Here is a 71829-nt window from a genome sequence, read left to right on the forward strand (position 1 = left end):
ATCTTATGCAATAAAGAGACAACCATAAGGCTTTTGCCAGTTGCCGATAACTTCAACAAAACATGATCATCTCATACAACAACTTATATCTCATCACGTCTTGACCATATCACATCACAACATGCCCTGCAAAAACAAGTTAGACGTCCTCTACTTTGTTGTTGCAAGTTTTACGTGGCTGCTACTGGGCTTAGCAAGAACCGTTCTTACCTACGCATCAAAACCACAACGATAGTTTGTCAAGTTGGTGCTGTTTTAACCTTCGCAAGGACCGAGCGTAGCCACACTCGGTTCAACTAAAGTTGGAGAAACTGACACCCGCCAGCCACCTGTGTGCAAAGCACGTCGGTAGAACCAGTCTCCCGTAAGCGTATGCGTAATGTCGGTCCGGGTCGCTTCATCCAACAATACCACCGAACCAAAGTATGACATGCTGGTACGCAGTATTACTTATATCGCCCACAACTCACTTGTGTTCTACTCATGCATATGACATCTACGCATAAAACCTGGCTCGGATGCCACTGTTGGGGAACGTAGTAATTTCAAAAAAATTCCTACGCACACGCAAGATCATGGTGATGCATATCAATGAGAGGGGAGAGTGTTGTCCACGTACCCTCGTAGACCGAAAGCGGAAGCGTTAGCACAACGCGGTTGATGTAGTCGTAAGTCTTCACGATCCGACCGATCAAGTACCGAACGCACGGCACCTCCGAGTTCAGCACACGTTCAGCCCGATGACGTCCCTCGAACTCCGATCCAGCCGAGTGTTGAGGGAGAGTTTCGTCAGCACGACGGCATGGTGACGATGATGATGTTCTACCGAAGCAGGGCTTCGCCTAAGCACCGCTACAGTATTATCGAGGTGGACTATGATGGAGGAGGGCACCGCACACGGCTAAAAGTTCAAACGATCAATTGTTGTGTCTCTAGAGGTGCCCCCTTCCCCTGTATATAAAGGAGCAAGGGGGGAGAGGCGGCCGGCCATGGAGGGCGCGCCAAGGGTGGAGTCCTACTCCAAGCGGGAGTAGGATTCCTCCTTTCCTTGTTGGAGTAGGAGAAGGGAAGGAAAAAGGAGAAGGAAGGAAGGGGGCGCCCCCCTCCCTAGTCCAATTCGGACCAATCCATGGGGAGGGGTGCGGCCACCCTTTGAGGCCTTTTTCTCCTTTCCCATATGGCACATTAAGGCCCAATACGAATTCCCGTAACTCTCCAGTACCCCCGAAAATACCCGAATCACTCGGAACCTTTCCGATGTCCGAATATAGTCGTCCAATATATTGATCTTTACGTATCGACCATTTCGAGACTCCTCGTCATGTCCCCGATCTCATCCGGTACTCCGAACTACCTTCGGTACATCAAAACACATAAACTCATAATATAACTGTCATCAACACTTTAAGCGTGAGGACCCTACGGGTTCGAGAACTATGTAGACATGACCGAGACACGCCTCCGGTCAATAACCAATAGCGGAACCTGGATGCTCATATTGGCTCCCACATATTCTATGAAGATCTTTATCGGTCAGACCGCATAACAACATACGTTGTTCCCTTTGTCATCGTTATGTTACTTGCCCGAGATTCGATCGTCGGTATCTCAATACCTAGTTCAATCTCGTTACCGGCAAGTCTCTTTACTCGTTCTGTAATACATCATCCCGCAACTAACTCATTAGTTGCAATGCTTGCAAGGCTTATAGTGATGTGCATTACCGAGTGGGCCGAGAGATACCTCTCCGACAATCGGAGTGACAAATCCTAATCTCAAAATACACCAACCCAACAAGTACCTTCGGAGACACCTATAGAGCACCTTTACAAAACCGAGCTCTGGCACCTCTACAAATACTTGCTTCCCTCTGCGAAGGGCCTATCTATTTACTTTTATGTTGAGTCATCACCCTCTTATTAAAAAGCACCTAGCTGGAGAGCACAGCTGTCATTTGCATCCATTACTATTAATTTATATTGGGTATGACTATGACTGGATCTCTTTTACCATGAATTACAATGTCTAGTCAGTCCTTGATCTTTAAAGGTGCTCTGCATTTATGTTTTGCGGTCTCAGAAAGGGCTAGCGAGATACCATCTTGTTATATCATATTATGATTGTTTTAAGAAAGTCTTCTCATCCGAGATTTGTTATTATCGCTCGCTAGTTGATTATGCCATTGATATGAGTAAAATGAGACTTGAGAGTTATTGCAAATGTGGTTAGTTATAATCTTTGCTGAAAACTTGAATGATGGCTTTACATATTTACAACAACAAGAGCTAACAGAGTTTGTAAAAGTTTTTCTTTATCACTTTCAGTTTATCAACTGAATTGTTTGAGGACAAGCAAATGTTTAAGCTTGGGGGAGTTGATACGTCTCCGTCGTATCTACTTTTACAAATACTTTTGCCCTTGTTTTGGACTCTAATTTGCATAATTTGAATGGAACTAACCCGGACTGATGCTGTTTTTAGCAGAATTGCCATGATGTTATTTATGTGTAGAAACAAAAGTTCTCGAATTGACGTAAAACTCCACGGAACGTCTTTTCAGAAATAATAAAAAATCCTTGCCAAAGATGAAGACTAGGGGGACCACACCCTATCCACGAGGGTGGGGGGTGCGCCCTCCCCCCCTAGGGCGCGCCCCCTACCTCATGGGCCCCCTAGAGCTATTCCGACGCCAACTCCAACTCTATATATTTGCTTTCGGGGAGAAAAAAATTAAGGAGAAGAAATCATCGTGTTTTATGATACGGAGCCGCCGCCAAGCCCTAAAACCTCTCGGGAGGGCTGATCTGGAGTCCGTTCGGGGCTCCGGAGAGGGGGATTCGTCACCATCGTCATCATCAACCATCCTCCATCACCAATTTCATGATGCTCACCGCCGTGTGTGAGTAATTCCATCGTAGGCTTGCTGGACGGTGATGGGTTTGATGAGATCTATCATGTAGTTGAGTTAGTTTTGTTAGGGTTTGATCCCTAGTATCCACTATGTTCTGAGATTGATGTTGCTATGACTTTGCTATGCTTAATGCTTGTCACTAGGGCCCGAGTGCCATGATTTCAGATCTGAAACTATTATGTTTTCATGAATATATATATGTGTTCTTGATCCTATCTTGCAAGTCTATAGTCACGTACTATGTGTTATGATCCGGCAACCCCGAAGTGACAATAATCGGGACCATTCCCGGTGATGACCATAGTTTGAGGAGTTCATGTATTCACTATGTGCTAATGTATTAAAAGGAGGACTTAATATCCCTTAGTTTCCATTAGGACCCTGCTGCCACGGGAGGGTAGGAGAAAAGATGTCATGCAAGTTTTTTTCCATAAGCACGTATGACTATATTCGGAATACATGCCTACATTACATTGATGAATTGGAGCTAGTTCTGTGTCACCCTATGTTATGATTGTTACATGATGAACCGCGTCCGTCATAATTATCCATCACCGATCCAATGCCTACGAGCTTTTCCTATATTGGTTTTTGCTTATTTACTTTTTCGTTGCTACTGTTACAATCACTACAAAACACCAAAAATATTACTTTTGCTTCTGTTACTTTTGTTACCGTTACCACTACTATCATATTACTTTGCTACTAAACACTTTGCTGCTGATATTAAGTTATCCAGGTGTGGTTGAATTGACAACTCAACTGCTAATACTTGAGAATATTCTTTGGCTTCTGTGTCGAATCAATAAATTTGGGTTGAATACTCTACCCTCAAAAACTGTTGCGATCCCCTATACTTGTGGGTTATCAGTAGTCCCTTAGTCATGACATCGGCAAACTGCTGAGTGGTAGGAACGTGCAAAACATGCACCTTCCCGAGAGCCACCTACTCGCGAACAAAGTGAATGTCGAGCTCAATATGCTTCGTACGGCGATGATGGACGGGGTTGGCGGAGAGGTAGACGGCGGAGACATTGTCACAATAGACGATCGTGGCCTTAGAGACCACACAAAGCAATTCCTGGAGAAGCTGACGGAGCCAAGAGCACTCAGCAACGGCGTTAGCCACTGCCCGATACTCCGCCACGGCACTCGAACGAGAGACCGTGGGCTGCCGCTTGGACGACCAAGATATCAGCGAGGGCCCGAGGTAGATACAATAGCCTGACGTAGAGCGACGCATGTCCGGGCAGCCAGCCCAATCGGCGTTGGAGTAGGCAACCATGTCGATGGAGGAGGCCGTCAGGGTGAGTCCCATGGTCATAGTGTCATGTATATAACGAAGAATACGCTTCACCAGAGTCCAATGGGAATCACGCGGGGAGTGCATGTGGAGGCACACCTGCTGGACTGCATAATGCAAGTCAGGCCGAGTGAGGGTGAGATACTGCAGGGCGCCGACGATGGAGCGGTAGAACGCGGCATCCGGCGCAGGGGAACCCTCCAAAGCAGAAACCTTCGCCTTGGTGTCAACGGGCGTGGGCGCGGTCTTGCAATTAAGCATACCCACGCGCTCGAGAAGCTCATGAGCGCACTTCTGCTGATGTAGAAAGAACCCGTCGGCACGGCGGACGACCTCAATGCCAAGGAAGTAGTGCAGCGCTCCCGGATCCTTGAGGGTAAACTCATCACGAAGACGAGCCGTGAGCTGCTGAAGAAGCCCAGGCGAGGATGCCGTCAGGATAATATCGTCCACATAGAGCAGCAGGTACGCAGTAGCAGTGCCCTGATGATAGACGAACAATGATGCATCGGAGCGGGTTGTGTGCAACCCAAGCTGCTGTAAGAACCCAGCCATACGCTGGTACCATGCCCTAGGGGCCTGCTTCAGTCCATAGAGAGACCGAGAGAGCAAGAAGACATGGTCGGGATGCTTGGCATCGACGAAGCCAGTCGGCTGCTCACAGAAGACCCGTTCTGTGAGGGGGCCGTGCAGAAATGCGTTGGAGACATCCAATTGATGCACAGGCCAGGCACGGGAGACCGCCAGCTGAAGCACCGTACGAATCGTGCCCGGTTTAACTACCGGTGCGAAGCTGTCGGTGAAGTCCACGCCAGCGCGCTGTCGGAAGCCGTGCACCACCCAACGAGCCTTGTAGCGCTCGAGAGAACCGTCAGGGTTGGTCTTGTGACGAAACACCAATTTGCCACTGATGACGTTGGTGTGAGGGGGTCGCGGCACAAGATGCCACGTGCGGTTGCGCTGCAACGCATCGAACTCCTCGCGCATTGCCGTGAGCCAATGTGGATCACGGAGGGCAGCGCGTGCGGACGAGGGGATGGGCGACGGTGGAGAGGATGATGTCGACACTGCACACACATACTCATCAGCATCGTAGCGCGTGCTGGGGTGGTAGATATCGGCGCGAGACCACGTCATCATGCCAGCGGGAGGCGGGTCGACTGCGGCAGGAGCTACAGACGGGGGTGGTGAAGAGTCCATCGCTCCTGGCGTCGCAGCGGGACCGGGGCCGGCCGGAGCAGCGGGGCCAGCCGGGGCGGTGGAGCCAGCCGCGCCACCCGGCGGGGTGGGAGCCGAAGGGCTACCCAGGGCCATGCAGGGCCGCGCCGGGACCAAGGCCAAGGAGCCTGCAGCCGGGGCAGCGGAGGAGCCCACAGTAGGGGTCGTAGCAGAGGGGGCCTCCGTGGGAGGGCACGCCGAGGCCGCGCCGGGAGGATCCATCAGGAGCCACGCCGGGGCCAGGAGGGGCCGCGCCGGGGGCTGCACCGGGTCCGCGTCCGAAACACCATCATGGAGCGCCGAGTCCTCTGCAGAAGGCGGTACCTGATGAAAAGGAAATACCCGCTCATCAAATTACACGTGTCGGGAGGTGTACACACAGTGGGAGACGGGCGTAGCACTGGTAACCTTTGGTGTTAGGGGGTAGCCTAGTAAGATACATGCTACAGAGCGAGAAGCGAGTTTGTGTGGTGTAGTGGAGGCGGTGCTAGGATAACACAGACAACCGAAGATACGGAGACCATCATAGGATGGAAGGGAACCAAAGAGAAGTTGGTGCGGAGTGTAGTTCCAGCGAGGACGACAAGGCCTAATGTTAACTAGGAGAGTGGCGGTGGCGAGAGCATCGGGCCAGAACCGAGGGGGCATGTTGGAGTGGAACAACAACGTGCAGACGCAGTCATTAAGAGTGCGGAGGATCCGCTCGGCACGACCATTCTGCTGGGATGTGTAGGGGCACGTGAGACGAAAGGTGGTGCCATGAGACGCAAGAAGGTGGTGAGTGGCAGCGTTGTCAAACTCTTTTCCATTATCAGTCCGAAGGGCGAGAATATGACGCCTGAACTGGGTGGTGATGTAGGAGTAAAAGGCCGTGAGAGTGGCGAGAACATCGGATTTGCGACGGAGTGGAAACGTCCATGCAAAATGAGAGAAATCATCAAGTAAAACAAGATAATATAAGAAACCCATGTTGCTCGCAATGGGAGATGTCCATACATCACTATGGATTAACTGAAACGGAAAAGAAGAAATAGTGTTTGACTCGCTAAACGCTCGACGAACATGTTTACCAAGACGGCAAGCATGACAAGTGTGCTCATCGAATTTATTACATGAAAATGAAAAACTCGTGAGAATCTAGCGAAGGACGATGGAGTTGGGGTAACCCAAGCGTACATGCCAAAGGTCGAAACAGGCGGAGAGGGCGACTGAAGAGGTGGTGGCGGTGGCGGTGGAGGCGGAGTGCACCGGGTACAAGTCGTCGGGGCTGTCACATCGGTGGAGCACCATCCGTGTACGGGCGTCCTTCACAGAGAAACCAATATCATCAAATTCAACGGTGAGAGGATTGTCACGTGCAAGATGACAAACGAAGACAAGGTTTTTAACTAGGTTAGGTGAGACAAGAACATTAGTCATGTGAATAGGCATAGAATTAGATGGAAAGAAACTATGACCGACATGAGTAATGGGTACGGAAGAACCATCGCCGAAGGTGATGCGGTTGGAGGTGGTGACCGGGAAGGAAGAGGCAAGGTTACCGGGGTGCGACGTCATGTGGGCGGTAGCCCCCGTGTCCATGTACCAATCGCCGCCACCTCCGTAGTTGGAGGGAGACGGCGCCGAGTGTAGCGCAGCGAGCAGGGCAGCATCCCATGGGGCCGGAGGGAGCGGGTAGCCTCCGGGCTGAGCTGGCGCATAGCCGAAGGAGGCGCCGGCCGAAGGGGGCGCCGGCAGGGGAGCGTAGCCGCCCCCACCCGCCTGGTAAGGTGCGGCGGCGAAGTGCGCCTGGGGACCGATCGGGTGCAGCCCGAGGATGCCCGGAGCCCGTGGGACCTGCATGTGGTAAGCGGGAATCACATCGGTCGACGGATTAGTGCCGACGGTCCAGGGCGGGGAGGGTTGATGTTGGCGTGGAGCCCCCCTCCCCCCCCCCCCGTACCCCGGCTGTTGCTGCTGCTGTTGGGGGCGGCTGCCCCCTCGACACCGGTTGCGGCGACCGCCGCCCCCTCCCTACTGCTGATGCTGAGGAGCGAGGTGCGGGTGGAGCCGGCGGGAGGGGGAAGTACCCCGGTGGCGCCGGCGGACGCGGTTGAGGCAGGGCGGGCTGAGGCGGCCCGCGAAATGTCCCGGCGATGAGGGCGGTGTGATGAACACGGGCCTTGACCTTTTTCATCCGGCATTCCTCCAAGCGTAAATACGCGGCAACGGACTGGAAGGTTGGGTTCGGCAGCAGGGAGAGGTTCGAGGCCACGTTGCTGAAGTCCTCATTGATGTCGGTGGTGAGGGTGCTAAGCATGAGCTCGTCGGATACCTTGGCGCTGATGTCGCGGAGCTTGTCGGCGAGGCGCTTAAGGCGCATGTAGTAGTCGTCGATGGAGGAGTCATCTTGGTGGCACCCGAAAAATTCCTGCTGCAAAAACACAAGACGTTGAAGCTTATTGTCTGTGAAGAGGTTCTTGATCTTGGTCCACACGGCACACACGTCGTTATCCTCCGAGACGACCGTCTGGAACATGTCCGGGGAGACGGTGAGGTAGAACCACCGGATGAGGGAGGCCTCAATGGCCGCCCAGTCCGGATCATCCGCCATGAGGTCGCCATCCACGGTCTCGTCGACGTGCTCGAGGAGGTGGTAATCGCGAAAGCCGAGGTTGAAGTAGGTCTTCCATGCGTAGTACGAGGAGGTGGATTGGTCGAGCTTGATGGGAACGCGGGCGTGGATGTCAAGATCATGGACGGCGGTGGCTATCACTATCAAACTATCATACTACTGTTCTACTAATCACTTTGCTGCAGATATTTAATCTCTAGGTGTGGTTGAATTGACAATTCAACTGCTAATGCTTACAAATATACTTTGGCTCCCCTTGTGTTGAATCTATAAATTTGGGTTGAATACTCTATCCTCAAAAACTGTTGTGACCCTCTATATTTGTGGGTTATTACTGTGCTGCATCATCCCCTCTTCAGGAAATTACCAACGCAGATACAAGCAATCAGAGGAGTATGAGCTCGCCCAGCTAGGATGCCACCACATTCCGTGCCAAGATTGGCGCGGTGAGGGATGGGCTTATGGAGGACCTAGGACTCGGCGTCCGCGTCGCAGCAGGTCTCCGCGTCGATCTGCGTCCACACCCAGGACTCCGGCGATGGGTAGGCCAGGACCACCTCCGCCGAGAGAGCGGGCGTGAGAGGCAGTGGGTACTAGCAATGGCGACTAGTGGTGTAGAATGTGGTGGATGCGATGGCGGTGGCGGCTGATGGGGTGCGCTTCGGAAAGTAGTGCTGCATGACGAGGAGGAGAGGCGCAATGTTAGGGACAGCAGCTGGAACATCGCGAACGTGTTTTACCTCCCGCCGCCGTCCACGACAATTGCGACAGAGATGAGGTGGCACCGGAGGAACGCCGAGGCGTGTGCACACAACTTGTTCGACATAATGCTCAAGAGAGAGGAGAGCACGCCTATGTGGCTTTTTGCCAAGTCGGTTACTAACGAGTGAGGCCTACCTATCATAAATGTTCCCAAACTTCCCTAATGTGCTGATCAGTGATATTTGCAAAAAGATTATGCTAGACATGATGATTTCTATCAAAAATATGTATAGTAGTGGTTTTTTGCTAATCTAGCCTTCAATGTGGTAGTTTCTTGCAATTTACTCAAGTTCGGATAAAAAATAATACAAATCATCCATACATAGCATGCAAATAAGTATAGTACAACAATTATGTCGTCCCACACATATTGTCCCTTGAGCTTCATCCAACAGTGTGTGTGCTTAAATGGTCATCCATCTATCATGTGATACATCACGGCAGCACGTACAGGCTACAGAATGTATGGAGCAACATTGAGTGAATGAATGATCTAATCAACAAGTTGAACAAAAAGAAGGAAAACTTACGATCTCCTCCACTACCGCACGCAATGGCCACCTTGCCTCCAGCATACCAACCACGTGATAAAACATGGCGACGGGTGTCTAAATGGCAGTACCATTGATAGGATAACGACTTCACATTGCGATCATGGATGATGTGTATGTCATAGGGCGTAATGTGCTTTCGCGCGTGAAACAAATAATCCACGCTCTGTCAGAAGCTCCCCCTTATGCTCCTGCTTACGAAATCCGCGGATACGGCCAACCACGCACCGCACAACAAGTCATCCCGCATGGTCGAGTACCCAGCCATCCTTCGGACTCTAAAAAAGTGACCTGGCGGTAAAATATAAGGTCAATGGCTTTTGACCGAACACCTGGTCGCCGTGGTGTCCGCCATGGATGTCAACGACAGGGGGCAGAGTGTACCTAGTTTTGACCGGGTCCTGTGTGGAAGGCGTCGTCATAAAAGGCAAGTGGGCGCGTCAGTGCTGGTTGCGGAAGTCCGGTAATGCCTGTGCGACAACCGGGGTGGTACAGCGGCGGCAGCGGAGTAGGAGGTTGCAGATGCAAAGCAAGGGGGAGAAGAGACGAAATGGATGAAAGTGAGACCAGGAGGGGGGATTTTTGTGGGTCGGGGCGTCGGAGTCCTACTTGGCTACTGTCTGGACTCCCGCAAAGGCCCCCTCCCAACTCCCAACTTTGCTTCCATTTTGCAGGAAAACGTTTGTCAAGATCGCTCTTTGGACCGATACAGCCCCATGTTGGATGGCAAAACACGTCTGGGTCGGCGTTGGAGATGCCCTAATTAGGTTTTTTGTGATTGAACCGGCAAACCAGGTTCAAGATCTATAGTTGGTACTGATGCTTATATTTTTCTAGATTTATTTTAGTCTTTTCGGTGATGTCCGTTCAGTGGAGCGTGCCGGCTTATTCTTTCGAAGATGCTCATAGGGATACGGTGTGTATGTATGCGTCATAGGGATACACATATGTGTGTATGTATGAGTGTCTGCATCTGTACTGTGTTAACAAAAACAAGACCCTGATAAGTGCCACATGCGTGACACGAACACATGACAACTCCGAACGAGTTTTATTACAAGTATAGTAAGATAAGGATGTCAACTTTAGTTGTCAAGCATAGCAACTTTCTTGTTGGATGGCAAGTTTTAATAGTTTTTTTCTTTTCGGACGACAACTTTAATTGTAAAAAATGTTAGGACAAGATTTTGCTTTGTGCCGTACGTGTGGCACTTATAAAAACGTCACGTAAAAAACTCCCCACTAAAATGGTTTTACCGGGTATTCATATGATTTTGGGGAGATTCTTACGGGTGTGCTTTAGCAGGCTGGTAAACATGTTCTTTTTTCATTTATATTTCTCAGTCGAACACGCTGCCAAGTAAGATGCAAGGCACAAAAGCACAGTCGCGATCTCCTCCCATTGCGCACTCGATCATTACCTATTGTCCTGCTGCAGGCTGCAGCTTACCTTTTCCCCTCGAGCCACCGACCACTGCTCGCCTCTCTCTCGCTCGCATCTCGCCCTGTTCTCGTCGCCTCTGTTCTCGGCCCGATGGGCGCTTCAGCTTTGCTCTGGCTTGCCGCGCTCGTCGGTGCCTTGCTCATTGGCGCGAGCAAGTAGGTGCAGGTGCAGTACTGCAACTCACACTGCCCGCCCCTATGGCCCGTGCGTGTGCAGACCCCGTATCCCGCGATCCCGACATACCCTGTACCATGATCATGAACTCCAACTCCAGCAACGACGGCGGCCAGTAGGGAGGGATCGGCTTTGGCAGGGCGATGTAAAACAACTATTTTATACTAAAGTTCTATGCTTACATTAAATTAATAATTGTATTATATACAATTGTAATTAATATAAATTTTCAATTACTTAGTAAGATAACAGTGTTTCCAAATAATATTAATGTTATTCATTGTTATAAAATTGTAATGAATATCATTGAAACTTTTGATTCTGCAAAATTTAAATTTGATGTTGTACCAATTTTTTATTGTTAAAAATATTTCCAATTTATTTTCTAATATTGCATAAACTATATGGTGTATACACATATGTTTCTATATTTATGAATGTGTTTATATATCTTTTAATATTATTAAATATAATGGTAGAGATTTCAAAATCATATACAATAACAAAAAAATTAATAGTGGTTTCTAGTGTATATTAGCCGGCTATATTCATAGAAACTTCTAGGGCATAGAAAATGTGACTCGCGAGTTGGGTTTAGTAATAGAATCATCAGAGAACCAAAAATGTTGTTGATTGTAGTTTTGTGTATGATTCGATTATCTGACATGCTCATCCATATGGACTTAATTTCATTTGGTGCAAATGAGATGTCCTACCTGTTTCTCAAATTAAAACTTGTGCATTGGTTTAAACACTGAAATCTAGTTGACATAATTTTCATTATGATAATAAGACATCCATCTAGAAGAAAGATAGTGTATTTGAACTCAACTTCGCTAGTCGATTTGGTTTGCTTCAGCGTGATATAATGTATTAGTATGTGGTGCGAACTTACGCTCCTGCAAATCAAGTCTTTATTTTCAGCATTTAATAAACATTCATATCTATAATGTATAATGTATAGTGTTCGGTAGTATAATTTGTAGATTGGACACTCTCCTCTTGGGGCCTAGGGCGGTCGCCCCTTTTGCCCAAGCTATGGGCCAGCCCTGTGCATTTTGCTGCATATATTCTCAGGAAATCATCATTTTCAGTGTTCAAATCTTATCATGGATCTACTTATGTTCTGAGGAAATCATTATTTTCAGTCAATATACATGCATGATGTAGCTGAGACAGAATCAAACACCCTTGTCATCCATCTGAGATAGCCTGGTTCACTCCTCAACACATGTAGGGGAAAAGAGACCGGGCCCCTAGTCTATTGGGCGGATCATTACAGATAGAGTGAATTCCGGTTTTTACCTCCTATTTTGACATTTTGACACTACTTACCCCATTTAGCGAAATTTCATCCATTTTACCCCATTTAACAAAAGTTCTGCCACGATTTACCCTATTTAAAATTTCATGAGTGTTCTGGCAGACAGGTCCCAATTGTGAAGTCTAGCTGGCATGCCACATCGATGGTTTTTTCCTGCTTATTTTTCTCTATCGTGAACCAGTCCTCACGGCTTCTCCCGACCGGACCGGCCCGATGGAGGTCACTTGCGTCTCGTCCAACGCATAATGCCTGAGTCGACCACGCTCCTTACTCACGCCTAATAGATTGCATCGCCCGTCCAGGCTTCTGCCCACACGTACCCGTCAGGCTCGCTCGAACTTATGGTTAGGGATTGTCAGGCAACGGCAGCGGCGTGATTTCATACCTCCTCGAGCGGCGTTATATATGTTCGTGACATCAAGACAAGAAATGACCCCGTGGAATCCGGCTCCGTCAATCTCGCCGACGTCTGGGGCGACATCAAGGCAAGAAATGACCCCATGTAATCCGGCTCCATCAAGCTCGCCGACGTCGGCGTGGGCGCGTCCATGTACATGCCCCCATCAGGTTGTGCTCGGTTGCAGATCTATGGGGGCGCTCGTCCAACAAATCAGCGAGGTTGGTGAACAAGCAAGCCCTCACGTCGTACCTCATTCCACATGATTTTGACCATCTCCATCATATGTGTATTATGAAGTTTTCCTGACTCATGCATTGGCCGGTGAGGCGTTTGATTCAGACATAATTAAAATGCTTATTAGAAGATCACGTGTATACATATCACCCATCTATAACTCACGTACATTGATTTAAAGTTTTTTCACCATTTTGAATATTGTTGAAATCCTTTTTTTTCTTTGTTTGCAGCATGTGTGTGATTCAAAGGAAGGCGAACAATGTGTGCTATGAATATTGGAGGCCAGAGTGGTGCGGCTCAACTTACGCCTTGTGCGTTGGACGCGAGCGACCTGCTCTGGCGATCATATCAGGCCAGCCCAGTCGAGCGAAGCTGCGAGGACTGGTTCAACATGGAGAAAAATAGGTAGGCAAAAACTGTTGATGGGGCATGCTAGGTGGACCTAACAATTGGGACCTGCTCATCAGAATGCTCGCAAAATTTTAAAATGGGTAAATTGTGGCAAAACTTTTGCTAAATAGGGTAAAATGGATGAAATCCTGCTAAATAGGGTAATTAGTGTCAAAAATCAAAATAGAGGGTAAAAACCAGAATTCACTCTTACAGATACTATGATGCACAAAATGCTTTGAAGTGGCATCAGTGTCCATCCATGGTGCATCATTACATACAAGGTTTCTCAAAGGTGTGAGGACAACAATTGAATCTGGAATCACCAAGCAATTTACTGAAGCATCAGCCGCTTGAATGTCAGGATAACAACTCATAAATGCTTCCAAAACATAATGAACAAAACTCAGTTGCTCTGCAGAAAATGCTCTCCTTTGGCATCACCTCGTAAGCAACTAACTACATAGAAATAATCTGTTGTGAAGAGTATCTTGCTACACGAACAACATGCACGCCTAACAAAACAAGAGATTTACTAAGATCATTGCTTCTTGAGAACCCCTCATCATGAAGCAAATCCTTTTATAAGTTGGAACATAACGGATTTTTGTGTGACAGGTTATATCATGCTGGGTTTAGTCCCACATCGGTTGTTGGGTTTAGTCCCACATTGTTGGGCCCATGAACCCGGGATTGCATAACAATAAAGAAGACCAAAAAGGTGTTTTAGTTTTCATGTCTGTCTCCTATTAATACAGCACTACAAGTTCAAAATTAAGGCCACTGCCATGTAAAGTGGCGAAAACCCTAGCATCTAAAGAGACTTCTTTCGCTAGCATGTCATCAAACAGGCTCAAAGCCTCTCGAACGTTTCCACTCCTAACCAACCAGATGCACTACGGGCTCCGCAGGGTATCCATCGCCGATGTGCCTTACCAGATTGGCAACCTCGGGTCTCCTCCCAGACCCAAAGTGTTGGCCAAATAAACCGCGGCGGCGGCCAGGACATGTTGTGTGCGTGTGTGTGGGCACGAACGGGTCGTGTCGGACGCGTCGGGTTCGTGGGAAGTGTACGTGTGCATGCGTGTGGTGCACAGGCGTGTCCGTGCATGAGTACACCGTGCGCGTGTGTGTAGGTGTAGGTTGTTGGCAAGCTGCACGGCCCCATCGGGCTCGTTCTATTGGTGCTCACCGCGAGTCGGGCATGTCCGAGCGTGTTGCGGGCGTGGCCAGAGCGTTCGGAGTGTGGGCACGATCAGGGCGAGTGGAGGCGTGGGTACATGCCCAGGGCGCCGTCTCGGGGCTATAAAGCCGTGTGGTGACCATTGTAACAGATGTGGTGCCCGAGTTCATGCTTGAGGAGTGAAAAGGCCGTTGGTGCGGCGGGCCTTCATGCGTCGGAAAACCTCTCGTGTCCACTGTTCCATCTTCTTCGTCCTTCTTCCTTCTTGGTTCGTGCCAGAGAGAGTGACAGCAAGAGAGAGGGAGAGCTAGGACGAGCTAGGGGAGGAGCTAGGGTACCACCAATTGGCATCAGAGCTTCGGTTCGGGAGTGATCGCCGGCGGCCATGGCCCTCGTACCGCACGGTGGTGGCGGTGGCATGTTCTCTCTGCCGGTCCCGCCGCTGACCACGACGAACTACATCTCCTGGGCGATCAAGGTGGAGGCCATCCTTGATGTCCAGGGGCTGTGGGGGGTGGTAGCTCCGGAGGAGGGCACAGCGATCGACGCCAGCAGGAGCAAGACGGCGCGGGTGATGCTCCTCAGCGCACTGTTGGAGGAGATCCTGCTGCAGGTATCGACGAAGCCCACCACGAATGAGGTATAGGACTCTCTCAAGATGCGCTTTGTCGGCACTGATCGGGTGCGGGCGGCGCGGCTCGCGACTTTGCGGGGGGATTTCGACCGCCTGTGCATGGACGATGCCGACGACCTGGATGTGTACGCCAGGAAGGTCAGTAGCATGGCGGCCAGGTACGCCGGACTTGGTGAAACACTCAACGACGCGACGATGGTCAAGATCGACACCGTGCCGGACCGGCTGTACGCTGCGGTGGTCGGCATCGAGAAGTTTTGTGATGTCGAGGAGACGCCCTTTGAGGAGGCCCTCGTGCGTCCGAAAGCATTTGAGGAGAGGACGCGGCGACGCGCAGGCCGGCGGGGAGCGAGCAAGTGAGCAGCTCATGATAACCGCGGCACAGTGGGCGGCACGGCGACGTCAGCATGGCGGAGGCGGCTTCATCGATCATGACGATGATGGCGCGGGCAGCACGGCGCCGGGTGGCGGAGGCAAGCGGCCCGGACAGTATTACAGCTGCAGCCAACGCGGCCACTTCAAGCGCGAGTGCCCCAAGCTGTGGAAGGCGCAGGCGATGGAGCAAACCCTCCTCGCTGATGCCAACGTCGAGAACGATGGACTCTTCTAGGCCATGGCTTAAGGGGGTGAGTGTTGGCCAAATAAGCCGCGGCGGCGGCCAGGACATGTTGTGTGCGTGTGTGTAGGCGCGTCGGGTTCGTGGCAAGTGTGCGTGTGGTGCACGGGCATGTCCATGCATGAGTACACCGTATGCGTGTGTATAGGTGCAAGTTGTTGGCGAGCTGCACGGCCCGATCGGGCTCGTTCTGTTGGTGCTCACTGCGAGTCGCGCGTGTCCGAGAGAGTTGCGGGCGCGACCAGAGCGTGCAGAATGTAGGCACGATCGGAGCGAGTGGAGGCGTGAGTACGTGCCCAGGGTGCCGGCTCGGGGCTATAAAGCCGTGCGGTGACCCTTGTAACAGTTGTGGTGCTCAAGTTCGTGCTTGAGGAGTGAAAATGCCATCGGTGCGGCGGGCGTTCGTGCGTCGAAAAACCTCCTGTGTCCACTGTTCCATCTTCTTCCTCCTTCCTTCTTGGTTCGTGCCAGAGAGAGTGAGAGAGAGAGGGAGAGCTAGGACGAGCTAGGGGAGGAGCTAGGGTTCACAAAGAGGCAATCGACTTGTGTCTTATATGTGATTCGTGTGGGGCAATCTTCCCCGCGTCGGCCTTGGAGAACAAGAACCCGAGCTCGCCCTCCTTTCCCGCGTCGTAGAACTTGTGGATCAGAATGTTACAGGTCAGTCTACGCCACAAACCTGTTATAGCTGAATGCGAACTTGGCAAGCTAGAAGTTGCCGGCTCGGCACAGGGATGAGATCAGAATATTGTATGTCTGCACGTTGGCTGTTATGGTCTTCTTGAGCAGATTCGTGAACATCCTGATGACACTCAGCCACATCATCTTGTTGGATAAATGGTCCATGACCGTGTTGTCTACCTAGTTACTAAGCTCCCTTGAAATCCTTGCCTCTAGTGTCTCGGGGCTGAGGGGAGCGTTGTTGGCCCATTTGTCAATGTGTGTCCATTGCTTAAGTGTGTATGTGTATTAGTATGTGTTATTGTATCTCTCAACTGCAAAGTATATGTATATTATACTTCTATATCTTTTTCCTTCGTATATACATTGTCTTGAGTCAAACTCAGTGTAAATTAGACCAAGTTTCCAGAAAAATATTAGCATGCACAATACAAAATAAATATCAGATCTATCACGCATTTTTTTTAAATATAACTTGATTAAACTTTACAAAGTTTGGCTTCAGAGAAATCTAATACGGGGAGTAAAAAGAAACAAATGCAGTATATAAGAACATCATTGTGATTCTCATTTTCCAGGTAGCTACCCACAACATCATATGCCTGACTTTTAATGTGCATGTTTGACTTTTTATTATTTTTGGTATTTTACAAAAAATAATCAGTAAGAGCATCCACAGCCGGACGTCTCAAACCATCTCTCATATGCCGGCGGACGCGCCCAGTCAGTGACCAGACAAGAAAGAAAAGGAAAAAAAAGTTACTCAACCAGACCCCTTATATCTTCTCTATATGTCCAGGCTGTCCATGAACCCTCATATCCATCTCAAATATGGGGAGGATATGAGGGCTCGTGGACACGTCCAGACGCGCCCGGTCAATTCGTCACGTAGGACGCGGCCCCGCCCCAGACTACATTTTTATTTCTTTCTTTATTCTTTTCTTTCTCTCTCTTCATCTCCACTAATCACGTGCAAGTGATGGGACATATGAGGAAGAAAATGAGAATTATGTCTGCACGGATGAACAAATAGGGGCTCAAAACGGACCCGATCACTGACAGAGTGCGTCGGTGTGTGTTTGAGGGGTCGAATTAGAGGCACGTGGCTAAAGATGCTCTAAACATGACCAAATGCTCCCTAGAGCCGAATTGAAACTCACAATTTCATAATGTAGTGCATTTTTTAAAAGTCAAACCACACGAACTTTGACCAAGTTTTTTGAGAAAAACATTTACATCTACAATACCAAGCATATATCATTAGATTCATTATAAGAAGTATTTTCATATTTAGATATTTAGAATTGCAGATATAAATAGTTTTCTCTATAAATTTGGTCAAAGTTTGCAAATTTTGACTTTAATATAATAATCTATATGCACTATATTATGGAACAGAAGAAGTATTTGAATAGATACCTTGATGGCTCTGTGTTTTATAATGCATGCAAGAGGCCGATGACAGATAACTCATCCAACTTGATTGATCGACGCATTCCATTCGGTGGTAACATGCACGAATCACCCACTGAACTAACAATTTAACCTATGATCAACAATACTATGTAAGATAATTAACTAACAATTATGGACAAAAGGTGAGTAGACTGTAATAAAACTACGTAGAAAATAAATAGGCGAGACTTAACTCACGACTAAAGAACGATGCGGCAAAGCGCGTGTCACAGTCTAGTAGGTCACAACGTAACCTCGAAGCCCTGCTCTTCGCACCGCTCCAGCACCTCCTTGGCCACCCACGTATCTAGATCCTTTTTTTTTCGGAGACGTATCTAGATCCTTAGCGGCATAGTCCAGCAGTATGTTGGGGCCAACCACGGTCAGCTGTAGCCCCTTGGCGACCATGATCTCCAGCTGCCAGAATGCGTCCTCAATGGTTCCAGACCGGCAGAGCCCAGCAATGTAGGTGATGTAGGTCACCGCATCAGGCACCCACCAGTTCCAGACACTGTCCTCGATATCCCTGACCCTGGAGTGTACTGACCATCATACAACTGTCGTCGATATCCCTGACCGTGGAGTGTACTGACCATCATACATACTGCAGTTATATCCATACAAATCATCTGTAGATATATCCATACAAATCATCTGTAGATATACCCATACAAATCATCTGTAGAATCTATAGATCTAGAGCAGAATGAGAAAGCAACCGACAGAAATGGCATATTTGAAAGGACGTGCGTAGGGGGTGGTGTTGCCGCTCATCATCGCCAAATGTCAGTGTTGTGCCAATGTATCGTGTCATTGTCAGGTAACCCTCACCTCATGTACTGTATATTTTCATTATATAGGTGTTGCTAATCGTTGTCAAGCAACATCCACGTCGCCAAGAAATTATTAAAGTTTGAGAAGCGAATCAAACAAAGTGAACCCAGAGAAGACAAGCGGGGTGATAGGATGGGAATATCTAGGAAGTGATGATTGTGGAGAATCGAGTGACTGTCGGAGATGAGAGGTATGAAGACAAGATTTGCGGCAGGAGATTTGAACTGGTGTGTGCATCCATTGTGAAATGAAATACCATTTAATTATAGGTTTTATTTTTCAGTTTGAATAAATTAGAGAGTTTGTTCCGTTAAATAAAATGGTAGGTGACACAAATAGAAGAATAACATTAATAGATTGTTGGGGATGTAGTCCATAAGAAGCACTCGTCAAGTCACTCCGCCGAGTAATCTTTTTTCTTTTCAATCATATTTTGCACGTGGCAACACACGGGTATTCATCTAGTATAAATAGAACATAAATACAAAACCAAATCATGACTATTGATACCTACACTAGTAGAAAACAGGGCTATGGTCCAGGCCGGCTCAGCCCATTAGTCCCGGTTCAGTGTAGAACCGGGACTAATGTGGGCATTGGTCCCGGTTCGTGAGCCCAGGGGGCCGGCCGGGCCACGTGGGCCATTGGTCCCGGTTCGTCTGGACCTTTTGGTCTCGCTTGGTGGGACGAACCGGGACCAATGGGCCTTGCTCCTGGCCCACCACCATTGGTCCCGGTTGGTGGCCTGAACCGGGACCAAAGGCTCCCCTTTAGTCCCAGTTCTTGCCACAAACCGGGACCAATGAGGTTCCTATATATACCCTCGCCCGCGAGCAGAGCACTCCAGTGCTCTGTTTTTCTCTGGCCGGCGAGGGGAGGGGTTTGTGGTGCTCTAGCTCACCTCCTATGCATATGAGGTGTTCGATGGAATGCCCGAGCCACACTACTTAAACTTTCTCCTCTCGAAGCTCGACCTCCAAGCTCCATTTTCCTCGAGATTTGTCTAGATTTAGCGGTCCGTCACGCCCCGTCCCCGTCTTCACCGCCGTCGATCACCCGCGCTGATCTCATCACCGACACCACCGTGGTGAGCCTCTTGTTCTTATCTTCTTTCTGAAAGGAAAAATATTCTTACTTGTCTGTTTAGATAGATACTTGTATCATTTTCTTACATTTATTATTGCATCTTATATAGTGCGATGGTTTTGGTATCCGCCCCCGTCGGCCCTCGTCCTGTCTATGATTCGGATTTGGTATGTATATTATCTTCATAACTATTGGTTCATTTATTGTTTATGAAAATTATGCCAACCAACGTGACATAGATTTTATTTATCTAGGATGTATGTGAATCGGAAATGCCAACCGACCCTATTGTCGAGAGGTTAAATTTAGTTGAAGAAGAAAACAATTTGTTGAAGGAAAAAAATAAAAAAAATTGAGGAGGAGAAGATGATATTGGAGTTGCATGTTGCGGATGTCGTATATGATCACAAGATCAAGATGGATGCAATGCGCTTGAAGATTAGAAAGATTAGAAAATATGCCATTCATACCGAGGCTTGGTATCATTATGCCGTTGGATCAATTGTTACCTTGGTTGCGATTATGATCGCATTTGTTTTCGCATTGAAATGTTTTACATAGTTTCAATGTATGGTTTAATTAATTAGATGCTCTGGAGAGCTATATGTTGTTAGATGAGAACTATGTATGCACTTTGGTTTTAATGTGATGATGAACTTCTATTAATTTGGACACTTAATTATATATAATGCACGCAGATGAACCGGCAATGGATGTACGATGACAGACACACCCGCGGGTACATTAAGGGCGTGCATGAGTTTCCCGATGCGGCTGAGGCAAACAAGCAGAATGGTTTTATGTGTTGTCCATGGACTGAATGTGGGAATACGAGGTCTTACTCTAACCGGAAAATCCTTCACTCCCACCTGCTTTACAAGGGTTTCATGCCACACTATAATGTTTGGACGAGGCACGGAGAAATAGGGGTTATGATGGAAGACGGCGAAGAAGAAGAGTACGATGACAACTATGTGCCCCCTGAATACGGTGATGCTGCAACGGGGGGAGCTGGTGAAGATCAAGAGGAACCAGACGATGTGCCCAATGATGCTGCCACGGGTGAAGCTGCTGAAGATCAAGAGGAACCAGACGATGTGCCCGATGATGATGATCTCCGCCGGGTCATTGTCGATGCAAGGACGCAATGCATTAGTCAAAAGGAGAAGCTGAAGTTCGATCGCATGTTAGAGGATCACAAAAAAGGGTTATACCCCAATTGCGAAGATGGCAACACAAAGCTCGGTACCGCACTGGAATTGCTGCAGTGGAAGGCAGAGAATGCTGTGGCTGACAAAGGATTTGAGAAGCTACTGAAAATATTGAAGAAGAAGCTTCCAAACGATAACGAATTGCCCGACAGTACATACGCAGCAAAGAAGGTCGTATGCGCTCTAGGATTGGAGGTGGAGAAGATACATGCATGCCCTAATGACTGCATCCTCTACCGTGGTGCATACAAGGATCTGAACGCATGCCCGGTATGCGGTGCGTTGCGGTATAAGATCAGATGAGATGACCCTGGTGATGTTGACGGCGAGCCCCTCAGGAAGAGGGTTCCTGCGAAGGTGATGTGGTATGCTCCTATAATACCACGGTTGAAACGTCTGTTCAGAAATGAAGAGCATGCCAAGTTGATGCGATGGCACAGTGAGAACCGAAAGAAAGATGGGAAGTTGAGAGCACCCGCTGACGGGTCGCAGTGGAGAAAAATCGAGAGAAAGTACTGGGATGAGTTTGCAAAGGACCCAAGGAATGTATGGTTTGCTTTAAGCACGGATGGCATTAATCCTTTCGGGGAGCAGAGCAGCAATCACAGCACCTGGCCCGTGACTCTATGTATGTATAACCTTCCTCCTTGGATGTGCATGAAGCGGAAGTTCATTATGATGCCAGTTCTCATCCAAGGCCCTAAGCAACCCGGCAACGAAATTGATGTGTACCTAAGGCCATTAGTTGAAGAACTTTTACAGCTGTGGAATGGAAACGGTGTACGTACGTGGGATGAGCACAGACAGGAGGAATTTAACCTTAAGGCGTTGCTGTTCGTGACCATCAACGATTGGCCCGCTGTCAGTAACCTTTCAGGACAGACAAACAAAGGATACCACGCATGCACGCACTGTTTAGATGACACTGAAAGTATATACCTGGACAAATGCAGGAAGAATGTGTACCTGGGCCATCGTCGATTTCTTCTGACCAACCATCAATGTCGAAAGAAAGGCAAGCATTTCAAAGGCGAGGCAGATCACCGGAAGAATCCCGCCATGCGCACCGGTGTTCACGTGCTTGCTATGGTCAATGATTTACACTACGTAATCTTTGGAAAGGGTCCCGGTGGACTAGCTGTTCCGAATTACGCTGAGGGACACGCACCCATGTGGAAGAAGAAATCTATATTTTGGGACCTACCCTACTGGAAAGACCTAGAGGTCCGCTCCTCAATTGACGTGATGCACGTGACGAAGAACCTTTGCGTGAACCTGCTAGGCTTCTTGGGCGTGTATGGAAAGACAAAAGATACACCCAAGGCACGAGAGGACCTGCAACGTTTGCACGAAAAAGACGGCATGCCTCCGAAGAAGTATAAAGGTCCTGCCAGCTACGCTCTTACGAAAGAAGAGAAAGAAATCTTCTTTGAATGCCTGCTCAGTATGAAGGTCACGACTGGCTTCTTGTCGAATATAAAGGGAATAATAAATATGCCAGAGAAAAAGTTTCAGAACCTAAAGTCTCATGACTGCCACGTGATGATGACACAACTGCTTCTGGTTGCATTGAGGGGGCTTCTACCGGAAAACGTTCGATTAGCCATTGTGAAGCTATGTGCATTCCTCAATGCAATCTCTCAGAAGGTGATTGATCCAGAAATCGTACCAAGGCTAAGGAGTGATGTGGCGCAATGTCTTGTCAGTTTCGAGCTGGTGTTCCCACCATCCTTCTTCAATATCATGACGCACGTCCTAGTTCATCTAGTCGACGAGATTGTCATCCTGGGGCCCGTATTTCTACCCAATATGTTCCCTTTTGAGAGGTTCATGGGAGTCCTAAAGAAATATGTCCGTAACCGCGCTAGGCCAGAAGGAAGCATCTCCATGGGCCATCAAACAGAGGATGTTATCGGGTTTTGTGTTGACTTCATTCCTGGCCTTAACAAGATAGGTCTCCCTAAATCGCGGAATGAGGGGAGACTGACTGGAAAAGGCACTCTGGGAAGAGACTCAATAATATGAAGGGACGGATATTCTTGGTCTCAAGCACACTACACAGTTCTACAGAACTCTACCTTGGTGACCCCGTATGTCGATGAACACAAGAACAGTCTGTGCTCCAAACACCCGGAGCAGTGCGACGACTGGATTACATGTGAACACATCAGGACTTTCAGCAGTTGGTTGGAAACACGTCTCAGAGGTGACAAACACTGTTTGTGATGAGTTGTACTTGTTGTCCAGGGGACCATCTTTGACTGTATTGACTTACAGAGGATACGAGATAAATGGGAATACATTTTACACGATCGCCCAAGATCAAAAGAGCACCAACCAAAACAGCGGTGTCCGCTTTGATGCAGCAACCGAGAGCGGAAAGGACACATATTATGGTTACATAGTGGACATATGGGAACTTGACTACGGACCTGATTTTAAGGTCCCTTTGTTTAAGTGCAAATGGGTCAATCTGTTAGGCGGCGGGGTACAGGTAGACCCACAGTACGGAATGACAACAGTGGATCTGAAAAATCTTGGGTACACTGATGAACCGTTCGTCCTAGCCAATGATGTGGCACAGGTTATCTATGTGAAGGACATGTCTACCAAACCGAGAAAAAGAAAAGATAAGGAAGCGAATGCATCATACGATGAGCCAAAGCGCCACATAGTTCTTTCAGGAAAAAGGGACATCCTGGGAGTGGACGGCAAGACAGACATGTCTGAAGATTATGAAAAGTTTCATGAAATTCCTCCCTTCAATGTCAAGGCTGACCCAAGCATCCTGATAAACAATGAAGATTATCCATGGTTACGGCGCATTAAGCAAATGACACAAGCGAAGAAAAAGTGAAGACTTTCTCCCGCAATAAGCAAATGCTATGTGGGTGAAATTATGATACCATCCCAACTTTCAACTTTTTCAGAGTTCATTTGAAATGCTTTCATGTCTTATGGTTCGAAACTTTGATACTTCGAAAGTGATTGTCCATTTTGTACACGAAGTGCATCAAGTTTTTGTCGTAACCCTCTCTACTTTTTGGAACATGCTATGTGGGTGAAATGATGAGACCATGCCAACTTTCAACCTTTTCAGAGTTCATTTTGAAATGCTTTCCAATTTCAGAGTCATTTAGCTCAAAGAATGAATTAATAGCAAACAGAATGAACTACAAAACTATAAGTATTTAATTGTAAGTATAAATAAAAAATAAATAGCAAAGAAGAAAAAAAATTCTAATTTTATAGTAAAGTTATTCATAAACTACTGATTCACACAAATTTTTAAAAATTCAAATTTAAACTATTTAAAATTTAAAACTAATGGCACTAACAGAAAGTTTATAATTTTTGTGACCTAAAAGCAAAAAGAAATCACTAAAAAACTGTAAGTATTTAGTTTTAAGTAGAAATAAAAAATAAATAGAAAAAAATTCTAATTTTATAGTAAAGTTATTCATAAACTAGTGATTCACACAAATTTTTAAAAATTCAAATTTAAACTATTTAAAATTTAAAACTAATGGCACTAACAGAAAGTTTATAATTTTTGTGACCTAAAAGCAAAAAGAAATCACTAAAAAACTGTAAGTATTTAGTTTTAAGTAGAAATAAAAAATAAATAGAAAAAAATTCTAATTTTATCGTAAAGTTATTCATAAACTAGTGATTCACACAAATTTTTAAAAATTCAAATTTAAACTATTTAAAATTTAAAACTAATGGCACTAACAGAAAGTTTATAATTTTTGTGACCTAAAAGCAAAAAGAAATCACTAAAAAACTATAAGTATTTAGTTTTAAGTAGAAATAAAAAATAAATAGAAAAAAATTCTAATTTTATCGTAAAGTTATTCATAAACTAGTGATTCACACAAATTTTTAAAAATTCAAATTTAAACTATTTAAAATTTAAAACTAATGGCACTAACAGAAAGTTTATAATTTTTGTGACCTAAAAGCAAAAAGAAATCACTAAAAAACTATAAGTATTTAGTTTTAAGTAGAAATAAAAAAGAAAAAACCAAAAAAAATGCCACCTACTGGGCCTCCACGGCCTGAATACGACTAGAAACCCTACATGGGCCAGGATTCAGGCCCGCAGAAGGCCCAATAGGCCCACAGGCAAAGCAGTGTCAAATTAGGCCCATAGGCCTGCTGTTCAGAGGAGTTCGAGAGGGAGGAGGCAGCAGAGCTTATAAACTGGTGTTTGGCGCTGTCAACTAGCGATGTGGGACTAAACTTATGGGCGCGGGGCAGCACAAGGGTATTGGTCCCGATTGGTGGCACCAACCGGGACTAAAGGTGGCATTGGTCCCGGTTGGTGGCACCAGCCGTGACCATTGCCCCCCTTTAGTCCCGGTTGGTGCCACCAACCGGGACCAATGGGCTTCGCTTCCCGCCCTTTGGGCTGCTGGAAATTGGCCTTTGGTCCCGGTTCGTGGCACCAACCGGGACTAAAGGGTGGCATTGGTCCCGGTTGGTGCCACGAACCGGGACCAATGCCCTTGCTATATAACCAGGACTTGTGAAAATTTCACATCTCCCTCGCCTCCCTAGCCAGTTGCCCCCGCCGCCAGGCTGCCCAAATCGCTCGCGCGCTCCTCGTCGTCGTCGCCGCCGCCGGCCGCCATCCCCGTCTCCCCGTGCCCCTGCCCCGCGCCCGAGCCCACGCCGGCCGCCGCCCCGTGCCCCTGCCCCGTGCCCCTGCCCCGTCCCCGAGCACGCACGGCCGCGCCCCTGTGCCCCGGCCCGCCCCCACCATTGTCGTCGTCGCCGGCGCCCGCCCCCACTGCCGCCCCTGCCTCGACGCCGCCCCTCCTCCCCGTTCGGTCCGGCTCCTGCGACCCCCTTTCCTCCCTGTCCCCTCGATCCTCTTCATATAATTTTTTTTCATATAATTTTTTTTCATATGCATATGTTGATTTTATGGATGGATGGATGATGTATATGTTCATTATATGGATGGATGGATGATGTATGTTATGTTTATATGGATGGATGGATTTTTTAGGCAGATTTTTAGAATTTTTTGTGTATGTATGTTATGTTTATATGTATGTATGTATGTATGTTCATATGTATGTATGTTTATATGCAAAGCATATGCAAAGAAAATGTATGAATGGTCATATGCAAAGAAAAATGTATGTATGGTCATATGCAAAGAAAATGTATGTATGTATGTTCATATGAAAGAAAAATGTATGTATGTATGTTCATATGCATATGCAAAGAAAATGTATGTTCATATATATGATGATATGTTCATATAAAAAGGAAAATAAGAAGAGGAAGAAAGGAGAAGAAGAGGAGAGGAAGAAGAGGAGAAATAAATAAGAAGATAGATTTTTAGAAAAAATAGTATTTTTTTCTGTTCATAGATTTTTTTGGTGATATTAATTATTGTAAATATGCAAATGTTTGTATATTCATATGAACAATGAATTAGGCAAAACCTTTACTTTTTTCTAAAATTTATATTTGATCATTATTTTAAAAAAAACAAGCAATACTACTTCATGTATTTTTAAGAAAGGAAGAAGAAGAAAAAGAATGAGAGGAAAAAGGAAATAAGAAGAGGAAGAAAGGAGAAGAAGAGGGTAGAGGAAGAAGAGGAGAAATAAATAAGAAGAAGAAAAAAGAAGAAAAAGAAGAGGAGAAGAAGAAAGGAATAGAGGAGAAGAAGAGAAAAATAGCTAATAAGAAGGAAACCTCTCTCTACTTCTTCTCCTCTTTTTTTTCTTCTTTTCTTCTTCTTCTTCTTCTTCTTCTTCTTATTAGCCAGAAGTAGAGAGAGGTTTCCTAGTGTCAAAGTATTGAAGAAATCCATGCCTTCATCATTAGCCGAAAGTAACCAGGGCATGTTGGTACGAAGTTCTGCAAAGTTATTCTGGAATGTAGTCCCGGATAGAATAATCCGCTTTTTGGTACGAATTCAGCAAAGGCCTTCCAAATAGCGATATTCTGAAGGCTCTTGCTGAACTTTGTACCAAAAAGCGAATTATCCTATTTGGGACTCCGTCCCAGAACAACTTTGAAGAGCTTCGTACCATCATGCACATGTTACTTTCGCCTAATGATGAAGACATGGTTTTGTTGAATCCTTTGACACTAGGAAACCTCCCGACCCCTCAGCGATCCTCTTGAACATGAGAGGAAGAAGAGGGTCGTCTAGGGGTCGAGGGTTCCAGGGCCGTCGAGGGTTCGAGGGGTCGAGGATCGCCGAGGGGTCGAGAGAGGTTTCCTAGTGTCAAAGTATTGAAGAAATCCATGCCTTCATCATTAGCCGGAAGTAACCAGGGCATGTTGGTACGAAGTTCTGCAAAGTTGTTTTGGAATGGAGTCCCGGATAGAATAATCCGCCTTTTGGTACCAATTTAGCAAAGGCCTTCCAAATAGCGATATTCGGAAGGCTCTTGCTGAACTTTGTACCAAAAAGCGAATTATCCTATCTGGGACTCCGTTCCAGAACAACTTTGAAGAGCTTCGTACCATCATGCACATGTTACTTTCGCCTAATGATGAAGACATGGTTTTGTTGAATCCTGAGACACTACGCAACCTCCCGACCCCTCGGCGATCCTATCGAACATGAGAGGAAGAAGAGGATAAAAAAAGAAGAGGAAGAAGAAAAATAAGAGGAGAAGAAAGAATAGAGGATCTTCTTCCTCTTTTTTTATCGGGAACGAGGGTCGTCGAGGGACATAGATGTAGTGTCGTCGTTGTCGATATATACCCCCTCCCGATAGCTTACTATGATTAGGTAGCTAGTTCTACGTTTGGCACTAATATATCCATCTATCATGTTTGAATAATAATTGCCATGTTGTAAATATTTGTAGAAACTATGGACACCGCCCTAGACGAAGCAACAAAAGAAGCGTTGTTGAGGGACATAATCGCAGAAGGAAGTGATGCCATCTCGTTGTTTCTCAACAAAACCGATGGTCTGGAAGGAGAGGGTGAACAAGCTGGCTACGGTGACCTAATGCCGGTGCAAGAAGAAGAACATGAGGACGGCTCCGGTGACCCAATGCCGGTGCAAGAAGGAGACCGTGATGACGGCTCCGGTGACCGAACCGAGTCCGGCCAGGTATATATATTAGTTAAGCCTATGCTGACTAGCTGATTGATGCATTCATTGTTTTGGTATGTACACATATTAATTAAGTCTTTGTTCTTTTTTCTAGCCCTCCGAATCGAGCACAACTTCGGTAAAGAGACGAGGCCCGAAGAAAAAGTTGAGCTCGGATGAAAAGTTTGAGATCATAGCAATCGCGCCCGACGGCCAACCTATTGAACCCCTCCGGACAAAGAGCGCATTTGTTGCTCAGTGCGGGGTTCTGGTTAGGGACAAGATCCCGATAAGCATCCAGCAATGGTTTAAGCCAGCTACAGAAGACCCTGAGGTGTCTTACGTCAATGATATGCAGAAAAATGATCTTTGGACTGAGCTGAAGTCAAATTTCACCCTACCGCCTGAGGAAAATCCAGAGAACCCAGTTAAAGAGAAATTAATCAAGTCTTTTGCTCTGAAGAGGATGGCAGAACTATTCAGGAGGTGGAAGAAAGAGCTGAATAAGTTTGTCGAAAATAATGAGACACCAGAATTCAAGGGCAGATATGAGAAGATCAGAGATCACTGGCCCGCATTTGTGGCCCACAAGACATCAGAAAAGAGTAAGAAGATGTCGGCGACAAACAAGCAAAATGCTGCGAAGAAGAAGCTTCACCATCGCACGGGGTCAGGTGGCTACCTCGTAGCCCGGCCTAAGTGGTCCAAGAGTGAGAATGATCTGGTTCATAAAGGGATCGAACCAGAGACAAATAACTGGCCAGACCGTTGCCGGACTTGGTTCTTCGGGGCTGGCGGAACCCTGGACCCTGAAACAGGGAAGTGCATTTGGACGAACGATCAAATGGACATACCAGTCAGTAAGCTTAAGCAGTATATCGAAGCAGCGCAGGAAGGGACGTTCTTTCTATACAGAGAGAACGACGAGCTCACAATGGCCCTCGGGAATCCTGAGCACCCTGGACGGACACGAGGCACGCCAGGCTCCGTTCCATGGAAGGTTGGGTTTCCGGACGCAGGCGGTTACAAATCCCATGAGAGGAGGAAAAAAGTGCAACAGACCCAAATGCAGGCGCTGCAAGCAAGGGTGGACGCGATAGAGGAACGAGAAGCAAATCGCAGCAAACGTACTGCCGAAGCCTCCCCCGAAGCTACCCCGCCATCTCAGCGCAGAAGCAGCGTGGCTTCCACCGAGCTGCTTCAGCCAGAGCATGCCTTGACGGCTCCTGCCAGCTATCCCATGGATGCTATCACGGAGTCTCAAAATTGCCACCTTATGACGCAATGGATGAATTTGAAGGTCAAGGCGGCTGTTGGCTCTGTTTATCCTACTGAACCCGGCGCAACTTTTCACTGCTGGCCGATTCCAGAAGGATATGCTAAGGTGATGGTGGATGAGATAACGGAGGGATTTGAGGACCTCCAGCTTGACCACCCTACCGGTGAAGGGGAGACTCGGCTGGGGTCTGCTTTGAAGACTCCATGCCTATGGCGGAAGGAGCTCATCAACCTTCCGAACTGGACGCCTCCGCCTCCTCCTCCTCCTCCGGCGAGTCAGGGCACTCCGCCTCCACCGCCTCCTCCTCCTCCGGCGAGTGACGATCAGGGCCCTCGGCCGGCTCCTTCTCCGGCGCGCGGCGGCACTCCGCCTCCTTCTCCGCCTGCGCCGACGCGCCCGAGCAGCCAGCCTCCTCCTTCTCCGCCTCGTCAGCAAGGGCGGAAGAGACCTGCCGCCGCTCTAGCTGCTCCGGCGCGTCGTAGTCCTTCTCCTCCGCCGCTTAAGGAAGTAAAGAAGACAACCGCTACGTCTGCTCGGTCGGCGTCTAGCAGTACAACCAGAGGCGGGAGGACATACAGATTCGGCCCTTCTCTGAAGACTCCAGAGAAGTTACCATACGAGAGGACCCAGGAGGAGAACGCCGAGATCGCGTGAGAAGAAGTGAAGAAATTCTTTGAAGGGGTGAAAGCAAAGAAACATCCACCTCCGGAGGAGAAGGTAGATCGGGTGAAAGTGAAGCGCACTCTGGCTGCCCTGACAAAACCACCGAAGTCTGATCCGCCGAAAGGAAACTATGACCGCATTATTGGAAAGGAATTTGCCGAAGCGGAGCGGTCGGGAAGTACTGTCAGTGATCAAAGGCTGAAAGAACGACGAGCTGGGAAACAAATTGCCCAGCTCGGCGAACAAGCGAAGCAATCGTGCCCCCCGCTCAAGGTGCCTAGCCACAACGTCGATAATGATCCGAGGATGGTGCCCGGTTATAGCAATCTTGCAGATTACCTGCCCGACGAAGTACATTATGAACCCATGGACGTGCAGATACAAAGATACGAGTACGGGAAGCCTCTCGTCAAAGATGAAAGATCTCTATCAACGATGATGCGAAGATTGCATGATTGGTACTTGAAAATCTGCAGAGACTCTGGGGGGAGGAGTACTTTGTATTTGAAAGTTAAAAAGGAGCATGACCTCGTTGGAATTGATCTGTTGCCTGTTCCATTTGAGGAGTTCTATCAGTTTTTCAATCAATTGGCCCTCGATAAAGCAACGGTCACCTGCTACTGTTTGTAAGTACTACTACTTCTGTCATTAAGTCTCTCCATATAGCTCAGCTCTTTCATTGCATGTATTTATAATCATCCTCACTATATTATGCAGATTGAAGATCGTCGAATTGAAGAAAAGACAAGTCGGTGATATTGGGTTCATTAACACATATCTCATAGATGCAACTCAGGTTAAATTTCATGCCGCAGAAACCGAGGCCAGCATGCTAGAATCGTTGATAATAAATCAAAACAAAGATATAATACTCTTTCCTTACAACTTCAAGTGAGTGTTACTGTCTTGTGCGTATTCGGTTTCCCTTATATATTAGTCAAGGTTATAGTAATGTAATTGATGAGTTATGCATGCGTGTGCAGTTTCCACTATATTCTCCTACATATTAAGCTTGAGCAGGGACTAGTAACCGTCTTAGACTCAAGACGAAAAGATCCCAAGGACTATGCAGACATGACTCAAATACTCGAGAAGTAAGTTAAATCGATCATTATCCACCATATCAGCAATTTTGTTCATTTCCTGATATATCAAGTAATTGTTTTCTTTGTCCGGCAGGGTTTGGAGAAAATTCACCAGAAAAGCTCCGGGACTGCCGAAGGAGCTGCAATTTAGACACCCGAAAGTAAGTACTAGCTATAGTAGCATTTTAAGCGCATCTACTAGTAATTCAAGCGCTAGTTTCATCAATACCATTTGGCATTCTTGCTTATCAGTTTGATTAACCTCTATTTCTTGTAAAGTGGTTGTGGCAGCAACAAGGGAATGATTTCTGTGGATACTATGTTTGCGAGTCCATCCGCCACACGACCTGTGAGCGGGGCTACACTGACGAACAATATGAAGTACGTAAATAACAACATTCACAATTTTATTTTATTACCATCATTTGTGTTGAGTTTCATTCATTCATATATATATATATATGTATATATGTATTGACCCCCTTCTTTAAATTAGATGTTTCGGAAGCGGGATGAACTCCTAGCACCAGCTCGCATGCGAGGAATTCAAGAGGAATTGGCGGCATTCTTTCTTGACCACGTGATCCCTGAAGACGGAGAATTCTATGCGGACCCTGAATCCGTATGATTATATTTGTAAGAGATAATTATTGTATATATGTAGCCGGTAGTGTCAGATAGATATACGAGAACTTGTTGTTCGACCAATCTCTCGGAGAAGGAGAGGTGGTCGATATCACTTCTCTCTGTATATATGCATATATGTTCATGACGATCTTCTGTTTCCTTCGCTTGCTTACTAACTAGCTAGCGTGTTTAGTCCTCTCTATATACGTATGTATAGTACGTAGCGTCGACCAAGCACGGACATAACAGAGGACACTTCTCTTTATTAATTATAACTAGCTAACACAATATATGAAACACCTAAATTAACCCCCCAAAACCCCCAACCCCCCCCTTTCAAAAAAAAAAAACAAAAACCCCAGTCACAGAAGTGCTGACGCGTGGATGCCTATTGGTCCCGGTTGGTGCCACCAACCGGGACCAAAGGGTCTCCTGACTGAGCTCTACGCACTGCCCACGTAGAGGGCCTTTAGTCCCGGTTCTGGATTGAACCGGGACTAAAGGGGGGAGGTATTAGTACCGACACTTTAGTCCCGGTTCCTGAACCGGGACTAAAGACCCTTACGAATCGGGACTATAGGCCCTTTTTCTACCGGTGCTAATTGATCGATTGTTGGGCTGGCTATTCATATCGAACAAAAAAATTATCAAGCGGTCAACTGGAAGGGCCCATCATAGAAGAACTTGCCATTGATCAGGGAACTCACAGAGTATGTGTCCGGGCTACTCATATACCCGGACAAGTTGGGGGACAAGAGCGAAGCTTGGCCGTTCAGGTCAACGATTTGGATGTTGGTGAAGGATGCAGCCATGGCCGTGGCCATGGCCTTGTCTGTTGGGAGATAGCCGCTGCCCATTAGAACAAGATCTCCAGTCCAGGCTACCACCACACCTCCAATATGGATGTGGGTTGCCCGATCTGCCAAGACACCAGTGAACAACGACTTGGGGTAACGACCGATTAACGTAGGGTCACGCTGGTTAAGTCCGCAATGCACCATCCAGTCTCCCGATGCACCATCCTACAATAACATATCTTAATTAAGCTCATGCATGACGAACAAAAATTAATAATTTGGTAAGATATTTCTTCTTATATTTTTGCTGCTTAGATCGTTTGTATATGCACACCAAGATATTCTTGTTGACCCCTACCTTGAGGAGTTTGATTGTGATGGTTTGCTTGGTTCCGTTGGGCCGGGAGACGGATTCAATGATGTCGCCAAGAACTAAGGTCGCGCCAGCCTCAGGCTGGAAACCTGGACAATTTGTGTTGCCACAGCGCTTTTCGGACCCATTAGTCTGCATGAAAAAAAAAACAGAAATATAGCCCATACATATGCACTAATAATTAAGAAAAAAGGAGCGCTCAATGCTCGACTCATAATACTTACCGTCCAAACAGCACTTAAATGAGTGCGTGAATCACCGAACAGGCGTGGGTAAACCTAGCCAGTACAAAATAAACAGGTGATAACTTATAGGAGTATAATAAGACTATTATAAGATTGTATGATTCATGTTACGTCCCAGCCGAATTTTTATTGGGGCTGTTCAACGAGCAATTAAGATCCTACCTCCCAGCCGATTTTGATGTAGTTCTCATCGGATGCACCGTCTTCTCCACTAGAGACTTGGACACCAGCCGAAGTGTACTGATTGTTGCTTAGCGACAAGGCGTACACATCCATGGTCACGCTGACTCCATAGTAACCAGCCGATTCAAACGCTTGCAACCGGTGAAAAGCCGACTACGTACGTGATGCATGCATGCATGGCAAACGACCAAGAATAAAATTTTAGTAAAATTATTCAAACCAAATGAACATGCACGCATATCACTGTTAGTAGTATTATTCCCTGCAAAAAAATACTAGTATAGTATATATCTCTACTCCTAATGGAGCACTTGATGAATAATCCGCACGGTTTTTTTTCACTGGTTTATTTTCGTCATCCTTCCACCACCGTTTTTTTTTCGTCATCCTACCACCTCTGCTCAATATAACCGGTACAGGGAGGAGAAAAGAGAAAGAAAAAAAGCCCAGCCTTTGCACGACCTTCCTCCTCGATCCCATCTCGACCTCCGTCCCGCCGCCACCTCCTGCCCCGCCCCGCCCCGCCTCACCGCGCGCCGCCCGCCGCCGACGCTCCGCCCACCGCAGCCGCGCCCGCCGCCGACGCTCCGCCCACCGCAGCCGCGCCCGCACCCATCTCCCATCGATGCGCCACCATCTCTTGTATCCATGCTCCGCCGTCTGAATCCCGCCGTCGAGTCTGTCCCGCTCGCCGTGGGCCGTGGCCAATGATCGCATCGACCGGGACCGCTTCCCTCCCCAAACGGCGGCGATGACGGAAGGCGCCGCCCAGCTCCTGACCGACGGAGTCGCCGGGTTACCGCTCCTCGGGGCCAGCCCCTCCCCCGTGTCGGGTCGCGCATCGGCTTGGAGGCCCCTCGGGGCTGCCGCCGGTGCGGGAGTCCTGCACGGCCGTGAGGACTGGGGACCAAGCGGCGGGGCCCGTGTCACGCTCCTGTTGAGGGCTTGCTGGGGTTGGCCTGGATCTGAGCCGCCGTCGATGGATTTCTTGCAGGTTGGCTACATGTTGCTTCGGATTTGGTACTATCCCCATCTCCCTCTCTCCCTCTCCCTCGGTGTGGACTGTGGACGCACGCACCTAAACCCAAAACCTGAACTGAATCAGTCGAGCGCTCGTTGCCGGATCGTTGTACCATCGTCCCTGTCGCCGTCGCATCAGTTCCACACCGCTACAGCGCTGCCTACCACCGCCACTCCATTGGCTTGGATTTGTTTGTGGCATGGGCTGGGAACTGTACGGTGTTGTCTGATGCATGTTCCGCACTGGGAGGTTTGGTCGGCTGACGCTAGGTATGAGCAGCTCTTGAGCCTGATTGCTGGATGTGGGCACGCATGCATGTATACTCCTCAACTTGCACTGCTTATACAACACATTGCCTGTACACCACAGCCGTGGACAGGCGGACGTGCTCCTACTCCTCACAAGGCACCCACATTCTTTATTAGCAAGCCAATCCAAAACTTCAGCATGCATTTTTTTTGAAAGGACAACTAAGTATCTTTGTTAGTAACATCTTTGTCAGAAATTAGAAAAACGCCAGTGCATTAGTTGAGCTAATCAGCTAGCTTCATCTCTTGGATTATGAATTGATAGTATGGCACATGTTGTATCGTTATAAGCAATTTTTGTTAGGAGGTGAGATTTTAGTGTCGTACTCGACCATGACAAGCAGCAGCTCGGGAAGCCTTTGCAATTCATGTATTTACAACATTTACAGTTCATGTATTTACTGTCATGCATTGCACCTTCATGGTTTTTGTTGTACTTCTGCATTTGCAACATTTACAGCTTAATGCAATCAGGAATTGGTTATAGATTTCATGTGATTTAATTTCTGAATGTTAACAACAGTGACAACTTGTGACTTCCGTAAGTTTTATTTCCATTGAGACAGAGCGGGCAATGGATCGTGAGATGGAATGAAATTATAAGCAAATTGATCTGGCCATCTCTGGTTGTCAGGGAATCCATGTGATCTGTTCTACTTTGACTTGGAGTGTACAGCTATGATATTGTACGTGATGAGTTTTTTTTTGATTCTGCTACTAGAGGTCAGTCAGAGGTGGTAATTATTAGTGGCAAAAAAAGAGGCGGTAATTATTACAATCTTTATTTGAAAAAAATGAGACTGAAACAATGCTAATTGCGTATGTTTGGTACTTGTAGGAAGGCTATGAAGGAAGTGTTCTTCCCTTATTTTTTATGAAGGTAAGGTTGATCTTGGATTCCTGCTGCTCTAGATTGCTTGGCTGCTCTAATTTATCACTTCATGGCCTTATGCTCCACCATTATCTTTGAACACTTGATACTTATTTACTTTTCTTCGTTGGCTTCTTTTTTATAGTCATCTGATTTAAAAATGCTAGCATATGCCACTTTAGTATCTTTCAGTTTCAGCAAACATATTGGATTATCTTGACATATGTTGGCATTGACAAGATAATATAGATTGTGACTATTAATTACAATGTTCATGCTCCGTTCTATTTAAATTCCTATTTGGATGGAAGTCAACACACTAAGAACTGTATGCTTGATGAATGATGTTCACAGCAATTACTCGAATTTCTTGGTTTCCGCGGTATAGTTATGCAGGTTAAGTTCTGTTTGCTCTTGCATTCACTTGTGCAGACTGATGGTTAATTGTGAACTATGTATATTCTGTAGGTTCTTCTTAGTGAGATCAAACTAAGCACAATCGTATTTTCTCGAATTATACACATGCTATGATTTTCATGCTCTCTGTAGTAATTATGTTGAATTCTCATAAATCCTTTTGCATTATTATGCGAAACAATTTGTATGGCTAAAAACATACTAAATAATCCCATCTCCCCGTGTCGTCCCGATTTGTTCCAGCTGGGCACTGCCTCGGCTGCAAAGTGTGTGTTGTCCCACGAAGCAGGTCCTCCTTTGCAAGGCCGACGAGGATAGCTTCAACTTCGCCGCCTATTCTGGTCGATGATGTCATTGATAATAACTAGGAAGTTTTCACCGCTCAGTTCATCCAGCTGAATCCGTATATTGTAATTCTATTCCCTACCCTTTCTTACTTGTAGGAAATTCAAGTGTGGTACACATGTGAGTATATTCTCCTTCCCTCTGTTGTATGCATGTGGTCATTTGTTATCCCGATTAAGAATCAAGATCCACTACATTCTTGAATATTGAAGACTATTTTAGTTGGTCCAGATTAAATTTGATAAATACAATTTCCTTGTTGGTTCCATCTGAGATGTATTATTGATTTGGGCAGTTTTCAGTAATCTTAAGCCCTCTTCAGATTTTAGCTTCCTCAATCATTCTGAATTATTTAACCTCAGTATGAGGTACATGTGTTCCAAAGATTAATCCTGAGAAATTTGTAGTTGACCAGTTGGGTCTGTTTAATTTGTTCAGTAGAGTGCAACGGCAGTCACCATTGTTCAGATCTATTCTAAAGCAGCATTATTATCACTGCAATATCTTTGTTACTTCAACCAAATAGTTCAGCCGTGTCTTATTGATTTGGATGGGTTCTTACTAATCTTTAAGCCAACTTCAAATTTTAGCATGCTCGGTCAATCTGGATGATTTAGTGTCAATTTTGATGCATGTCTTTAATAAAATAAGAAACTGATTTTGGGTGCTAAGATAAACACTAAACACTACTTGTTCATGGCAACTATGTGTAGAAAGACGATCACGGTGGAGATCCCGACGGTCGACGTGAAGCCGGGGTGGAAGAAGGGCATGAAGATCACCTTCCTAAAAGGAACAATCTGATTTTTTCGGTACAGTTGTGGCTAGCGCGCAACACTGCCATGCTCCTCTGCCGTGCAGTCATCACAGGATTGGATGGCGACCTCGCCTTCCTATTCAATGTTCTGTCGGTAGCGACGTTCTCTGTCCAGGAGCATCCGGACAGGGAGGTGCTCCACGCCATGTGTCTAGGCATGTACTGCAACGCCGACCACATGGCTAAGATGGTCGTTGCCGTCACCGAGTTACGTGCTCTCTGTTCTTCATTAAATCCAGGTTTGTGGACACTACTTACCAGTTGGGAGAGAAACATAATTGATGTGTATGGAATTGTAGAATTGACACCCATGACCTATCAGTTCAACTAGAAGCAAAGAATGTTTGACATGCAAGGTTCTATCATGCCCATATCTTTCTGTTCGTCTCTTTATTCTGCAGAAACTGCCAATTGTTACTGTAGCTTTCATGCCTACCAGACAAAATCAAAGGAAGGTGCTTTGTTTCTTAAGTGTTGTAGTGAAAGGATTATCCTAACATAAGAGCTATATTTGCTTCATAAAAAATATGTACAGTTGGTTCACACAACGCTTAGTATGTTATTGTTAGTTCGATTTGAGTTTCTATACCATGCCAAGAGCTTTAATATTAAAAGGCACATTCCATTTTATAAGGAGCACTCCAAGTGTCAGTATTAAAAACAGATCATGCTATTTTCTGAAACGAGAAATGAGAAATCAATCCGTATGGTTCTCCAATTTCATGGTACTTGGAGTTTACATTCTTTTCAAAAAAAGTTATTTTATAGAGTTTACATTTTAATGAAATATTAAGTTTTATTAAAAAAAGAAATTTCCATGTTCAACATTTATTAGAATTAGATATTAAAAATGGCGAAAATGACCCATCAAGCAGGTTCTACCATTTTTATCGCCCGGTACTATAATTTCTATACATGTGAAATTTAACATGCATTATGTTTATATATAACTTTAACAAAATATTCCAAAAGCCCGTGGCAACGCACGACCGTTCTACCTCTCTTAAGATAAAAGTAAAAATAAATGCCAATAAAATTCTAACAATAAATGTTATCAAAGATTGATATATCTACCTATCACAAGAGAGGTAGGAGTAGTATGTTCTACAAGATGTGTTTTTCTGTAGTGTTTCTAAATGGTAAATTGTATGGTTTCAAGCACCTAAGAAAAACGTCCTACACTGATTTGATCTGTTCGCTCGCTCGCCCCACCCCCCCTCCCGGGCGACATGTGAATCCCCGACCCCCCTCTCCTCCAATCCCTCCCCGTCTTTCCCCCCTGCCGCCGCCGGCGTGGTCCGCCAGGTCATTCCCACGCAGTGCTGGCAGAGGCGGGTTGTTCTTTCCCCGCTCACGCGTTGGGTGTGTGTGTGGGGGGGGGGGGGGGGCTGATGGCGGTGGTGCTCCTCGGGCGAAGGCAGGTCGTTCTTTCCCCGCTCGCGCGTTGCGGGCCGTGGGTGCCCCTAATGCGGCGGCGCAGCCGTTGGCTGCAAGGCGCGTGGTGGTGCGGCTGGCTGGCGGCGTCCACTCCGCCCAAATCTAGGCCCTTTTGGGCCCCATCTGGGTTGGAGCGGGCCGGTGGTCCGATGTGCGGCGGTGTGGCTCTCTGGTGGTGGTGGCGAGGCATCGGGTGGTGTGGGTGGTGGCGGCTTTGTTGGCCGACATGCTGCAGTGTGGCAACAGGGGCTGCCCTGACCCATTTGGGCTCGGTCGGGCCAGTACGGGCCTGGTAGGCCCCTGTCGTCACGTCTGGTCGGCTTCGCGGCAGCGACGAAGGTTGTCCCCTCTCATCGGCTGAGTTGCGGATGCCCCCAAGCCCCTTGGCTCCTCTTCCCTCCTCCAGATCTCGTGTCGGTGGCCTCAGGAGACGACGAAGTTGGTTCAGTGAACGTGGTGGCAAAGACTGGTGGGCGGCAGGTTGGTTGGTACACTTCAGATCGTCCGGGGTGGTGGTGGTTGTGTTTGGGTTGGTGAAATCCCTGGCGGCTCGTCCAACATCGACGTGGTGCAGCCTGCAGGCGCCGCCGGACCTCCCTAAAGGTCGTCGGATATACGCCTTCACCACTGTCCTCTACGTTGTCAATAGTCAAAGACGGTCTTGAAAAACGTACTAGACCCTGTATAGATGGAAGGAGGGAGTATGTAAAATTTGACATGCAACAAATACAAATTTTTAAAAGCCCGTGGCAACGCACGGGCAGTCTACTAATAGAAAAGTAAGCCATGACGACGACTTGTCCGTCAGCTATGTTGATCTTTGGCAGAAGAAGCGCCACAATTTATAGGGGTGCTTGGTTTCGCTTGATTTTAGGCATGCACTGCACGCTATAATGGAGATGGATTCGTATATGCGATTGCTCTTCTATAAAAGGCAGTTTATTTCCCCTAAAAAAAGGCAGTTTATATACTTTGATATCTAGCCTTCTATTTTCTAACCCGTGCTACATGTTACTACTTGGAAATATTTTGATGTCTTTTCCTGCATGCTATTATATTATATCTCTCCCTTTCCATGTTTAATTATTGTACGGATTTCCTATTAATTAGAGAACAAGCGCCACGATAGTAGACCAGCGTAATTTGTGGGCTTAGGCATCTCCATTCACGACCTCAAAATGTTTGTATATATTCGGATCACGCTGTCTAAAATCACGGAAGTCATCCAACGTGGTCTTGCGAGCGTCTGGACTGTTGCCACGTCTGTTTTTGACCGCCCTGCCCACTCAAAGCCCATCCCTCGCCCACACGTGCTTCCCTCCCAAAACGGTCAGCATCGCTTCAGAATATTAGTGTCGCATTCATGCCCGGCCAGAGCGGATGCGACTAATCACTGGCGTCGGCATTGAAGCGGCACATCCGCGGAGAGAGCGTGGCCCGCTCTGCTTCCCGGTGCAGGCAATTGATCCGCGTTCAAATGATACGACGATCGATCGGCCGTCCGTCTGCCACCCACATTATGACACACGGTTGCCAAGGTGGCTACTCCGGCGCCACTTATTCGTCCCTCTGCCGCCCATCATTGCTATATAAACTGTTGTTCACCCATACCAGAATTCATCCGCCTCTAATCCCTTTCTCCTCAACGCACCACCCCCGCCATGGATTTCTCGCGCGCCAAAGCTCTCTGGGACGGGCTGACGCCGGAGCAGAAGAAGGAGATGACCGCCATTGTTGCTGGCTGGCAGGCCGGCAAGCAGCCGGAGGATGGCGGCGTCCCAATGAAGGACGCGACAGACAAAGAGCCGGCGCAACCCTCTTTGTTCGCGCCACCCTCGCCGGTGGATTGTACCATGACCATCGGCAAGACCCATGCACATTACATTTTTTTAGGGGCCCCGTGTCTATTACATGGACACAGGGCCGGCCCTGGGTGGCAGGGGTGGCTGCCCCCAGGCCCCCAACATCAATGGGCCCGTCCCCAGGTATACATGTAGGCCATGGCCCAAAATTTTTCCGGTGATAAAAAAATTCAATCGGCTGGGCCTCATTTAGCGAGGAAGGGAGCCAGCAATCGATTCATTCGTTCCTAGTTACTACGTAATTAAACAAGAAGATAAACAAGGATTCGCCTCTCGTTAGGGTAAGCTTCCTCCAGGCGACGGCGGTCGCTTTGGAGACCTTCATTCCCCTGCCCTCCTCGTCGGTCATTTGTCACTGGGGCTAGGCCTTGGGAAGGCGATCTGAGGGAGACGCTAGGGATCCATCGCTCATGGAACAGTTTCTTCTTCGGGTGAGAGTTTCACCAGATGGCAGATTCGTCTTCAAGCTCGGCTACGGCCATGAGCGACATGGAGGCGATGATGAAGGAATTAGGTCTAAAGGAGTACGACCTAGAACACGTGGTGATCGAGACTGATGAGCTCCTGGAGGAGGCCACTAGATGGATGGCGTTGGCGCGCGTACATACGGATAAACCCTATAGCCAGTACTGCTTCTTCCGCAATATGCGTGTGGCGTGGGATCTAGCACAAGAGGTGAAATTCCACCCGCTGGAAGAGAACCTGTACACCCTTCAGTTCTCGTGTCTCGACGACTGCGAACGTGTAATGGAGGAGGGGCCATGGACCTTTAAGGGGGAAACTGTGGTAATTGCACCATATGATGGCTTCACAAAACCGTCCATGATTGAGCTGAATAAGGTGGACATATGGATCCAAATCCATGACCTACTTGAGGGGTACTTCTGTAAGCTAAAGTTGCTGTCGTCTACGGTGGGTGAGTACATCTATGCCGAGCCAAAATCTCAAGACTTTGAGGGTAATTTTTTCATAGTCCGTATCAAGATAGATGTTACAAAGGCACTCAAGAACGCGGTGTCACTTGTCATCAAGAGGCGGAAAGGGATCGTCAGGGAGATTTTCAGGGTCAAATACGAAAGGTTGCCAGATTGGTGCGATGTATGTGACCATCTGGGTCATAAATACAAGGAGTGTGGAGATGGCATCCACCTTCCTGGAGCTCTGGTCTTCAAGGATCTACATGCATCATGGTTTAGGGGTCTAGGTCGCGGCCCAGGTGAAGGAAGGGGCTCTGGTGGTGGACGAGGCAGGGGCCACTCGGGCTCTGGTAGAGGCCGAGGAAGAGGGAACAACCAAGAGCACCAACCTTATGATGATGACCTCTCGATGGGTAAGCCTGGTGATTTTGAGATGGAGGATGCTGACAAAAATAGGAAGAGGGGAGCCTCGCAAGATCCAGCCGTGGTGATGCTAGCTACTAATCAAACTTTAGAGGGAAGCAATCTTCTTGCCCTCCCGCCTCCAACGGTGTCTGCGAGTCCCTCGTCAAAACTAGAGCAAAAAAGGAACAAGCAAACTCCACATGTCATTGAGAAGGGAAAGGAAAAGAATGCTACAGCAAACAAACCAACTGATGTGGGTTTGGCAGGTCCCAAGGGGGGTCGCGCCTAGCGCAATGAGTATTCTATGTTGGAACTGTCGTGGTCCTGGCAAACGCGCGACAGTTCGAGAGCTTCGTGATCTAGCGAAGCAGTATGCCCTGTCTATACTATGTATTTTAGAAACGCAAATAGAGGGACCTCATGTTGAGAGTTTGGTTGGTACTCTTGGTTTTGATGAAAGCTATGCAATTAGTAGTTCTTGTAGAAGTGGGGGTCTAGGAATTTTTTGGAAAGATTCAATAAAAGTTGAAGTTCTTGGTTACTCAGAGTATCATATTGATGTTGTTGTTGATGATCTTGTTGATATACAAATACGAGTAACATTCGTTTATGGGGAGGCCCAAGTTAACCAAAGATATAAAACATGGGACATGCTCCGAGGAATTACAGGAGTGAGCACTTCCCCATGGATAGCCATCGGTGATTTCAACGAGGTAATCCATGCCCATTAGCACGATGGAATTGGAAACCGAAGTCAAGCCCAGATGGATTCTTTTGGGATGCTTTGGATACATGCAGATTAACTAACATCTGGAAAATCATGTGTGCCTCTGGACCCAATAGGCACAACCACCTTTCATGGGTAACCAAACTTTGTGTGCTCCAAGTAAATACATGTCATAGCTTGGGACGCCAGCATGAATGGAGCGTCCTGGTATCAGAATGCGGAAGTATTCATGCTTCTAGAAAAAGTCATCAGACTTCATCTTCAAGCTTTCCCTTTTCAGGCCATCAATGTCAAACCAATCACATCTAAACAGAAATACGTATTTGTCTTTGTAAGTGACCTCAAGAACTTGTTTCAGCACCCGGTATAGTTTCCTCTCTTTTTCAGAATTCTCAACACCTACCTTCATCATGACGTACGAATTTTGAGTCCTTCGGTGCTTTTCAGCCACGGTACGGAACTTAACACCATTGACAGTGCATGCATCCCACGGACATACACGCATGTCGGACCCTTTTGATAGCAGTTTTATATCTTCGGGTGCATCTCTTAACTTCCTTACATGCCTGGCCCTTTTGAGTAGGAGGTCTTTCTCTAACTCTTCCGTCTTTTTCTAGAAATTGGCACCTGTCATGTCTATGTTTCGCACCATGAGATGTCTGAATTGCGTTGTTGTGATTTTCAATTGCAGACTTTGCAGGTCTGACACCCTTTATGTCATCTGCTCAGTCTAGCGATGTTTCTACTGTGAAGTATTTGCTTGATCATGGTGGTGATCTAACAAAAGCAAATGCTAAAGGACGCACAGTTCTCCACCATGCGGCATGCCTAGGTAGCTCCCCTGGCCCCTCACCCATGCAATTTGTTTTTATATTACCAAGCGCATCTCTGTGTAAGACACTATATGGGTATGGTTACTGCATTAATATCGTAGAAGAAAAAAAATTGTGATCATTTTTATATGAATGTTTTTTTCTCATTTATGATTACACCATGGTGGTTATTATACTAGCAGTTACTTGTTGTTGTACAGTCAGATATGTAGCTACATGACTTGTGCAATTATGTTATTCACCGCAGGAAGCTGTAAGGTTACTGAGTTCCTACTCTCAAACGAGTACCTGTTGACATAGACTGTGGCCGTGGTACACCACTCCATCAAGCTGCTACCAACGAACAAGATAAAACTGTGAAATTTTTGTTGGAACACCATGCAGATATATATAGGCTTTGGTGCGATGTTTGTTTGGTATTAGGCCTGGACATTCGGCACACGTTTATCAACGGGACAGGAGTAGCAACAGCGTTGCCAAGATGGTGGCTTCAGGCTTATTGATGTATCACCTTGTATGATCTTTGTGAATAATTAATAATATGGTTGCATGCATCTTTCAGACGGGCTCTTTTGCTAATGGTTCGAAAATAGAAGGCCAGATATCACAATATAGAAACTGCCTTTTATAGAACTCTAATCGCACCAAAGCCTATATACATGGTTCGAAATATAGAAAGTGCACGATATAGACGGACTCAATCAGAATCAAAATCGAAATATATTTCCAAGTAGTAACTCTAATGGTTCGAAAATAGAAGGCCAGATATCACAATATAGAAACTGCCTTTTATAGAAGGACAGTCGCATATACGAATCCATCTCCATTATATCGTGCAGTGCATGCCTAATTTGAACCAAAATCAAACACCCCTATAAATTGTGGGGCTTGCTCTGCCAATGACAGCAGAACTCAACATAGCTGCCGAGCGAGTCGCCATGGCATACTTTTCTATCGTCGCCGTGCTGGTGCTGCCTTTCGTCTGTGGAGCCAATGGACTCGACCCAACAAGCCAACAGGTATGTGCGTACCATACGTGTCGTAATAGCTAAGCTAGTACTGTACTATTTTAATTAATAGGCCACTAACTTTACCTTATTTTTTATTCACAAGTTCAACAACGACACAAATATTTTTATTCAAACACCCGGATTGCTTCAAGGACGATTGGCGGATGCGAGTAAATATGATTCCTTTATAACCTACTCCGTATGTATATACGAGTCTCGTTATCTTATTTAATTAATACACGTCATGATTACTGTTCTCCCTTTCATGTAAGCTTAATTGGCGTCCATTGAATTATAACTTCCTCCGATGCATGTTACTTCTCGCTCAAAATGATGCATACGTCTAGATACATTTATTTGAGCGGCAAGTAATATGGGTCGAGGGTGTACTTAACTTGAAATATTACGAGCAGTGATATGCTAATATTACTAAAAAAGCACTGTCGTTTGGAATGCATGGATCACGTATAGTTTGCTTATCACCGGTTGCAAGCGGGAGAATCGGCTGGTTACTATGGAGTCAGCGTGACCATGGATGTCTACGCGTTGTCGCTAAGCAGCAATCAGTACAGTTCGGCTGGTGTCCATATCTCTAGTGGAGAAGACGGTGCAGCCGATCAGAACGTCATCAAAATCGGCTCGGAGGTACATGAATCAATACAATGCAGATCTTACAATACTCTTACATATGTAGCCACCTAACTTGAATTTCTACTGGCTAGGTTTACCCACACTTGTACGGTGGTGATTCACGCACTCATTTAGGTGCTGTTTGGACGGTAAGTATGTGCGGTCTCCTTTTCCTTCTTGGTTAGTGCACATGTAATAGTAATATTCCTGTTTTTGTTTGTTGCATGCAGACTGATGGGTTCCAAACGCGTTGTGGCAACACCAAATGTGCAGTAGGTTTCCAGCCTGAGGCTGGCGCGGCCTTAGTTCTTGGCGACATCATCGAACCCCTCTCCAGCCCTAACGGAACCAAGCAAACCATCACAATCAAACTCCTCAAGGTACCTGTCAACAAAATAGCTTAGTGTACATATACAGATCCAAGCAGGAAAAATATAAAAATAATGTTACCAAATTATAAATTTGTGTCATGCAATAGCTTAATTATATGATATGATATTGTAGGATGGTGCGTCGGGAGACTGGATGGTGCATTGTGGGCTTAACCAACGTGAGCCTACGCTGATCGGTCGTTATCCCAAGTCGTTGTTCCCTGGTGGCTTGGCAGATCGGGCGACCCATATACATATTGGCGGCGTGGTGGCCTCTCGCACTAGAGATTTGGTTCCAATGGGCAGTGGCTACCTCCCAACGGACAAAGCCATGTCCACGGCCATGGCGGCGTCTTTCAGCAACATCCAGATTATTGATCAGAACGGGCAAGCTTCACTCTTGTCCCCCAACTTGTCCGCGTATATGACTAGCGCAGACACATACTCCGTCAGTTCCGTGATCAATGGCAAGTTCTTCTATGGCGGACCCTTCCAGTTGACCGCTTGATAGATTTGGTCTATTCGTCATGAATAGCCACCTCAACAATCTATCATTTGGGTATGAATAATCATGATTTGGTCGCCTAAATTTGAAAAGAATAAAAATATTTGTTGTAGTCTACCATTTAATTATGAAACACTGGTTACATTGATCCATCCCTCAACTCAATCTGCCGTGGGCACGGGCATTGTTTGCGCTGCTATGCTACACTACTCCTTGAAGGGAACACCGCAAGGTTGGTCATGCACTAGTGAAATTATGTCCTAAGCAAACGGTTTAAACCCATTTTCACTGATACAGTTTTGAACCATTGCCTTGCGAAGGTGTGTGAAGGGGGCGGGGTCCATCTCACACAATGCAAGATAACTGTGTGTGATAGGGCTTGACGATGTAGATGTGTTGACAAAAGCATTTGTATGTGATGCCCCCATCCTATCCCACACGTGGATCCTGGAGCATTTGCGATACATAAAACATCCCAAATTGTGTTGGATGATAGCTCTATCGCATGCGCTATGTTGTGACACAAGTTTACGATGTGATCGACATCATAGATGATTAGTCGACATTGAATGTGTGCGAAAACATTTAATCTACCACACCCTTTGTGATGCAACCCATATCTCACGGGTTCAAGATATATATACTGCCTTGCATAGAAGGCACAGCGGAAAATATCATATGACGGCGAGTAAAGTGATATACCCAAAAGAAAATCCTTATAATGATTAAATATGGAAAGGAGAAGATACCGTAGAAATGGGATTATATCAAAATATTCCCATCTACTCCCTCCGTAATAGTTAGTGCGGATTGGAAAGTAGAAAGTCAGATATCAAAATATATATAAACTGCCTTGTATAGAAGGCAATCACATATACGAATACATCTTCATCATATATAGCATGCATTGCATGCCTCCAATGAACCGAACCCAAGCAACCTTATAAATTGTGGCGCTTGTTCCGCCAAAGCTGCTGAGCGAGTCGTCATATGGCTTATTTTCTATGATGGCCGTGCTACCGGTGCTGCTTTTTCGAATGCAGACCAGCACTATTATTTAGAAGTTCAACAACGAAATGCATATAAACGAGTCTTCTTTATTTAATTCATTACAAAGATGATTAAATCCGACATTATTGATGTTTTCTAATTGGGTCTGTCTAGGACACATCTAGATGCGACATAGTTATGTCACATCTAAACTGATTTTCACACTGTTGTGGTCTGTATTTTTTGTCCTAGTTTTTTTTGTTTCTTATTGCTTCATTATATATTTGTGAGAGGTTAGATGTGACATCCTTAAAAAACATCTAGATGTGAATTAGACAAACTGTTATGTATATGTACGAGCAATATTTGATGATACTCCTTATACAGAATGATGGTTATAGAAAAACGACCTGCATCAACACCAATTATCTGGTAGGTTTCCAGCCTGAGGCTGGCGCGCCCTTAGTTCTTGGTGACATCATTGACCCCGTCTCCCAGTCCAGCGGAATCAGGCAAAGCCTTACAATCAAACTCATCAAGGTAATGGTTATAGAAGTGCATGCTCTAGCCAATGCAACTAAAAGACATCTAATGAAAAAGACTAGGCAATGCATCTATACATCAACAAGGGTCACCAAAATAACTTGATGTACGTAGATCAATCATAAATAGAATAATTGTAGTGTTACCTATTTATAAATTTATGTTCTACATGGACTTAACCATGACGTGATATTACAGGACGGTGCATCGGGAGACTGGCTACTACATTGCGGGCTTAACCAGCATGAACCTACATTGATTGGCCGTTTTCCCAAGTCGTTGTTCACCGGTGGCTTGGCAGATCGGGCGACCACAATTGATGTCGGTGGTATTGCGGCAGGCCGCACCACATATCTGCCTCCAATGGGCAGTGGCTACCTCCCGACCAATGACACCATGGCCATGGCCACGACGGCGTCATTTAGCAACATCCAGATTTTTCATGAGAACGGGCAACTTTCTCTCTTTCCTGACAACTTAGCCCGCGTATCTCACTTTGCCGGACCCATACTCCGCGATTCCTGTGATCGATCAATGGCAAGTTTTTCTACGGCGGGCCCTCCTAGTTGATCGCGTCAGTCGAGAGCTCACGTGATAATTTGATATGAATAGCTAGCTCAATAGTCGGTCATTTGGTTATCAATAATATTTATTGGGAGTGTCTGATAATAATTTGACTGCTTTTGATCTTGGTCGAGGTTGTTTTATTGGTCCAATCTACAATGACACGTTTGCAGCCCTGGTTTTATATCCATTCAAAGAAAAACCGGCTGATATGTTCCCTCACATCCTGGGGTTTATACCGCACCTCTTGGGTCCTGCTGGGTTTGGCCTTACTAACACGCCGGGTTTTCATTGAAGGGTGAATCCTGCAACCGGATTACAGCTGCTCTTGAACCGTTTGCATGGTAACGCCACACCACTCCTCTGCCGCACAGCAAGGGCCATGTGAAAAACAGGTAATCTCGTTTAAAAAAAAGGTTGATTTGAAAATAACACAATATGTCAAAAGATAAAACACCCGCTTTCAAAAAAAAGAAAAAACACCCGCTTTCAAAAAAAGAAAAAACACCCAAATTATGTTCAAAAACTGACATCCTTGGGCATAGTATTTTCCATGCACAAACAAATATTTTTTTGAGGGGACAAACAATTTTTGTTTTGACCTGTTGAGTACACCTAACAAATTTAACCAATCCCCAATATCTACCACACGCACGCTCACATCGTGTTCCTTGTCCGTACTTATGTCCATCCACATGCACATCTGGATTGTTGTGCTTTATGGACTGCAGAATTTATAAAAGCAACCCCTGAGACCAAGGGAGAAACAAAAGAAGACAACTGCTGTTTCTAATTTTCCCAACCAGGTAGAGATGAGGACGTTTATTTTAGTCTAGTTGGAGTAGTGCACATAAAAGATAGGTTTAGAGGTGAAATTCCTTACCACACAGGGGATTGGAGAGAAAATGAATGCCATTTTTTGGGGAAAGAATCTATCATTGCCATTAACTGTTTAGATACCATAAAAAAGAGGCTGAGAGCAATGTTTATTTGCTAAATGGTGAGAAACAAACAGAAATAAAAACTATAAATACACATGAGTAACTTGCTTGACAAATTCGCTTGGCATTTGATGTGCTCCTTGGTTGAAAATAACATTATATACATGCACATAATGACATTAAGCAACAAAATCAGAGTACGAGAGGGACACCATGCTGAAAATAACAAGATTGAATGACTTTTTGCTGACCTAGTTCACCACTCCAATGATCCTGTGTCGGGGGGCTTATACTTGAAAATAAAAAAACTGAAGAAATAAAACAAGAGCTGTTCTGCCCCAACCACAAGATGCAGATATACTGTTTCTACGGTATCCTTTCCTTTCCTTGTTTTTTCATTATATGGATTTTATTTATTCTTTTGGGGTATATGAGTTTGCTAAATCAGAGTCCGAGTCACTGTACTCGTGGTCATATGATATTTTCCGTGGTGCCTTTTATATAAGGAAGTATATATCGTGAACACGTGTGATATGGGATGCATCGCAAATGGCGTGGTAGATTAAATGTTTGTGGTACACATCTTTTCGCACATGTTCCATGTCGAGTAATCGTCTCTGATGTCGATCACATCGCAAACGTTGTGTGACAACATAGAGCATGCGATAGATCTAACATTTAGGATGTTTTATGCATCGCAAATGGTTCTGGAGTCACGTGTGGGATAGGAGACGGTTCAAAACCGTATCAGTTAAAGGGGGTTTAACCCATTTGCTTAGAATTTAATTGCACTAGTGCATGAGCACCATCCTTTTTTTGGAATGAAGACGCTAGGAGCGTCCGACTTTAATTTAATAATTTAATGAAGCCACTAGGCAGCATCCACATCATACAAATCCTTACAACCAAAGTAGACCAAATGAGTAACCGGCACAAGTGGCAAAGTCATGGTTACAGAACACAGCTAGGAGGAAGAGGCTGCAAAGGCTAGGCAAAAACTAAAAGATCACGCCTTCTTCCTGCTCCTTGCAAAAGGTGGTGAAGACGTCTAAACTGGTTGTCTCACGACCGTCTGAATTCCGCTTATCTTCACCATCGTTTCCCTCATGCGCTCAGCATCGCGCTGCTTCCCCAGCGGTATCCACATTTGCAAGAAGAGATGACATTTGAATAGAACATCAGAAGGGTGAGCCGGGATTTTTTCCATAGTAATTTTGTTCCTGATCGTCCAAATGGACCATAACAGCGTCCCTACGCAACGCCAAACTACTCGTGCGTTCGATCTGTGCCGAGCTCGCAGGATGGTCAGTAACTCCATACTTGAGGTTGGGTTCCAGTTTTGCTGGAAGGCTTCCCTAACCGCGCTCCAAGCAAAAGGTGCAAGCGCGCACCGGAAAAAAAAAACATGATCCGCGTCCTCCTGGGCTCCACACATGGCGCAGGACCCATTGGACGGTCCATTACACTTGGCCACATTGATAGCCGTCGGTAATCTGTTTTTAAACATTTGCCACATGAAAATTTAGATCTTGAGTGGGATTCCTGCCTTCCACAAACCCTTTGCCATGTCCAAAGTATTCCCTTCCAAAAGCTTGGAGTACAGGGATTTTACAGAGAATTGCTTAGAAGCGGTTAGCCCCCATCCCACTTTGCTAATTTTCCCCAAAAGCTCTTCCCAGCCGACAGAGTCTTCAGGTGACAGGGGCCGCATGAAGTGTACCGACAGAGGGGACGACCTAAGCGTCGCTCCCACCAGTAGGTTTGTGTCTGTGGCAAGTTGGAAAAGCACCAGGTATGCCTGCAAAAGCGGGCCATCCTCAATCCAAGTATCAAGCCGAAACCAAGCCGACATCCCATTCTGGACATCGAAACAGGCCCCTACCAAGAACCCCGGGCATACCGCTTGGATCCCGTTCCAGAATGCCGAGCCTGAGGGTTTTGCTTGGAAAACATTCCCGTCCGAGAAGTATTTAGCCCTGAGAATGTCCGCCCATAGCCCGGACTCCCTTTGGGCCAGGCGCCACCACCACTTAGTGAGCAGGGCCACATTCATCAGCTTGGATCGAGTTGGTGATCCCCATCCCTCCGTATTATTTTGGCCTAAACACCGCTGCCCATTTGACTAGGTGGTATTTCTTTTTCAGTCCAGTTCCTTCCCAAAAGAACTTGGACCTGGGCGTGTAGAATTTGGCGTGTACCCCATAGGCCAAAAGAAACATGCCCATGGTAAACAATGGAAGGGAAGATAGGCTTGTGTTTGTGAGGATAAGCCTTGCTGTTGAAGACATAAATCTGCCCGCCACGGGCTAACCCTATTTGCTACCTTGCCGTAAAGGGGCTCCCATTCGGAAATCGAAAGTTTCATGTGGGAAATCGGAAGCCCTAAGTACTTAATCGGGAAGCTCCCAAGCTTGCAATTAAGAAGGTTAGCCACTCGAGTACTCGCATTATGGTCCATCCCTATGGTTATAACTCACTTTTCAGAAAGTTGATTTTTAGTCATGAGAGAAGCTCAAAAGCGATTAGTAACAGCTTGACCGAGGCGATACTATGTTCATCAGGCTCGAATAGTACCATTGTGTCATCTTGTATTGCAAATGGGTCACCCCACCCGGTATAAGGTGCGCCACCAACCCTTTGATGTGCCCCGCTGTTCTCGCCTTATTGAACATTGCTGCCAAGGCGTCCGCAACAAAATTGAAATTAAGCGGCGAGCTCGGGTCCCCTTGACGTAATCCCCTTTTGTTGCGGAAGAACTTACCCATCACACCATTAATCGTGACCGCCGTCTGACCACTACTGATGAGGTGCATGATCCGGCGGACGAAACCCGCCTCTAAAGCCTTTTTGAGGAGGACTTCCCGCACGAACTCCCAATTCACGTGGTCATATGCTTTTCCGAAGTCTAATTTGAGCAGCACCCCTTTGCCCTTGGTGCGTTTAAGCTCATAGACAATCTCAAGCAGCACAATTGGACCCTCCAAGATGTTGCGCCCCTTAAGGAAAGCTGTTTGGCTCTTAAGGATCACCCGTTGGGCTAAAGGTGCCAACCGAGTGGCGTATGCTTTAGCACAAATCTTGAACGGAACGTTGATGAGTGTGATAGGCCTAAAGAGCTTAAAATTATCCGCCCCTTTGACTTTCGGGATCAAGCTAATCGCTCTGTAGTTAAGGCGGGAGAGCTCTACCGTACCAAGCGCAAAGCCATTTACAATCGCATAGAAAATATGTTTGAGGCTTGGCCTAGCTGAGAAAATTGCATATTTACCACTTTAAACATCAGGCTTCGTAAAAATGCCGCTCTCAAGATGGGTTTCGAAAAAATGCCACCCTACTCATGGACAACTTGATTACCATGCCATCCCCCCCCCCCCCCCCCCCCCTACTCATGGTAATCAAGTTGTCCATGAGCTGGGTGGCATTTTTGAGAAACCCATCTTGAGAGTGGCATTTTTACGAAGCCCAATGTTTAAAGTGGCAGATATCCAATTTTCTCATCTTTGTGGTGTTGTTTTCAGATAGTAGTGTAGCATAGCAGCGCACACAATGCCTGCGCCCACCGTGGCTTGAGTTGATGGATGGATCAATGTAATCTTCATAATGAAATGGTAGATGAACCCAAATGAGTGGCGGGCGAGCCAAGGCACCCGTCACAGCTATTCTGGAAAACTAGCAATGGCAGGTGCTAAGAACCGCTCGCCTCTGCTGAACACGTAACAGTGGCCAGCATTTCCGAGGACCCGCCACAGTCATACGTTTCTAATTTCTCCATTAGTGAAAAGCATCAGTGGTTGGCACGAAGATGTGCTCGCCACTACTTTGACGCCGAGCAGTGGCGGGCGCTTACGAACGGCGGCCATAGCTATATTTGGATACCCATGCGCCAACCGATTTCAAATTTCATCAGAGTTCACAATGGCGGATTCTTGCCGGCGCCCTCCACAACTATGTTTTGTCACGCTGCCACCTACCATGCATATATAGCTGTGGCAGGCACTTTCGTTGTTGCTGCCCGCCACTGTATACATAAGCTTATCCACCGCGCTAGCACCCACCGCCAGTCAGATCCATTCACACACATCTCTTTCTCCCCTCTGTCTCCCTCGCTTCGCCTCCATCGCGAGCGTCGTGGCGTTGTCCGTCGACACCGGCGAGGCCGCGGTCCACCGCCTCGAATGGCGCCGCGGATCCAATCTTCCCTGTCACCCGCGCCTTCCGTCGCCGCCTCAAAATTTATCGGCCTCGCTGTGCAACGCTACCTCCAACTACTTCCCCGTCATCGTCGCCCGCGCCTTCCTCTGCATCCAACGTCATATGCGTGTCCGTTGAACTCGCCATCCGCCAACGCCTCTGCCATCGTCCTCTGTCTCATCCTGCCCACCATTTGACTCCGGCCGGGTAGGCACACCTCCCTTCTCTCTGTACATGCCCGATTTTAGTTGTTCTCGTTATTGTACTTGTACATCTGCAATATTTTGTTAGTGTAGTTAAATTTTGTTATATGATGCACCATTCAATCTTCGTAAGTAGATTCCTAAAATTTGAGTGCTTGTGCTAGAGTACTATGTACAATGTACTTCATGATGCGGGTATTTAGAATGAGTGCCAATGTTTTCGCGAAACGTGGATTAAGTTCTGTTTCGATTAATTTCTGACACTCAATATGTCCAATTTCCATCTAAGGTCATGCCGATTTTTTCTGTAAATTTATTACTTTTTTATGAACAAGCTACTTAATTGTATTTTCCTTCAGGTGGACAACACTCACTCTTAATCCACAAAGTGAGATGCGAGTTGTTCTATGGTGGTGGACACCTACTGTTGTTGTAGGAAGTCGTCCTTCTTCCTCTCTTCCTCTTAGACTTTGGTACGGCACGAGGAGAAGATGAAGGGTACACCATATATACAACCACTTGAGAGATGAACCGACTGTTGTCGTAGGGGTTCATTCCTCTCCCTCTTCTTCCTCTAAGACCTTGGTAAAGCAAGAGGGAAAGAACCAGGGGCGGATCCAGTACAGGTCATGGGTGTACAGATGTACACCCAAATTTTTCTGCGAAAAATCCGTATATAGAGGTATGTGGCAAAAAATATTAGTAGCATACATGCTTGGCAGCCTACGCAGCAGCCCACCCGTGAAAAATAGGCTAATAGCCCACTACGCAGCAGCGATCAGCAACTAGCAACTTTCGTCCAGAGCTCCTCACGCACGAGAGACTACTCTGCTCAGCTTCAGTCCAAATCCACACATAAAGGTCAGGTTGTGGGGATGACCGGCGGTCGCCGCCGATGTCATTGACGTGGGGCAGGGCATCACGGGGCAGGTCTCGGTCTTGCTCCAGCTGCCAACAGTTTCAATCTGCAAGCGTAAGGTGAATCCTCTCCAAACTTCCAATCTGAAATTACATCCCTTGACATGTACGAGTACATGTATAGTTTCTGTTTGGATTACAGAGATACATCCATTGCTACTTTGATTGATTCAATTAGTAAAAGAGAACAAACGAATTTTTGAAGGCTAACAGTGCTGAAACGGCAAAAAATATCGATGTTAGGGTGAAATTTTTTTTTTGAACACCCAAACTTGAATTCCTGGATCCGCCACTGGAAAGAACGACCATAACCGACGGTCGAAGTACCCAACATAAGGGCGAGAAATGTCTACCCGAAGGATAAATGTCAAGAGTTTTATCTTTTTTGTTGCCATAAATCTACTTTCATAAAAATGTCTTTTCTAAATATCAACTTGCTTAATGCGATTTAGATGGAGAAACCGAGATTCCTCGTTAGGACTCATACACTTGTAGATGGAACTCGTATTGTCGTAGACATCGTCACGAGGATGGCTTAGTAGACGGAGATCGTGCTTGCCTATGTCGAGAGAGCTCAAGCAGCTATCGACAGCTCTCAAACATATGTCGAGAGCGTCGCATCATATGTCGAGAGTGCAAGAACAGTTGCCGAGAGTGCGCGAGCAGCCACCAAGAGTATGCGAGTAACCGTCAAAGCTGCAAGGATCGCCCAAGCCGAGATCAAGAAGATGATGGAAGGCCAGGAGAAGTCATGATGGAGCTGAACTTTTAGTTCTAAACTACTAGTGCACTACCATTATGCGATCTATATGATCTATGCGTGTGAACTTAATTTCTATGTTGCTACGAAGGAGCTAAACTTTTACTTCCGAACTACTAGTGAACTGCAACGTGGTCATTTGTATCGTCTATGATGCTATGAAGACTGTGATGTGACTTTGCTCTATGTGATTGGATAACTATGAATTTGACTTGTTATCTTGTTTATTTATCTTCGTAGATGAAGTGGAACTGGTATGTGGTGGGAGGAATCCAGGATTTTATGATTCATGGGAGATATGCAAGGAACAAGTGGACGGTTACAATAACAACTGCTACAAACGATATATGACTAAAAAAGAAGCAGAGCATCATATGCCAACTATGTCCGCAAAGAGAAAATCAACTATGAAGTATGCAAGACCACATGGACAAGTGGGCGAGTAAATTGACAGTTCATTATGCCAACACTGAGCATTGCTAGCAATGAACAATGCTAACATTGATCAGTGCTACCAATGATCAGTGCTATCAGATCATGCCAAATGCACATGCTATCAGATCATACAAATGATCAGTACTATTTTTGGCATTCAGATATGTCCTACTAGCATGCACATGCAATGTTGTATGTTGATCATGCATTCACGTAACCTAACAACATCATACATACTTACACAGCTACAACAGCCAAAATAACAGCAGGCACATCCATAACATCAGCAAGAACAGCAAGAACATAAAAAAGAAGAGCAGCAAAACATCGACAATAGCACCTAAGTAGCATTGTAGGGACGATAAATGTGGAAAACAAACGAATCAACCGTAATCACTACCAACATCCGTAAGCATTCTCATAAGCACTACCAACATCCACAAGCATTCTCATCTAAGCACTAGCAAGACTAGCATGCACTCTGATTCAACCCAAACGTAGTGGATTTGGACCGAATCCGATCGAATAGGATTGAATCTAGCACTTTCTGAACTACCCTAAGAACCCTAACTACAAACTCATCAGCAAAGGGGGAGATTAGGAGCTTACGGTGGGGGTTTCCGGTGGAACATACGCGGCCGTGGAGAAAACCCTGGCGGGAATAGGGGTGCCCCCGCCGTCGCTGAAGAAGAGCCGGCCATTCCAAGGGTCGTGACCCTCTCCCTCGTCGCGCGCCGGCTGGAAGATGAGCATGGCATCCTCGACCGCCCCTCCCTTTGCACCGGACGCAGATGAGAAAGCCCTCAATGGTGGTAAAAATACCCCCATAAGATCGGCCAACAAAGGACGAAGGCTGCGGGGATTGAATTCTTGTCATGCGTCGTTGAGCCCAAGATGACGAGGTCCGCTACCGATGGTGGAGCCAGAGCGAACGGCGGTGGCGCTGCATTGGCCCGGGGCGGCAGCATGGTGCAGAACGGCGGCAGCGCACGGATAGCCGTGACGAGATCCCGCCCGAAGGTGAAGAGGGCGGCAATCCATCTCTCCTGGATGGGATTGCTGCCGGCGATGACGGGAGTTGGTGGGGCACGGCGAGACGACGACGTTGCCATTGGAGAAACCGAACGGACGGTGAGGGGAGAGAGAGAGTGCATGTGAACAGGCGATGGAGGTGACGGGAGGGAGTGTGGGTAGTTATGAGATGTCGCGTCGTCTCCCGCGCTTCCCCGAGCGTGCAGGCGCTCGCCACGCATGACTTGAGCGAGTCTGGCTCGCCAAAAACGGCCGAGTCGGCCGTTCCTCCAGAGCCAGGCCTAGAGGTGCTTCGAGGTTCGTGCGAGCTAGGGAACACATACAACCCAAGCAACCGAATGGGTCGAATTCATCCCACGCGAGCATGGCTGGACCTAATGCAGCCTATCAAACACATCCTGACATAATGGGGTGGGCTCGGGGAATAGCGAGGGGGGATAAGGTTGGGTTTACCGTGCTATCGCCAGAATGGATCACTCACGTGGCCAATTCTTATAAACTGATTTTTTTAGGGGATATCATTCTTATAAACTACTAGCATAAATATTTCTTCGTGTCTTGACCGAGGAGTCTAGGACCTGTGTTGGTAAAAACAAAATGGAGGAAAACCATTTCGCCGGCACGCGGGTCCCACTTGTCAGCGAGTAGAGCCTCTTTCTTGCTTCCACTCCAAAAGAAGAAGATGAAAGGCGCTAAAAATTTAGAAAAAAGAAAAGAAAAGAAAAACAAAGGCCGGCGACACCAAGCACCGTCGGCGCACACCGGCCAAAGACCAACCCAACCCCCAAACCCTAGCGCGCCAATGCCCGGAGGACTTCTGGGAGCGGGTGCTGGCCAACTACCCGGAGGGGGGCACCACCGAGCTGGAGCTGCGGGAGCTCATCCAGAACGCCGGGGCGCGGGGCCTCGCCGCGCTGCGGGAGCTCATCCAGCTGCTCGCCCCGTGGCTGGCAGGGCCCCGCCCACATTCACCGACGACAGCTTCGCCAGCATCCCCTGCATCGGCGGCAGCAACAAGGCCTCCCAGTCCCAGGCCTGGAAGACCGGGGCGCTTCGGGTATGTACGCTCTATGTCTGTCACTCTCTCTATCAGTATTCAGTAGTCGCTGCCGAGCTCTGCTTTGAGCTGCCAGTTGCAATCAATCTGGGCTTCCCTACTACTGGAATTGAACCAGTGCCAGTGCGTGCTTATTTTCTCTATTGGTGTTGGCACCTATGAATGCTGCTGCTGCTGTTTTGTGTTCTGACTTCTGACTGATGCCATGCCATGACCCAATCTGTTTGATAAGCGCGATCACTCATGTTTGTAAGTGAATGTTTCAATATTCTTAGTATGGATAGTGTGTCGATGCCCCTGTACAAGTAAGGCCCTTTGTTCTGTGATCAAGTTCAGTTTGAGTTCTGCACTTGTTGTTGCTCATTTTCCTATATCTGAATTTCTATCTGAAGCACAGAGGCACGATAATATCTACTCCTATTGTTTTAGTTCTACAACTCAGGGCCATGAGGTTAGTAAGCTTTTATCTGTAAAGCTTCTGGAGCTTGTTGTTTCAACTATTTTATCGATGCTCATGCACTCACTCCCATAGTAAGTTAGTAACCCATGGTTTATGTTTGTGCAGCGTTGGTTTCAACTCAATGACTTGCTAGCATTCGTGTTCGTGAGCGGCAAATATGTCGTAATGTTTGATTCCCGTGGCGCTTACCTTCCAAATATGTCGGTTCTTCCCCGTGGCGCTCACATGATGACAAATTGCCATGGCATCACCAAGCTCTAGTCAGCTTCTCTGGCACTTCTGCGGAATCCGTTGAGCAGAGTATAGATTCCTTTTCTATGGATTATGTATTGATGGCATTCCTGGGAAACAAGTTTGAGAAAAAGAGCCATACCTATTTTATTATACAGGGATCGGCATCTGCATTAAGTAAAATAGGTTTTTTTTCAACTAGTGCTGCCAAAGAATATGACCTTCACCTGCTGCCTTGGGCTTCTGTTGCTGCTTGCATCTCCAAAATGGAGCCAGAGGTAATGCCCGGTTCATTTTCAGTTTACTAATCTAAGCTGGCTATGTCCCTCTAGCTGTGTTGGAATTGCTTTTGTTAAGTTTACCAATCACTGACATTATTTTTTTTCCTCTCGACTCGTTTTCTGCTCTTGAATTATTCGTGATTATAGTATAGTTGTTATTCGTGCATGTCTTCACTAGTAGAAAACGGCCCATTTGTCCTGGTTGGTAAGGGCCTTTTGTCCCGGTTCCTAAACCGGGACTAAAGGGTCGTTACTAATGCCCTGGCCCTTTAGTCCCGGTTCAATCCAGAACCGGGACAGATGGGCCTCCACGTGGCCTGTGCGCCGAGCCCAGGCAAGAGGGCCTTTCGTCCCGATTGGTGGCACCAACCGGGACCAATAGGCATCCATGCGTCAGCATTTCTGTGTCTGGGGTTTTTGTTTTTTTAAAGGAGGGGGTGTTGGGGGTTTTGGGGGGTTAAATTAAGTGTTTCATATATTGTGTTAGCTAGCTAATTAATAGAGAGAAGTGTCCTCTTTTATGTCCGTGATTGGTCGACGCTACGTACTATACATACGTATAGAGAGGACTAGACACGCTAGCTAGCTAGTAAGCAAATGAAGGAAACAGAAGATCGTCATGAACATATATGCATACAGAGAGAAGTGATATCGACCACCTCTCCTTCTCCGAGAGATTTGGTCGAACAACAAGTTCTCGTATATCTATCCGACACTACCGGCTACGTATATACAATAATTATCTCTTACAATATAATCTCCTAATTATATACGAAGTCAAGCTCCACATGGTATTCTCCGTCTTCAGCGATCACGTGGTCAAGGAAGAATGTCGCCAATTTCTCTTGAATTGCTCGCATACGATCTGGTGGTAGGAGTTCATCCCGCATCTGAAAGATCTAATTTGAAGAAGGGGGTCAATACATATATATATATATATATATATATATATATATATATATATATATATGAATAAATGAAACTCAACACAAATGATGGTAATAAATTAAAATTGTGAATATTATTGCTTACGCACTTCATATTGTTCTTCAGTGTACCCCCGTTCACAGGTCGTGTAACGGATGGACTCGCAAACGTCAGGAAATGACGAACTAAATAGGCCGAGATATATAGTTAATAATGATTGAAATTACCTGTTGACTATCCCATACAAGATGTTGTAGTCAGTTTTTATTTTGAGTAGTGAGTCCAGTATTTCAACTGTTCCAGCGTCATTTTTAATGATACACAAGATCCAGTGAAATATACATGCACACACGTTTGCATGTCTTAATTAAGCAGGCATATGTAAGCAAAAACATGTAGCTAGCTAGTAGGCAAAAACAGAGAATTTGTAGTACAAGACAGTGTGACTCACTGGAAGTTGTAAGGAAGTAGTATATCTTCATTGCTATTGAGGCGCTTCAAGAACTCTAGCATGCTGTCCTCTACACTTTTTTCATGATATGCATCTAATTTCCATGTGTATTCATTAACGGTGTTTGGGTCAATGAACCCAATGCCATAGCGTCCACATTTTTTCATTTCATACATCTTCATCCTGCATAATACCACAGAAAAGAATATAGTGAGGATAATTACAGGTAATGATTGATCAAAAGGATCACTACAGCTAGCTTGAGACTTAAATTATAGAAAAAAATCACTTACAGACAATAGCAACTGACGATAGATTTGTCGAGTGCGTCTTGATTGTATAACTGAAACAGTTCAGAATACTCAACGGCCACAGCTTTCTCATGGTAGCAATGATCCTTCTTGACATCCACCATGAGGGACTCTCGATTGGAAATCTTGGTAATGTTCATGTACCATTGATGCAATTCATACATTCTCGTTGGGAGCTTCTTGACCTCGTCTGGCTCGACCAAAGGTTGGCCCCGGACATATTTCCGTTTTATTTCCTCCTCTGTAAGCAGAGGCATGGGCTCGATCTCGAGGAGTTGTCCAACAGTGATCTGGAGGATTTCAGCCTGCCTTATATGCTCCTCGGTTATTACCACATCGCCCAGCTGGGGAACATTAACGGTTTGCCCACAATAATATTGGGCGCATGTACTCTTATGTGTTGTTGGCACAACAAGCGGGGGGGATTGATTGCGCCGCCTATTCTCCCAGCTGGGGAACGGTTTTACCACATTTTTTGCCAGCTGATTTGCTCGAGCTCGAGCTCGCCTCTTTCTGTAGACGTGCTCGATTTAACTTCCTGAGGTGGCGCTCATAGTCTGTGTCAACTGGCTTGGGAGCTGGTGGTGCAGCCATACGAATGAAGTGGTCAATCGTTTCCTCGGGCACTTTCTCCCTTGGCGGCGGTGCGGTTTCGGTGCAAAATGGGCGTTCACTTCTGCCCGCACTATGGCATTGTTTTGCTCCTCGGTCATGTTGTAAGGCCTCTGAGGAAGAGGAGCGAGGCTGCTTGGACCATATTGAAATCGCTTGCCTCCGCCTGTACCTCCCGTACTACCTCGACTTGTACCGCTACGCACCATAGCTACGGCGGCTCTCTTCCGTGATTGCTGAGGTGGCGGAGACGACTGACGTGGCTGAGTTGGACGAGGAGGAGTGGCCTGAAGATGTGCCAGACTTGGAGGAGGAGTGGCCTGAAGTTGTGCCAGACTTGGAGGAGGAGTGGACGTCTGACGCTGTGTCGGACTTGGAGGAGGAGTGGCCTGACACTTTGCCGGACTTGGAGGAGGAGGAGTGGCCTCATGCGTTGGTGGACTTGGAGGAGCGGGAGTCTGCTGACTCGGTGGCGGACTTCGACGAGGAGTCGGGTGACGCGGTGTCGGTGGCCTTCGAAAGACGATGCAATCCTTTCTCCACAGGATGATATGATGTATGGCCTCTCCCAATGTGTGCTCGTCGTAACCTTCAGGAATGTCAAGCTGTAGCCCCGAATATGGGTCCACCACCTCATCAACCAAGACACGAGCATAGCCCGCTGGAATCCGGTTGCAATGGAAGGTTGCCTCGGGGGGATTTGTAAAAGCAACGGCGTCCGCCACCTTCATGGATATGTTCTTCATTTTGAAGTGTAGCTCGCAGTTAGTGTTCTCCATGATGTCATCCACGGGGTATCTATCCAGCATTGCGTCGCCCGGGGCGGAACCCACGCTGCTTCTCGGCATGGATGGGGCGGTGCTATCCAATGCTGGATCATCCGCTAGCTGCTGCAGCTGCTGAGACCCCCTTTGCTGGCTAAGTGAGTCGATCTACTCCTGCTGCCGCTGGAATTTGACTGCCAAGTCCGCGTGCCTTGCTTCTAGGCCTTGAAGGTGTTGGGGAACGTTGCAGAAAACAAAAAATTTCCTACTCATTTCACCAAGATCATCTAGGAGTTCATCTAGCAACGAGTCATTGGATGCATCTACATACCTTTGTAGATCGCGCACGGAAGCGTTCAAAAGAACGGTGATGATGTAGTCGAACACGACGTGATCCAAATCACCGATGACCAAGCGCCGAACGGACGGCACCTCCGCGTTCAACACACGTACGGGACGGGAGACGTCTCCTCCTTCTTGATCCAGCAAGGGGGAAGGAGAGGTTGACGAAGATCCAGCAGCATGACGGCGTGGTGGTGGATGCAGGGCGTCACAGTAGCAGGGCTTCGCCTATACTACGAGGAAGAGAGACGTAACGGGGAGAGAGGGAGGCGCCAGGGGCTGGTGAATGAAGTCCCTCCTCTCCCCACTATATATAGGAGGGCCAAGGGGGGTTGGTGCGCAGCCTAGGAGATCTGATCTCCTAGGTGCAGCGGCCAGGGGGAGAATTCCCTCCCCCCCCAAAGGCACCCAGAGGTGCCTTCCACCACTTGGACTCCTCCCCCTTGGAAACCCTAGGCGCATGGGCCTAGTGGGGCTGGTGCCCTTGGCCCATGAAGGCCAAGGCGCACCCCCTACAGCCCATGTGGCCCCCCGGGACAGGTGGCCCCACCCGGTGGGCCCCCGGGACCCCTCCGGTGGTCCCGGTACAATACCGATAACCCCGAAACTTGTCCCGATGGCCGAAACAGCATTTCCTATATATAATTCTTTACCTCCGGACCATTCCGGAACTCCTCGTGACGTCCCGGATCTCATCCGGGACTCCGAACAACATTCGGGTTTCTGCATATACATATCTTCACAACCCTAGCGTCACCGAACCTTAAGTGTGTAGACCCTACGGGTTCGGGAGACAAGCAGACATGACCGAGACGACTCTCCGGTCAATAACCAACAGCGGGATCTGGATACCCATGTTGGTTCCCACATGCTCCACGATGATCTCATCGGATGAACCACGATGTCGAGGATTCAATCAACCCCGTATGCAATTCCCTTTGTCAATCGATATGTTACTTGCCCGAGATTCGATCGTCGGTATCCCAATACCTCGTTCAATCTCGTTACCGGCAAGTCACTTTACTCGTATCGTAATTCATGATCCCGTGACCAGACACTTGGTCACTTCGAGCTCATTATGATGATGCACTACCGAGTGGGCCCAGTGATACCTCTCCGTCATACGGAGTGACAAATCCCAGTCTTGATCCATGTCACCCAACAGACACTTTCGGAGATACCCGTAGTCTACCTTTATAGTCACCCAGTTACGTTGTGACGTTTGGCAGACCCAAAGCACTCCTATGGTATCCGGGAGTTACACGATCTCATGGTCTAAGGAAAAGATACTTTGACATTGGAAAACTCTAGCAAACGAACTATACGATCTTGTGCTATGTTTAGGATTGGGTCTAGTCCATCACATCATTCTCCTAATGATGTGATCTCGTTATCAATGACATCCAATGTCCATAGTCAGGAAACCATGACTATCTGTTGATCAACGAGCTAGTCAACTAGAGGCTTACTAGGGACATGTTGGTGTCTGTTATTCACACATGTATTACGATTTCCGGATAATACAATTATAGCATGAATAAAGACAATTATCATGAACAAGGAAATATAATAATAATTCTTTTATTATTGCCTCTAGGGCATATTTCCAACAGAAGGCGTTCATAGTCCAGCTTCCTTTGCTCCTCCTCCATCTTCCTCTTCTTCTCCTCTGCAATCTTCTTTCTCGCACGGGTTCTGTAGTCGGCGTTCCAGTCCGAAATTCCCTCATACCACGGAATAGCGCCCTTGCCTCGTGTTCTTCCCGGGTGTTCAGGAATTCCCAGGGCACGCGTAAGCTCGTCGTTCTCTCTGTTGGGCTGGAACACCCCCAATCGAGCCTCTTCTATTGCAACAAGTAGCTTATCATCGGCTCCGTTCAGACATGCCTTCGTCGAAACTTTGCCTGTCTTCGGGTCCAACTCCCCCCATGCGCATAGAACCAAGTCCTGCACCTGGGGGGCCAGCTCCTAGTAACCGGAGTGACACCTGCATCCTCCATCTCTTTCTCAGACTTATCCCACTTTGGCATTTCCACCGCGTAGCCACCTGGCCCCAGCTTATGAAACTTATCCTTTTTTCGGCATTCTTCTTGTTTATTCTTTACCGTTCCTTAGCTAATTCTGAATCCTTGAATTTCACGAAATCGTCCCAATGAGCACTTTGCTTCTCTAGTGTTCCCTCGAATACTAGAGTCTTCCTTCCTCCCTTGACGTACTTGTCCCATACACGATTCTTGTGGTTGTTGAATGCAACCGCCATCTTCCTAAGAGCAGCGTCCTTGACTTTCTCCACATATGCATCTGTCAAATGATCTGGTAGGGTGAAATGTTCCATGAGAGTTTCCCAAAGCAGACCTTTTTGTCTGTCGTCGACAAAAGTAACATCTGGACGTGGCTTTGCTGGCTCTCTCCATGCTTGAAGGGAGATCGGGAGTTGGTCCCTCACAAGAACTCCGCACTGACATATTTCCGTTTTATTTCCTCCTCTCTAAGCACAGGCATGGACTCGATCTCGAGGAGTTGTCCAACAGTGATCTTGAGAATTTCAGCCTGCGTTATATGCTCCTCGGTTATTACCACATTGCCCACCTCGGGTACATTAACGGTTTGCCCACAATAATATTGGGCGCGCGTACTCTTATGTGCTGTTGGCACAACAAGCGGAGGGATTGATTGCGCCGCCTGTTCTCTCAGCTGGGGAACGGTTTTCCCGCAGTTTTTGACAGCTGCTTGTTGTTTGCTCGAGCTCGAGCTCGCCTCCTTCTGTAGACGTGCTCGATTTAACTTCCTGATGTGGCGCTCATAGTCTGTGTCAACAGGCTTGGGAGCTGGTGGTTGAGCCATACGAATGAAGTGGTCAATCTTTTCCTCGGGCACTTTCTCCCTTGGCGGCGGTAGCGATTTCGGTGCAAAATGGGCTTCCACCTCGGCCTTCGATATGGCTGCGGTTTCCTCCTCGGACTTTTCATAAGGCCTCTGCGGAAGAGGCGCGAGGCTTGGACCATATTTATATCGCTTGCCTCCGCCTGTACTTCCTGTACTACCTCAATTCGTACCGCTACGCACCATAGTTGCGGCGTGTCTCTTCTGCGATTGCTGAGGCGGCGGAGATGGCTGACGTGGCTGAGTTGGACGAGGAGGAGTGGCCTGAAGCTGTGCCGGACTTGGAGGAGGAGTGGCCCGAAGTTGTGCCAGACTTGGAGGAGGAGTGGACGTCTGACGCTGTGTCGGACTTGGAGGAGGAGTGGCCTGACACTTTGCCGGACTTGGAGGAGGATTGGCCTGACGCGTTGGTGGACTTGGAGGAGCGGGAGTCTGCTGACTCGGTGGCGGACTTCGATGAGGAGTCGGCTGACTCGGTGTCGGTGGCCTTTGAAAGATGATGCAATCCTTTCTCCATAGGATGATACGATGTTTGGCCTGTCCCAGTGTATGCTCCTCGTCACCTCCAGGAATGTCAAGCTCTAGCCCCGAATATTGGTCCACCACCTCATCAATCAAGACACGAGCATAGCCCGCTGGAATCGAGTTGCAATGGAACGTTGCCTCAGGGGGATTTGTAAAAGCAACGGCGTCCGCCACCTTCAGGGATATGTTCTTCATTTTGAAGTGTAGCTCGCAGTTAGTGTTCTCCATGATGTCATCCACGGGGTATCTATCCAGCATTGCGTCGCCCGGGGCGGAACCCATGCTGCTTCTCGGCATGGATGGGGCGGTGCTATCCAATGCTGGATCATCCGCTAGCTGCTGCAGCTGCCGAGACCCCCTTTGCTGGCTAAGTGAGTCGATCTGCTCCTGCTGCCGCTGGAATTTGACTACCAAGTCCGCGTGCCTTGCTTCTTGGCCTTGAAGGCGTTCATAGTCCAGCTTCCTCTGCTCCTCCTCCATCTTCCTCTTCTTCTCCTCCGCAATCTTCTTTCTCGCACGGGTTCTGTAGTCGGCGTTCCAGTCCGAAATTCCCTCATACCACGGAATAGCGCCCTTGCCTCGTGTTCTTCCCGGGTGTTCAGGAATTCCCAGGGCACGCGTAAGCTCGTCGTTCTCTCTGTTGGGCTGGAACACCCCCAATCGAGCCTCTTCTATTGCAACAAGTAGCTTATCATCGGCTCCGTTCAGACATGCCTTCGTCGAAACTTTGCCTGTCTTCGGGTCCAACTCCCCCCATGCGCATAGAACCAAGTCCTGCACCTGGGGGGCCAGCTCCTAGTAACCGGAGTGACACCTGCATCCTCCATCTCTTTCTCAGACTTATCCCACTTTGGCATTTCCACCGCGTAGCCACCTGGCCCCAGCTTATGAAACTTAATCTTTTTTCGGCATTCTTCTTGTTTATTCTTTACCGTTCCTTAGCTAACCGGGCCATGTGGCCCCCCGGGGCAGGTGGCCCCACCCGGTGGACCCCCGGGACCCTTCCGGTGGTCCCGGTACAATACCGATAACCCCGAAACTTGTCCCGATGGCCGAAACAGCATTTCCTATATATAATTCTTTACCTCCGGACCATTCCGGAACTCCTCGTGACGTCCGGGATCTCATCCGGGACTCCGAACAACATTTGGGTTTCTGCATATACATATCTTCACAACCCTAGCGTCACCGAACCTTAAGTGTGTAGACCCTACGGGTTCGGGAGACAAGCAGACATGACCGAGACGACTCTCCGGTCAATAACCAACAGCAGGATCTGGATACCCATGTTGGTTCCCACATGCTCCACGATGATCTCATCGGATGAACCACGATGTCGAGGATTCAATCAACCCCGTATGCAATTCCCTTTGTCAATCGATATGTTACTTGCCCGAGATTCGATCGTCGGTATCCCAATACCTCGTTCAATCTCGTTACCGGCAAGTCACTTTACTCGTACCGTAATGCATGATCCCGTGACCAAACACTTGGTCACTTCGAGCTCATTATGATGATGCACTACCGAGTGGGCCCAGTGATACCTCTCCGTCATACGGAGTGACAAATCCCAGTCTTGATCCATGTCACCCAACAGACACTTTCGGAGATACCCGTAGTCTACCTTTGTAGTCACCCAGTTACGTTGTGACGTTTGGCAGACCCAAAGCACTCCTACGGTATCCGGGAGTTACACGATCTAAGGAAAAGATACTTTGACATTGGAAAACTCTAGCAAACGAACTATACGATCTTGTGCTATGTTTAGGATTGGGTCTAGTCCATCACATCATTCTCCTACTGATGTGATCTCGTTATCAATGACATCCAATGTCCATAGTCAGGAAACCATGACTATCTGTTGATCAACGAGCTAGTCAACTAGAGGCTTACTAGGGACATGTTGGTGTCTGTTATTCACACATGTATTACGATTTCCAGATAATACAATTATAGCATGAATAAAGACAATTATCATGAACAAGGAAATATAATAATAATGCTTTTATTATTGCCTCTAGGGCATATTTCCAACAGTCTCCCACTTGCACTAGAGTCAATAATCTAGTTACATTGTGATGAATCGAACACCCATGGAATTCTGGTGCTGATCATGTTTTGCTCTAGGGAGAGGTTTAGTCAACGGATCTGCTACATTCAGGTCCGTATGTACTTTACAAATCTCTATGTCTCCATTTTGAACATTTTCACGAATGGAGTTGAAGCGACGCTTGATGTGCCTTGTCTTCTTGTGAAACCTGGGCTCCTTGGCAAGAGCAATAGCTCCAGTGTTGTCACAGAAGAGCTTGATCGGCACCGACGCATTGGGTATGACTCCTAGGTCGGTGATGAACTCCTTCACCCATATTGCTTCATGTGCTGCCTCCGAGGCTGCCATGTACTCCGCTTCACATGCAGATCCCGCCACGACGCTCTGCTTGCAGCTGCACCAGCTCACTGCTCCACCATTCAACATATACACGTATCCGGTTTGTGACTTAGAGTCATCCAGATCTGTGTCGAAGCTAGCGTCGACGTAACCCTTTACGACGAGCTCTTCGTCACCTCCATAAACGAGAAACATCTCCTTAGTCCTTTTCAGGTACTTCAGGATATTCTTGACCGCTGTCCAGTGTTCCTTGCCGGGATTACTTTGGTACCTTCCTACCAAACTTACGGCAAGGTTTACATCAGGTCTGGTACACAGCATGGCATACATAATAGAACCTATGGCTGATGCATAGGGGATGACACTCATCTCTTCTATTTCTTCTGCCGTGGTCGGACATTGAGCTGAGCTCAATTTCACACCTTGTAACACAGGTAAGAACCCCTTCTTAGAATGATCCATATTGAACTTCTTCAATATCTTATCAAGGTATGTGCTTTGTGAAAGACCTATGAGGCGTCTCGATCTATCTCTATAGATTTTGATGCCTAATATATAAGCAGCTTCTCCAAGGTCCTTCATTGAAAAACTCTTATTCAAGTAGGCCTTGATGCTGTCCAAGAGTTCTATATCATTTCCCATCAAAAGTATGTCATCTACGTATAATATGAGAAATGCTACAGAGCTCCCACTCACTTTCTTGTAAACACAGGCTTCTCCATAAGTCTGTGTAAACCCAAACTCTTTGATCATTTCATCAAAGCGAATGTTCCAACTCCGAGATGCTTGCACCAGCCCATAAATCGAGCGTTGGAGCTTGCACACTTTGTCAGCATTCTTAGGATCAACAAAACCTTCCGACTGCATCATATACAATTCTTCCTTAAGGAAACCATTAAGGAATGCCGTTTTGACGTCCATTTGCCATATCTCATAATCGTAGAATGCGGCAATTGCTAACATGATTCGGACGGACTTTAGCTTCGCTACCGGTGAGAAAGTCTCATCGTAGTCAACCCCTTGAACTTGTCGATAACCCTTAGCAACAAGTCGAGCTTTATAGATGGTCACATTACCATCCGCGTCTGTCTTCTTCTTAAAGATCCATTTATTTTCTATGGCTCGCCGTTCAACGGGCAAGTCAGTCAAAGTCCATACTTCGTTTTCATACATGGATCCTATCTCGGATTTCATGGCTTCTAGCCATTTGTCGGAATCCGGGCCCGCCATTGCTTCTTCATAGTTCGAAGGTTCACCGTTGTCTAACAACATGATTTCCAAGACAGGGTTGCCGTACCACTCTGGTGCGCAATGTGTCCTTGTGGACCTTCGAATTTCAGTAGGAGCTTGATCAGAAGTATCTTGATCATTATCATTAACTTCCTCTCTAGTCGGTGCAGGAACCTCAAGAACATTTTCTTGAGTTGCGCCATTTGCCGGTTCAAGAGGTAATACTTCATCAAGCTCTACTTTCCTCCCACTTACTTCTTTCAAGAGAAACTCTTTCTCTAGAAAGGACCCATTCTTGGCAACAAAGATCTTGCCTTCGGATCTGAGGTAGAAGGTGTACCCAATAGTTTCTTTTGGGTATCCTATGAAGACGCATTTTTCCGACTTGGGTTCGAGCTTCTCAGGTTGAAGTTTCTTCACATAAGCATCGCATCCCCAAACTTTTAGAAACGACAGCTTAGGTTTCTTCCCAAACCATAATTCATACGGTGTCGTCTCAACGGATTTCGACGGAGCCCTATTTAAAGTGAATGCGGCAGTCTCTAAAGCATAGCCCCAAAAGGATAGCGGTAAATCGGTAAGAGACATCATAGATCGCACCATATCTAATAGAGTGCGATTACGATGTTCGGACACACCGTTACGCTGAGGTGTTCCAGGCGGCGTGAGTTGTGAAACTATTCCACATTTTCTTAAGTGTGTGCCAAATTCGTGACTCAAGTATTCTCCTCCACGATCTGATCGTAGAAACTTGATTTTCCTGTCACGTTGATTCTCAACCTCACTCTGAAATTCCTTGAACTTTTCAAAGGTTTCAGACTTGTGTTTCATTAAGTAGATATACCCATATCTACTTAAATCGTCAGTGAGCGTGAGAACATAACGATAGCCACCGCGAGCCTCAACACTCATTGGACCGCACACATCAGTATGTATGATTTCCAATAAGTTGGTTACTCGCTCCATTGTTCCTGAGAACGGAGTCTTGGTCATTTTACCCATGAGGCATGGTTCGCACGTGTCAAATGATTCATAATCAAGAGACTCTAAAAGTCCATCTGCATGGAGCTTCTTCATGCGTTTGACACCTATGTGACCAAGGCGGCAGTGCCACAAGTATGTGGGACTATCATTATCAACCTTACATCTTTTGGTACTCACATTATGAACATGCGTAGTAATACGCCTGAGATTCATTAAGAATAAACCATTCACCATAGGAGCATGACCATAAAACATATCTCTCATATAAATGGAACAACCATTATTCTCAGATTTAAATGAGTAGCCATCTCGAATTAAACGAGATCCCGATACAATGTTCATGCTCAAAGCTGGCACTAAATCATAGTTATTGAGGTTTAAAACTAATCCCGTAGGTAAATGCAGAGGCAGCGTGCCGACGGCGATCACATCGACCTTGGAACCATTCCCGACGCACATCGTCACCTCGTCCTTTGCCAGTCTCCGTTTATTCCGCAGCTCCTGCTGTGAGTTACAAATATGAGCAACGGCACCGGTATCAAATACCCAGGAGTCACTACGAGTACTGGTAAGGTACACATCAATTACATGTATATCAAATATACCTTTGGCGTTGCCGGCCTTCTTGTCCGCTAAGTATTTGGGGCAGTTCCGTTTCCAGTGACCCTTCCCTTTGCAATAAAAGCACTCCGTCTCAGGCTTGGGTCCATTCTTTGGCTTCTTCCCGGCAGCTTGCTTGCCGGGCGCGGCAACTTCCTTGCCGTCTTTCTTGAAGTTCTTTTTACCCTTGCCTTTCTTGAACTTAGTGGTTTTATTGACCATCAACACTTGATGCTCCTTCTTGACTTCTACCTCCGCTGATTTCAGCATTGAGAACAACTCAGGAATGGTCTTTTGCATCCCCTGCATGTTGAAGTTCATCACAAAGCTCTTGTAGCTTGGTGGAAGCGACTGGAGGATTCTGTCAATGACCGCATCATCCGGGAGATTAACTCCCAGCTGAGACAAGCGGTTATGCAACCCAGACATAGTGAGTATGTGCTCACTGACAGAACTATTTTCCTCCATCTTACAGCTGAAGAACTTATCGGAGACTTCATATCTCTCGATCCGGGCATGAGCTTGAAAAACCATTTTCAGCTCTTCGAACATCTCGTATGCTCCATGTCTCTCAAAACGCTTTTGGAGCCCCGGCTCTAAGCTGTAAAGCCTGCCGCACTGAACGAGGGAGTAGTCGTCAACACGTGTCTGCCAAGCGTTCATAACGTCTTGGTTCTGTGGGACGGGTGGATCACCTAGCGGTGCTTGTAGGACATAATCTTTCTTGGCAGCTATGAGGATGATCCTCAGGTTCCGGACCCAGTCCGTATAGTTGCTGCCATCGTCTTTCAGCTTGGTTTTCTCTAGGAACGTGTTGAAGTTGAGGACTACGTGGGCCATTTGATCTACAAGACATAGTGTAAAATATTTTAGACTAAGTTCATGATAATTAAGTTCATCTAATCAAATTATTAATGAACTCCCACTTAGATTAGACATCCCTCTAGTCATCTAAGTATTACATGATCCGAGTTAACTAGGCCGTGTCCGATCATCACGTGAGACGGACTAGTCAACGTCGGTGAACATCTTCATGTTTGATCGTATCTTCTATACGACTCATGCTCGACCTTTCGGTCTTCTGTGTTCCGAGGCCATGTCTGTACATGCTAGGCTCGTCAAGTTAACCCTAAGTGTTTTGCATGTGTTCCGAGGCCATGTCTGTACATGCTAGACTCGTCAACACCCGTTGTATGTGAACGTAAGGATCCATCACACCCGATCATCACGGCGTGCTTAGAAATGACGAACTTTAGGAACGGTGCACAGTTAGGGGAGAACACTTCTTGAAATTGTTATGAGGGATCATCTTATTTACTACCATCGTTCTAAGTAAACAAGATGCAAAACATGATAAACATCACATGTAA

The 71829-nt window shown here is 46.9% G+C and overlaps 3 protein-coding genes, 1 long non-coding RNA gene and 1 pseudogene across 4 annotated transcripts; 3 read left to right on the forward strand and 2 right to left on the reverse strand.

The window, feature by feature from the left end:
- Nucleotides 1-3856: 3856 nt before the first annotated feature.
- Nucleotides 3857-12954, reverse strand: LOC125532124 (uncharacterized). The gene is made up of 5 exons (XM_087542443.1): nt 12855-12954; nt 7374-8179; nt 6916-7267; nt 6608-6819; nt 3857-5755 (listed from the first exon to the last, which is right to left on the reverse strand). The coding sequence occupies exons 1-5, from the start codon at nt 12952-12954 to the stop codon at nt 3857-3859; spliced, it is 3369 nt and encodes a 1122-aa protein (XP_087398569.1).
- Nucleotides 12955-19634: 6680 nt separating this feature from the next.
- On the forward strand, nt 19635-20285 carry LOC147987595 (uncharacterized). The gene is made up of 3 exons (XR_015617688.1): nt 19635-19817; nt 19926-19983; nt 20071-20285. It is a non-coding gene; the product is annotated as an uncharacterized LOC147987595 (long non-coding RNA).
- Nucleotides 20286-32409: 12124 nt separating this feature from the next.
- LOC147987596 (uncharacterized) lies at nt 32410-34077 on the reverse strand. The gene is made up of 4 exons (XM_087542444.1): nt 33823-34077; nt 33157-33210; nt 32918-33064; nt 32410-32784 (listed from the first exon to the last, which is right to left on the reverse strand). Exons 1-4 carry the CDS (start codon nt 34075-34077, stop codon nt 32410-32412), a joined length of 831 nt encoding a protein of 276 aa, XP_087398570.1.
- A 10181-nt stretch (nt 34078-44258) lies between these two features.
- LOC147987597 (uncharacterized) lies at nt 44259-45839 on the forward strand. The gene is made up of 5 exons (XM_087542445.1): nt 44259-44339; nt 44802-44975; nt 45053-45109; nt 45191-45340; nt 45465-45839. The coding sequence occupies exons 1-5, from the start codon at nt 44259-44261 to the stop codon at nt 45837-45839; spliced, it is 837 nt and encodes a 278-aa protein (XP_087398571.1).
- A 1332-nt stretch (nt 45840-47171) lies between these two features.
- On the forward strand, nt 47172-47935 carry LOC147987598 (uncharacterized; annotated as a pseudogene).
- Nucleotides 47936-71829: the final 23894 nt, after the last annotated feature.

This window comes from Triticum urartu, chromosome 2A, assembly GCF_056163025.1.
Source record: "Triticum urartu cultivar PI428250 chromosome 2A, HENAU_Tu73, whole genome shotgun sequence".
Classification (NCBI taxonomy): Eukaryota; Viridiplantae; Streptophyta; class Magnoliopsida; order Poales; family Poaceae; genus Triticum; species Triticum urartu.

Coding starts and splice junctions, on each gene's coding strand:
- LOC125532124 (XM_087542443.1), bottom strand. CDS start 12,954: ATGAGGTACGACGTGAGGGCTTGCTTGTTCACCAACCTCGCTGATTTG. Junction 7,268..7,373: donor CAGCAGCAGCAACAGCCGGG/GTACGGGGGGGG, acceptor TACCACATGCAG/GTCCCACGGGCTCCGGGCAT. Junction 5,756..6,607: donor CCTGTTTCGACCTTTGGCAT/GTACGCTTGGGT, acceptor CCTTTTCATCAG/GTACCGCCTTCTGCAGAGGA.
- LOC147987596 (XM_087542444.1), bottom strand. CDS start 34,077: ATGCGATCATTGGCCACGGCCCACGGCGAGCGGGACAGACTCGACGGC. Junction 33,211..33,822: donor AGATGGGATCGAGGAGGAAG/GTCGTGCAAAGG, acceptor TGTACTGGCTAG/GTTTACCCACGCCTGTTCGG. Junction 32,785..32,917: donor TCACAATCAAACTCCTCAAG/GTAGGGGTCAAC, acceptor ATGTTATTGTAG/GATGGTGCATCGGGAGACTG.
- LOC147987597 (XM_087542445.1), top strand. CDS start 44,259: ATGGCATACTTTTCTATCGTCGCCGTGCTGGTGCTGCCTTTCGTCTGT. Junction 44,976..45,052: donor TCATCAAAATCGGCTCGGAG/GTACATGAATCA, acceptor TCTACTGGCTAG/GTTTACCCACACTTGTACGG. Junction 45,341..45,464: donor TCACAATCAAACTCCTCAAG/GTACCTGTCAAC, acceptor ATGATATTGTAG/GATGGTGCGTCGGGAGACTG.